A 71,750-nucleotide genomic window follows, 5' to 3' on the forward strand; every position below is an offset into this window, starting at 1 on the left:
ACTTTATTATTGCTTCTAGGGCATATTTCCTTCACGCATTCCAGTTAATCTTTGAAATACGTTTCACATCATCGACCAAAGCATAGTATTGTTTAGGCACAATCTTGCTCGACATGGGAGCAATAATTGTTCCTAATAGGACTAGGACTAATTTCCAAAGGAAATCGTCATCGGTGGATTTATTTTTAATTATGTCCCCTATGAGATCATCTATCACTATATTTCCTACTGTCTTATTGAGAAACTGTGGTGGCACCCGCTCCTTAATGTCCTCGCCTTCTTCAATCAGAATGTCCAAAGCGGACAGTCCCTGGTTCTCCAGGTTAAAGATGCACTCGACGTCGACCGCACCGAGAGTCACCTCCCCAACCTGCTCTTGTATAATGAATCTGGACGTGGTGACCTCAAAATTCTGAACCATATACCTAATCAGTAGGGTACGCATTTTAAAAGATGGTATCTGAAGCATGCTGCGCAAAGTTGTATCGGCGACTCTTGTGTGTTGACCGCTCGATAGAAGATTAACAAGATTGCACCATTTTTCAGCGGCACATACAATGTCTCCATTCAGCTCGTCCATCCTGTTGAAACAAAATATAAAACTTCGTGACATAAGAGAACACTAATGCAAAATTAACAATAGACATGCAAATATATAAAACTTTCTAACAGTAGCTAGCAGTAATGCAAAAATAACACTAAGGAAAATATTAAACTAGCACCATGTATACCGCAACATGCAGCCAAGTGTGTGCTGATATGAGGCTATAAAAAAATAACTACAATTGGTAATTGAATTTACTTGCATCTGATCAAGTTCTTTGAGTATCACATAAATTATATAATCAATTAATTTAATATGGTAAACTGTTAGAAATTCGTCCAGTTGTCTTATTAACACGGTGAAAAATTGATCAGCTGTAAATAACTACAGTCTATAGCAATGGTACCTATTTGAGGTTCATCAACATCTAATGCATAACTCTTTAATGTTCTATGTGCACAAGAATATAATTGGATTGTGTGACAAAATATAATTGGATCATGTGACAAAAAATCTATTGCATCATGCTTCAAGGGGAACAACATCTTATTCTACCATGCTATGAAAGAACCAAAGATTGAGTTCATCTACGCCATCTGGTAAGAACGCATCTAGTGGAGTTGATACTATTTGAAAAAATGTGCTAAACGTAAATCCATGAAAGCAATGACACGGAGGAACTAGCTTGCTATGAAGGCGGTAAGGAGGACAACTTACTTGATCGGTCGATGAAGATGAAAGAAGTCAACAATGCGGTGTCGACGTAGTTCGTCGTGGGTGGCCACCACGTGCGGATGACCTTGATCTTCTCGGGGTTTTTCTGGCATGCGGGATGCGGCGGAAGGAGCTGTCAACGACTCACCGGCAGGAGGCGATCAAGTCGACAAAATGTGCGAGCAGGTGGAGATTATACGAGGTCGACTCCTAGGTCGTCGTAACTTCCCTGAGGCGAATCGCGGGATCTATATTTTCCTTGGTTGAAGCGAGGCTGAAAATGCTCCTCAATCGTAGGGATAAGGAAAATATGGATTAGCACGATCCCGGAATTGTGTAACAGAACGACAACTACTCCCGCGATCGACGTGCATGGAAAGCGCACCGTTGTGGGCCCCCGCAAAATGGATCTGAGAGGTATTTGCGGTCTGGGCCGGCCCACCAACCTACATCCGTAACCATATAATGTTTGTTTCTGTTGCACAAAATAAATATCATTGTTTCTTCCCTCAAAAAACAATATATAATCTTTGTTTTCACCTATTAGATATTGTATACTTGTATATGTTTAACAATATTTATAGTATCTCTCTCATATCTGCAATATTATAAATTCAAATGTAATGTTCCTCTTTCCTTTTTTGGTTTTCCTGTTATTTTATGTTTTCTCCGCCTTATTCCTAATTGTTTTTTCATGTTTCATATTTCCATATAATTTCTTCTCATAGTTTTCAATTTCAAATATGTATGATTAAATGTTGTCCTATTTATGACTTCCTAATTGGTGGGACCGGCACCAAAAACCACTTTCTGACCTGCCCTCCAGCAGTCCCGAATGGTCGTGCTTGTACATGGTGCATGTGGAGGCATGCATGAGATGACCCCAACTTCTGGGACCATGTGGGCATGGCCAATTTGGTCCCGCAGGCAAGGTCTGCACGAATTCGGACACAAAACACACGTTGCGTCACGTCCGGGCAGTGTTCAAGGGTTTTTTTCGCCGGAAAAACCCTACAAAATGCATCGAGTCTCGGAAATGAACGATACTTGTCAAGCATGCTTGCCATGCTCATCCTAGGGTCTGCATAAAGTTTGGGATCTATTGGTGGGACCGGGAAGGAAAACCTGTTTCATACTTGCCCTTCGGCAGACCCGAATGGTCCTGTCTTTACATGGGGAATGTGGAGGCTTGCATGGGATGACTCCTACTTTTGGGACCATGTGGGCATGGCCAATGTGGTCCCCCAAGCAAGTTGTGCACGAATTCGGACACAAAATGCATGTTGCGTCACATCGGGGCAGTGTTCTAGGGTTTTGTCACCGAAAAAACCCTAGAAAATGCAACGAGTGTCAGAAATGAACGATACTTGTCATGCATGCATGGTCATGGTCATGGTAGGGTGTGCATAAAGTTTGGGATCATTTGGTGGGGCCAGCAAGGAAAACCTCTTTCAGACTTGCCCTCCGGCAGACCTGAATAGTCTGGCTTGTACATGGTTCATGTGGAGGCATGCATGAGATGACCCCAACTTTTGGGACCATGTGGGCATGGCCAATGTGGTCCCCCAGGAAAAGTGTGCACGAATTCGGACACAATACGCACGTTGCGTCACGTCGGGGCACTATTCTAGGGTTTTATCGCTGCAAAACCCATACAAAATGCATCGAGTGTCGGAAATGAACGATACTCGCCATGCATGCTTGCCATGGTCATCGTAGGGTGTGCATAAAGTTTGGTCTCAATTGGCGAGACCGAGAAGAAAAACCTGCTTCTAGTACAGGGTGCATGTGGAGGCATGCATGCGATTGTCCCAACTATATTTGATTTAATAATATTTCAAGTATCAAACAGAAAAGAAAGTTTATAATTAGGAAGGACAACATATTATCTTGCATTTAAAAAATAATTCAAATGTAAAAAAGATAAGATCTATTAGAATGAAGAAGTGAATTAAAAGATAACAAATTATCTTACATTTTGAAAATATTTCAAATATAAAGAAGAGAACAAATATTAGAATGAAGAAGTGAAATAAAACAGAACATTTTATCTTAGAAACTAAAAATATTTCAAATATAATAAAGATAAGAAATATTAGAATGAAGAATTGAAATAAAACACACCATTTTAGTTTATATTTCGTAAATATTATCAATATAAAAAAGAGACCGAACAAATGAAATAAAACACAATAGAATTTGTCATATTTTTTTATTTTAGTAAACACTATTAGAAATAATATAGAAAAAAAGAGACTTGATTTTAAATATTGCAAATATAAAAAATAAAATAAAATTTGGAGTTAAGAAGTGAAAAACAAAGAGAATATAAAACAGATCAGCGCGCGGGTAAGGCTGCCCTGGGCCAGCCCGCCCGAATTGGGCCCAAGGCAGAGCCGCGCAGGGCACAGCGCAGCGCGCAGCCGTGGGGTGGTGGCAGTTTAGTCCCACCTCACCAAGCGAGAGAGCGCCGCACCGGTTTATATACCCGGCTGCGACTCCCCTCCCAAGCTCCTATCATATGCAGGCAGTACATTGCCTAACTCTCATCTCCATTGCCCTGTGGGGCCTACTAGCAGCAGAGATATTCTGCACCACGGGTCTGCATCCTGGCCCGTGAACGGCTGGGTTCCTAGTCGTATGCAGGTTGTGGTGTATGAATTCTCCTTCTCTGGTAGGTGGGCATTTTTTTGGCATATTGCCATGTGTTTTGATCTTCAAATCACACACTAAATTATACACATGCTCACTTGCATGCAATACATATTTTTTGCATATATGACAAGTTAATGTTTTAACCTTCAAATCACCTAATAAATTTTACACATGCTCACTTACATGTAATACACATGGCTATTAATGGGATTTCAACAAAAATGAGGCCGTGGTGTATGAATTCTCCTCCCACATGCATGTCATGGTCATGGTAGGGTGTGCATAAAGTTTGAGATCATCTGGTGGGACCGGCAACGAAAACCTCTTTCAAACTTGCCCTCCGGCAGACCCGAATGGTCCGGTTTGTACATGGTTCATGTGGAGGCATGCATGAGAGGACTCCAACTTTTTGGGGCCAAGTGGGCATGGCCAATGTGGTCCCCCGGGCAAGGTGTGCATGAATTCGAACACAATACGCACGTTGCGTCATGTCGGGGCACTGTTCTAGGGTTTTATGACTGCAAAACGCCTAGAAAATGCATCGAGTGTCGGAAATGAACGATAGTTGCCATGCATGCTTGCCATGCTCATCGTAGGGTGTGCATAAAGTTTGCTATCAATTGGTGAGACCGAGAAGAAAAATCTGCTTCTAGTACATGGTGCAAGTGGAGGCATGCATGCGATTGTCCCAACTAGATTTGATTTCATAATATTTCAAGTATCAAACAGAAAAGAAAATTTATAATTAGGAAAGACAGCCATGAAAAGTGAAATAAAAGACAACATTATATCATACATTATTTAAATTTATAGCTGTCAGAACAAAGAAAAGAGGAGAATATAGAAAACAGAAGAAAAATTTGAATGAATAAGTGTGATAAAAGACAACATATTATCTTATATTTTTAAAATAATTCAAATATTAAAAAGATAAGATCTATTAGAATGAAGAAGTGAAATAAAAGATAACATATTATCTTACATTTTCAAAATATTTCAAATATAAAGAAGAGAACAAATATTAGAATGAAGAAGTGAAATAAAACAGAACATTTTATCTTACAAACTAAAAATATTTCAAATATAATAAAGATAAGAAATATTAGAATGAAGAATTGAAATAAAACACACCATTTTAGTTTATATTTTGTAAATATTATCAATATAAAAAAGAGAACGAACAAATGAAATAAACACAAAACAGAATTTGGCATATTTTTTTAATTTTAGTAAACATTGTTAGAAATAATATAGAAAAAAAGAGATTTGATTTTAAATATTAGAAATATAAAAAAGAAAATAAATTTTGAAGTTAAGAAGTGCAAAACAAAGAGAATATAAAACAGAAACAAATTTAAAAATTTATAAAATTTAATTATTTCAGCGCGCGGGTAAGGCTGCCCTAGGCCAGCCCGCCCAAATTGGGCCCAAGGCAGAGCCGCGCAGGGCACAGCGCAGCGCACAACCGTGGGGTGATGGGAGTTTAGTCCCACCTCGCCAAGCGAGAGAGCGTCGCACCGGTTTATATACCCGGCTGCGACTCCCCTCCCAAGCTCCTATCATATGCAGACAGTACATTGCCTAACTCTCACCCCCTCTGCCCCGTGGGGCCTACTAGCAGCAGAGATATTCTGCACCACGGGCCTGCATCTTGTCCCATGAACGGATGGGTTCCTAGTCGTATGCAGGCCGTTGTGTATGAATTCTCCTGCTCTGGTAGGTGGGCATTTTTTTGGCATATTGCCATGTGTTTTGATCTTTAAATCACACACTAAATTATACACATGCTCACTTGCATGCAATACACATTTTTTGCATATATGACAAGTTAATGTTTTGACCTTCAAATCACCTAATAAATTTTACACATACTCACTTACATGTAATACACATGGCTATCAATGGGATTTCAAACAAAATGAGGCCGTGGTCTATGAATTCTCCTCCCACATGCATGCCATGGTCATGGTAGGGTGTGCATAAAGTTTGGGATCATTTGGTGAGACCTACAACGAAAACCTCTTTCAGACTTGCCCTCCGGCAGACCCGAATGGTCCGGCTTGTACATGGTGCATGTGGGGGCATGCATGAGATGACCCCAACTTTTGGGAGCATGTGGGCATGGCCAATGTGGCCCCCCATGCAAGGTGTGCACGAATTCAGACACAAAACGCACGTTGCGTCACGCCGGGCAGTGTTCTAGGTTTTTTTTCGACCACCTTCATATCACCTCAACTTTTGCACACATGATCTCTTGGACAAACAAAGCTAGGTTTCCAAGGTTTTATATGTTTTTTGATTTTTTTTAATTTATAATGACCTCTAGACTGACTGGTCAAAACATCGGTCTATACCTCAGGGGGGCATTGTAAAATATTCTTTTTCCTAATTTTCTTTCATAGCCATGTTTGGCACATGTGGGTCACCATGTACAAGAAAATTTGGGTGATTTGGAGGTGGTGGGAAAAACCACCTTTGTTCAAAAACTGGCTTAAGTGGCTGTCGGTGTCAAAATCGGCAGATCTCGGGTAGGGGGTCCCGAACTGTGCGTCTAGGCCGGATGGTAACAAGAGACAGGGACACTTTGTTTTACCCAGGTTCGGGCCCTCTCGATGGAGGTAATACCCTACTCCTGCTTGATTAATATTGATGATATGGGTAGTACAAGAGTAGATCTACCACGAGATCAAGGAGGCTAAACCCTAGAAGCTAGCCTATGGTATGATTGTTGTGTATGGAGTTGATTGCCTACGGACTACAACCCTCCGGTTTATATAGACACCGGATAGGGTTAGGGTTACACAGAGTCGGTTACAATGGTAGGAGATCTTGAATATCCGCATCGCCAAGCTTGCCTTCCACGCCAAGGAAAGTCCCATCTGGACACGGGACGAAGTCTTCAACCTTGTATGTTCATAGACCAGGAGTCCGGCCGAAGGTATAGTCCGGCTACCCGAACACCCCCTAATCCAGGACTCCCTCAGTAGCCCCCGAACCAGGCTTCAATGACGATGAGTACGGCGCGCAGATTGTTCGGCATTGCAAGGCGGGTTCCTCTCCAAATCTTGTGTACCTGTAGGAATACTGTTAGATTTTTGTAATGTAGTCCTCCTCGGCTTCCATGCCCAATAATGGCTGTCTTCCACGTGTTTAAACAAATGCGAAAAGCCGGGGCGTTTTTACATCCACACCCCTAGCCGTATAAATGAGCCGCCTATTTAACGGGATGGGGATTTAGGTCCAAACCACATCTTCTCCTTTCCGCGAGTTATCATCAGAGCGCTTCCAGCAAAGGTCCATTCCAACATGACCAGCCGTCGCAGCTCCTCCCCTCGCCCCTCCGGTCCCAAACCCGGGGATTGGGAGAGTTGCACCATCTCGCATAGCAAGTTAGCGTCACTTTAGGCCCAGGGATTCCTCCCTCAGGCATGCATGGTCCCGATCCGAGCCGGTCTCGCCACCTATAATGGCGGAAAACAAGCGGAGAACACCCCCAATCCTTCTAAAGGGGAGCGGGTGTGCCTCGTCCCCTATCTAATAAGGGGACTGGGATTTCCAATTCACCCATTTCTCCGCGGGCTTCTGGAGTTCTACGGCCTCCAGCTGCACAATCTCACGCCCGCCTCCGTATTGCATATTGCGGGTTTCGTCGCCCTTTGCGAGCTATTTTTAGGCGTTGAGGCTCATTTCGCGTTGTGGGAGAGGTTATTTTGCCTGGTGCCCTGTTCTGAAAAGGGGTCTATATATCAAGTGGGCGGAGACGAAGTATGGCGCATCGCCGGGACCGGATACCTATCCGGAACCCCAAAGAAGGCGTCCGAGGACTGGCCTTCGGAATGGTTTTACATAGATGATGTCCCGCTACCGGACCATATCCGGGTCGGTCTCCCTGAGTTCAACAGTGCTCCATTGAAGAAACGCTTGAGCTGGCGCCCACGGAGCTCTCAGAGAGAAAGTGACAGAGACGTCCTTTACCTGATGGGCCGGATAAGACTGTTGGCTCATTCTGGACTAACCATGATTGGAGTCATGGCCACATGCATTATGCGGGGGGTGCAGCCGCTTCAATATAGAGGCCACCCCATGTGGGATTTCAACAGGGAGGATGATGCCACACGTTACGGTCGTAAGGGGCCGGACTCAGCCGCCGCCTTAGTAAAGATCTTATCCTCTTTGTATAAGGGAGAAAAGGAGGAATTCCTCCGCGTCAATCTGCAGGCCGGATTCAATATGTAAGATCCTCCAAGTTGGGTAAGTGAACAATTGCACTTGCCCGTTTGTTTTATACTCCCATGGTTAGATAGGTAGTCTAACGACTTCAATGCAGGAACTGCGACAGGAGGCAAAGGACATAAGCAGCCGCCCTCCACAGCCCGAGGACCCAGAACGGTCCCTCAATCCGGACTCCGAAGAGGATCCGGACATATCGGTGGATCTTATCGACGGGGTGTTCCATCAGCTAAGCAAGGACAATACCTTGGTAGCCATCATGGCTGATTACCCAGGGTTAATTCCGGCCTCCCAGGTGACAGAAACCAGAGTCTCATTCCCTTGAGATTGCACTCTCGCGTATTCCGGTGTTTCTGACGACAACCGTGTTTTGCAGGGGAGTTTTCCGAGGCAGGAGGCCGATCCTGCGGCGGCTAGCCAACGAGGGGCCGCAGGGCCCCGTGGGGCAAAAAGGAATGAAGTCCGGACTGAGATGCCGGCGCAAAGGTATAGCACACCCTCTGTTTCCCTGGTGTTATTCTGTCAGGGCATATTTAACGTTCGTGCTATCTTCAGAATGAAGAAACCTCGCCGGACTACATCCGGAGAGGTTGCCAATCGCGCCTCCACCAGCCAGGCTCCAACGGCTGGCCAGGAAGCGGAGGCGAGCACAAGGCGCGTACCGGACGCTCCTCCGACAGAGGATGAGGATAGGCTGTCTGCCACAAATTCTGAAGTGGAGAGTGCCATGAACCACAGGCGTTGCCGGACAGTTCTACGCGACGCTTGTTTCTCCCAAGAGGCTTTAGATGCATTTAATTCGGGAGATGCGTACCTCCGTGCCGCTCAAAATGGTTTAGCCAGAGATACGGAGCAGTATGTAAAAGACATACGGGTAAGAAAATTTTGGTCAAATATATATATACCAGTAGCCCCCGAGACTTGAAGCAGTTAGAGCAACTGATTTAAGGATCTTTTAATATGCAGGTTCTTACAGAGAAGAATATTGTACTGTCCCAGGAGCTGGAAAAGTGCAAGGCCCAACTAGAGGCTGCACTAGCCGCAGCAGGGGAGTCCAAAGAGACCCCCTCAGGTAAGATACACTTCGAAAGATTAGTATTGTGCGGTGTGGGTGTAAATCTGACAAATCATATTGTAGATGGCGCCGGACTCGATCTGGACAAACAACGACTCTTACGCCAGCTAAAGGCCGGTGAGAGTATGTTGACAAGGGTGAGGCGAGAGAAGAATTATCTTCAGGATGCCAACACCAAGCTGGACGTCGAACTTAAAGATGTTCATGGCCAGCTGTCGGACTCCACGAAGGAGAATCAGCGGCTTCGACGCGGCATTTTTAGTAAGTGCTTGAACGAACTTTGAAAAAAGAGTTTGGCGAAGAAGTCGACTAACAGAGTAATGTCTGTAGGTATGCTCACAGGTCGTCCTGCAGAGGAGATGTCCGGTTCTATGGGTGACCTTCTTCCCGAACTCATGCAACTGCACGAGCGAATTCGGCAGGCGATGCGAGGTGTTGCCCAAGCCTTATGGCCTGCCCACTCCATGCCCGAGGGCCTTGGAGAGCTTGCGGAGAAGCTGAAGGGAGCTCGGCAGCGCTTCTGGTTGTGGAAGATATCGGCCTGCCGACAAGGCGCTAGGGAAGCCTGGGCCATGGTGAAGACCCGTTTTACGAAGTCTGACCCAAACCACATGGCCGAGGTCAGACCAGTGGGGCCTGACGGGAAGGAGATCCCTGTGAGCTTAGTATACGGCCAAGTAGAGTTGGCCGCGAAGTATTCCCAGCAGGACTGTAAATTAGACAGCCTGTTAGATGGTATAGAAGAGGAATACAATCAATCAGAATGACTATGTAATTTTGAATTGACATGCGTAATGCCTTCTAGCCGGATTGTAGATCGTTTGTCGTTGCCGACCTTTTCGCTTCGACCTCGGGACCTGACGGTCCGGAGTGTGTCCGAATACCATAGCGGTTATATAAGAACCGTGGTATGCATGGAGACCAGGCGTAGGGGTCATTAGTGCTTTATCAGACAAGTGCCCGACTAGTTATGTTATATTACATGGTTAGTAAGAAACATCTTCCAGAGAGAATAGTTCCGTTAGGGGTTCCTTTCGCTGGGAGGCATGCCCTAAAGTGCATGTCCGGACTGCGTAAAAAGACGCAGAAAAAAGCATCTGGGGGCGCATATATAAAAAAAGAAAAAAGATCATCTTTTGTCTCACCGACCGAATATTCCCTTAAGAACGCTAGCTTTCGGCTTCACCCAGTCTGAGGTACACATCCGGCTGACCCAGCAGTAACAATCGCAGAGGTGCTCCCTTTACCACCTAGCCGAACAATCGGGAACGTAGGGGTAAGCACAGGAGCCAGGCAACCCAGCTTGGCCAAAACTTAAGTCATATCGATGCATATAATGGTGAAGAAAAAGGTACATGCGGAAGTTTGACGCATGTGTTGGGCGTGAAGCCCGTATAAATAAGATTCTGTTAAAGAAGCCCCCAGGTTTAATGAGCGCGAGTGGCGCATCACTAGATAAGCCTTTAAGCGCTATAAAAGAAAAGAGGGGAAGGAGAGAAATGTAAGACAGAAAAATGCAAAAAATGGACAGAGGAAGGAGACAAACACAGAGTCCGGCGCTAGGCATAGAATCTTCGGAGACGGGTGGCGTTCCACGGGTTCGGCTCGAGTCGGTTATCCGACGCATCTCGCAGGCGGTACGCCCCGCCAGTCAGGACTTGGTCGATTATGAATGGACCTTCCCACTTGGGCTTGAGTTTGTCCTTTTTCTTATCCGGCGGGCGTAGAACTAGTTCGCCAACATTGTAATTTTTGGCCCGTACTTCTCTGCTTTGATATCTTCGGGCCTGCTGTTGATAAAATGTGGAACGGGCTTTTGCCACGTCGCACGCCTCCTCCAGGGCGTCCAAGTTGTCCTGCCGATCGAGCTCGGCTTCTCTTTCTTCATACATGCGCACTCTAGGTGAGTCATGAATTATGTCGCAGGGCAGAACTGCCTCTGCGCCGTACACCATAAAAATGGTGTGTATCCGGTGGTGCGATTTGGCGTGGTCCGCAGCCCCCATAGCATGGAGTCGAGCTCCTCTACCCAGTGCGTGTTAGATTCCTTGAGGGACCGCACCAGTCTGGGTTTAATGTCGCTCATTATAAGACCATTTGCACGTTCGACCTGGCCGTTGGTTTGTGGGTGATAGACAGAAGCATAATCGAGCTTGATGCCCATGTTTTTGCACCAGAGTTTTACCTCGTCGGCGGTAAAGTTTGTACCGTTATCGGTTATGATGCTGTGGGGGACGCCATAGCGGTGTACCACCCCGGATATGAAGTCTATCACAGGTCCGGATTCGGCCGTTTTAACAGGCTTGGCTTCTATCCATTTGGTGAATTTGTCCACCATGACCAGTAAGTATTTTTTCCTATCGGTCCCACCTTTAACGGGTCCGACCATGTCAAGCCCCCAGACCGCAAAAGGCCAGGTGATGGGTATAGTTTGGAGTGCGGTGGGTGGCATATGGCTTTGGTTGGCAAAAAGTTGGCAACCAGCGCATCGTTGGACTAAGTCCTGAGCGTCTGCCCGGGCCGTCGGCCAATAAAAGCCTGTACGGAAAGCCTTGCTAACAAGGGACCGAGCAGCGGCGTGGTGACCATCGAGTCCGGCATGAATTTCAGCCAGAAGGTTCCGCCCTTCCTCTTCGGAGATGCACCTTTGAAGGACTCCGGTAGTGCTTTTCATATAAAGCTCTCCCTCATGGACTCTATAGGATTTAGATCGCCGCACTATGCAGCGGGCCTCGTTTTGGTCCTCCGGGAGTTCCTGCCTAGTAAGGTAGGCTAGGAATGGTTCTGTCCACGGGGCGATGACCACCATTATTACGTGGGCTGAAGGTGTAATTTCATTGGCAGAACCTCCAATTGTGTCAGATTGTTTGGCGTCGAGTGGTGCGGCTGGGTCCGGGCTGTTATTTACGGGTTCCCCCTCCCATGTTACGGATGGCTTGAACAATCTTTCCAAAAATATGTTGGGGGGACTGCATCGTGTTTTGCTCCGATGCGTGCCAGGACGTCCGCTGCTTGATTGTTTTCTCGGGCTATATGCTGAAACTCCAGCCCTTTGAACCGAGCTGACATTTTTAGGACGGCGTTGCGGTAAGCTGCCATTTTTGGGTCCTTGGCATCGAAGTCTCCATTTATTTGGGATATCGCGAGGTTTGAATCCCCGCGTACCTCTAGGCGCTGGATACCCATGGATACTGCTATCCGGAGACCATGTAGGAGGGCCTCATATTCGGCTGCATTGTTGGAATCCATGTACATGATCTGGAGAACATATTGGACTGTGTCTCCTGTGGGGGACGTCAGGATGACGCCAGCCCCCAGCCCGGCCAACATTTTGGAGCCGTCGAAATGCATAATCCAGTTTGAATATGTGCCGTACTCTTTAGGGAGCTCGGCCTCCGTCCATTCTGCGACGAAGTCGGCCAAAACTTGCGATTTAATAGCTTGCCGTGGCTTATAGGTTATATCGAATGGGAGAAGCTCGATGGCCCATTTTGCAATCCGGCCCGTTGCGTCGCGGTTGTTGATAATATCGTTGAGTGGTACTTCCGAGGCTACTGTTATGGAACACTCTTGAAAGTAGTGTCGTAGCTTCCGGGATGCCATGAATACCGCGTATGCAATCTTTTGATAATGCGGGTATCGTGATTTGCATGGAGTGAGGACAGTGGATACGTAGTAGACCGGCCTTTGAAGGGGGAATTTGTGTCCGTCCGTTTCCCGCTCGACAACGAGCACTGCGCTGACAACTTGATGTGTTGCTGCGATGTACAATAACATTGGTTCGCCGGTGTTCGGCGCGGCCAGGACTGGGTTTGTTGCCAATATGGCTTTTATTTCATCAAGTCCGGCCGTGGCGGCCTCCGTCCACTCGAAGTGTTCGGTGCGCCGAAGGAGGCGATAGAGGGGTAGTGCCTTTTCTCCCAAGCAGGAGATGAAGCAGCTTAAAGCCGCCACGCATCCGGTTAATTTTTGTGTTTGTTTGAGGTCCTTTGGGATATCCAATTGTGACAAAGCTTGGATCTTGACTGGATTAGCTTCAATTCCTCTACCAGATACAATGAAGCCCAAGAGCTTTCCGGCTGGAACGTCGAAGACGCATTTTTCCGGGTTGAACTTGATATCGTATTTTCGGAGGTTATCGAAAGTAAGCCTCAAGTCGTCTATTAGAGATTCGACATGTCTTGATTTGACGACCACATCATCCACATACGCCTCTACTGTTTTGCCGATCTGATTTGCTAGACATGTCTGGATCATGCGCTGATATGTTGCGCCGGCGTTTTTCAGCCCGAAGGGCATTGTGTTGAAGCAGAATGGGTCGTATGGTGTGATGAATGCTGTTGCAGCTTGGTCTGATTCTGCCATCTTGATTTGATGGTAACCGGAGTATGCGTCGAGGAAACACAACGAGTCGTGTCCTGCGGTGGCATCGATAATTTGATCGATACGGGGGAGGGGGAAGGGATCCTTTGGGCAAGCCTTGTTAAGGTCTTTAAAATCGACACACAGGCGCCAGGATTTGTCCTTCTTTGGTACCATCACCAAGTTTGCTAGCCAGTCCAGATGTTTTATGTCTCTAATGAATCTGGCCTCCAATAGCTTGGCTAGCTCCTCTCCCATAGCCTGTCTCTTGGGTTCAGAAAAACGCCGAAGGGCTTGTTTGACAGGTTTGAATCCTTTTAGGATATTTAGGCTGTGTTCGGCCAGCTTGCGTGGGATTCCTGGCATGTCTGAAGGGTGCCAGGCGAAAATGTCCCAGTTCTCTTGTAGGTACTCTCACAGTGCGGCGTCTACATCAGGGCTTAGTCGTGCCCCGATGGAAGCTGTTTTATTGGAGTCCGTTGGATGGACCTGGAATTTGACTATTTCGTCAGCTGGCTTGAAGGATGTGGATTTGGATCTCCTATCGAGTATCACATCATCCCTGTTAACCGTGGGGCACAGCATAGTCAGTTCCTCGGCCGCTAGGGCTTCGGATAGTGCCTCAAGGGCTAATGCGGCCGTCTTGTTTTCGGCGCGGAGTGCAACGTCCGGATCACTAGCTAGAGTGATAGTTCTGTTCGGCCCGGGCATATTAAGCTTCATGTACCCATAATGGGGTATTGCTTGGAAGATTGTGAATGCTTTCCGTCCCAGTAAAGCGTGATGTCCGCTCTTAAACGGGGCCACTTGAAACGTGACTTCTTCGGACCTGTAATTATCCGGCGTGCCGAACACCACATCTAGTGTGATTTTTCCTGTGCAGCGTGCTTCCCGACTGGGGATTATTCCTCTAAAGGTTGTGCTGCTTCGCTTGACGCGGCTCCAGTCTATTTCCATTTTTTGAAGGGTTTCCTCATAAATGAGGTTCAGTCCGCTGCCTCCATCCATGAGCACCTTGGTGAGGCGAAAGCCGTCCACTATGGGACTGAGGACCAATGCGGCTGGTGCTCGGGCTGTTCGGAATTTAGGTTCATCACTTGCGTTGAAGGTAATAGCAGTTTCGCTCCATGGATTTATTGTTGCGACTTGATAGACTTCGGGGGGGCTGCGGAGTGTTCTTTTTCGCACATTGTTTGATGCGAAAGTCTCGAAGACTGTGAGAACGGTACTGGTGTCCTCGGGCTGGCTTTCTGCGGCCTCCAGGATTAAGAGGTCCTCGCCGATTTTGGCCACCTGCCGGAGTATCCAACATGCTCTGAGGCTGTGAGTTGGTGTGGCATCCTCTGTACTGTGAATTCTACAGGGTCCATCAAGCCACCTTTCCAGTATGGTTCCATGCCCTGTAGAGGGTTTTGGCTTTTTGGTGTTTATCCCGGGTGTCCTATGATGATGCACCCTCTTAGTTCGGACAGGATTACTATTCAAGGCCGGATTATCCCAAAATTTTATTTCGGTTTTCCAGGCGCTTTTCATCGCACAATATTTTTGTACTATGGACGCCAAGTTAGCGAATCGTGTAATATCACGATGACTTACGGCGTTAAGGATTCCCTCGTCCGTGCAATTACTGCAGAAAATTGAGATTGCGTCTTCCTCGCGGCAATCCTTTATCCTGTTCATAACCAGGAGGAATCTGGCCCAGTAATGATGTACTGTTTCCTCGGGCCTCTGCCTGATTTGGGAGAGATCGCTTATGTTCGGGTGGGCGGGTGTCGTTGAATCTGAAACCTCACCCAATCCAAGATTCGGAGGCCGAAGAGTTTCCGAACTCTGAAGTTCGGATTCTTGGATGTTGTCCAACAAATCTAGCCCGTTGCCTGATCCTAAGCTCAGGTCTTGAGTTACATCCTCCCCTCCGCGGGTATCCGGTTTGGAGGAGTCAGGAATTCGGACGTAGCTAGTCCTTAAAATAGATGAAGGGTCGCCGCACTGCGCCTCTACCACGGCAACGTGGTGGGTGACTTGGGGAGAGTTAATTTCTCTTAGATCGGGTTTAAGCCCAACTTGGTCGTAATCCGTAGCGACCCCCAGGGCGGCGATGCGATCCAAGAGCTCATTTACGGAAGAGAGCTCCATTGGATCTAGCTGCTCGACGAGCTCCGAGCTGACGTGTAGGTTGCTTTTGATGACCCGAGAGGTCACCGTCGGCGCAACAGCCGAACAGGTGGTCATGAGGAAACCACCTAGCCGGAGGGTCTGGCCAACAGCCAAGGCTCCCTTAGCAACGGCACCGTCTTTAAAGACGGGAAGAGGCATCCTTCCTGATTGTGACGGCACAGAGGAACTCTCAATGAAAGCACCAATGTCAGTGTCAAAACCGGCGGATCTCGGGTAGGGGTCCCGAACTGTGCGTCTAGGCCGGATGGTAATAGGAGACAGGGGACACTTTGTTTTACCCAGGTTCGGGCCCTCTCGATGGAGGTAATACCCTACTCCTGCTTGATTAATATTGATGATATGGGTAGTACAAGAGTAGATCTACCACGAGATCAAGGAGGCTAAACCCTAGAAGCTAGCCTATGGTATGATTGTTGTGTATGGAGTTGATTGCCTACGGACTACAACCCTCCGGTTTATATAGACACCGGATAGGGTTAGGGTTACACAGAGTCGGTTACAATGGTAGGAGATCTTGAATATCCGCATCGCCAAGCTTGCCTTCCATGCCAAGGAAAGTCCCATCCGGACACGGGACGAAGTCTTCAACCTTGTATCTTCATAGACCAGGAGTCCGGCCGAAGGTATAGTCCGGCTACCCGAACACCCCCTAATCCAGGACTCCCTCAGTGGCCCTCCGGAATGCAGTGATTTTTTCGACCACCTCCAAATCATCTCATTTTGGCACACATGATCTCTTGCACAAACAAAGCTAGGTTTCCAAGGTTTTATAATTTTTTGTATTTTTTATTAATTTATAATGCCCTCTAGACTGACTAGTCAAAACATCGGTCTATACCTCAGGGGGGCATTGTAAAATATTCTTTTTCCAAATTTTATTTCATAGCCATGTTTGGCACATGTGGGTCACCATGTACAAGAAAATTTGGGTGATTTGGTGGTGGGAAAAATCACCTTTGCTTAAAAACTGGCTTAATTGTCCCTCCGGAATGCGGGCATTTTTTCGACCACCTCCAAATCACCTCAATTTTTTTCCTTTTCCTTCTGTTTAAATAAAATTACCCGATCACTCAAAAAATAACATAAAAATTACATGACCAAAAATTACATAAAAATAACATAAAAATAATAACATACCAAAAATTCAAAAGGTACTTTTATCAAAAACATCTTTTTGAATGTTTATATTTTCTTTTCTTATAAATAAGTGACATTTTCAAAATTCTAATAAGTAGGGTAATATAACTTTATTTAAAAATAAAGTACATCTTATTTCAAATTCCTTTTTTGCACACATTATTTTTAACTAGTATTACATTACTCTTCTAAATTCACATTTTAATTCCTTCACACTTTGATGATGGAATATTTGCTTTGTATTGCAACATAGGTTCAAATGATGGAACATTTGATCTTTTTGCGTATTCAAATTATGCATTGATGGAATGTGTGAGGATGAACAATTATCAGTAACTTTACTAAACCCCATGTACTACAATTCATGACAGCCAATTTGGATTGCCAGATTCAATATTTGGTATGATTGGCACATGGGCACAGCATGTTGCACTTGCCCACAGCATAGACAAGTGTTGCAGCATGTGTGAAGCAACACTGAAGCGCCATTTGTGATCATTGCACCATCGAAACAACAACTAAACATGAAGGAAGCATTCACAACCAATAAAGTTAAAGCCACACAAATATAGATAGCATTCTAGGTTACCACCATAGGTACTAGCCAGTTCACAACAGATCCAGTTCAGACACACAATACATTACATTACATTAATAGAGCTAGTTTCCCACCAGTTCAGACCCAGATGCAACTTTCCAAAAGTAAAACATCATCAAATATACTGATGATGAGTACGGCTTCCAGCTTCTGATGATCGGCATGATGTAGGACTAGATGTTAGGGTTTCTCATGACCTTCAGGAGGGCAGAATGCTGAGCCCTGATCTTGTAATCATCACTGGAGATCGATGTAGCCCGACAATGTTCCATCAGATGCTCCAATAACGCAGACCTAGGCTTGGGCCTGCTGCAGTAGGGGCAGCGGAACTTTTCCGTCCTCTAGTTGTGGTACATACCAGATCCTTGGGCCCTGATCTTCAACACCACCTTCTCTTCAAATGACTCGACATTCCCCTCGACCACATCATCTCCAGATTCATACTGCACACATTAATGACTGACATTAATACATTATGCATTCAAATACTATAAACATGTAAGACTAATTCAATGCACAAATAACATTTTAACTAGGCCTTACCACGTACGGCTCATCTTCATCACTGTCATATGGGTAGAACCCAGTCTTGTCCCACTTCCTCTTGTTGCCCACAAGATCCTCCTCCTCCTGCTATATTGTCAAACAAGCACATCAATTACAGTGAATTGAAATGCAGTTCAAAGAATGTCATTACAAACATAATTGTGAATGTGAACCACATTGGTATGTTGCAAGTGACCAATATTGTCAATATATTTTTCAATGCAAAATAATTTAATATGAAACCTACAGATAAACAAATAAAGCTACCTAAACAATTTGTTTTTGCATAATGATGGAAATCTCCAATCTATATTGAAAAAGTGCACTGGTTACACATGGTATGTACATTTCAACAACTAATTGATAGACTATATATTAAGATATCTACATATTAAACCGTAGGGTTATCAACATACAAGTTCATTGATATGTACATACGGATAAATGCTTTCCTTATAAATACAGAATCTAAGCAATCAATCAACAGACAAATGCTTTCCTTCATAAATGCTAATGAAAATCCAACCTGGATTCTTGACATTCCCTGGATTAACCCAACACTTTTGTTTTGAGGGAATTCCCCCCCCCCCCCCACACACACACACTACTTAATGGAAACATATAGTATATTTTGTTGCTAGGATCCTGCCTTGGAAATGTTTACTTCATAGTTATACAATGGTGACATCCCAGCTGCATATTTTTGTAATTCATCATAAGTATTTGCACAAGAGGAAAATCTCTGGCCAGGTTAATTTTATGAGGCTGGACAATAGGCCTGCCTACAACATTTGGTTTATAAAATTTCAAGGACAATATTTCAAGGCCATGTTACTGTTTTTGAGGCCACCCTTCTGCAATTGTACAATGAGTTATCTCTTAGCCCCCTAAATATAAAATTACATCCATTGCTACTAATTATAGAAGCCAACTACAAATTTTAATATGCACAAATTACTGTTTTTGGGATAATGCAGCAAAGCTTCTACACATATTAACATAATGAAGTAGTTAATTAGGGACACCTTCAACTACAAATGCATATATCTCCAACAAACATCTAAAATTTCATTACTTACCTAAACAACAACAAATTATACTATAGATGAGTCTTGTCTCATCTAAATCAATTCATTGGCACATCAAAATTAATGCATCCCAAATCAAATATGTTTCCATCCAGTATCATTGAACCACAGATCAAATCAAATAATCATATATGTCTGCATCATTAAATTACAGATCTAATAATCATATATGGTCTATTAGACCTTAAATTACCCCTTAAATAAGGTGTTCAGCCTCATACTAATTAAAATCTAACAAGCAAAAATTCCACTACTAATCTAATAAGCATCTGGAAAAAAAAACCATCCCTCAATCCGGTTACTTCTAACCTAATCTAATAATCATATGTGGTCCATCATTCTTGCACGAATCAAATACAGAAAAATCCTAATGCAGAGAAAACCCTACATCCAACAAATCTAACCAAAGAAACTTCTGGCCACAAACCCTACAATCCAAAAACTACCAACTAAAAGTGATAAGCAGATACTTCTGCTCCGCCTGCTCCTCGCCGGAGTCGGCCTCCACCTTCTCCACCTCGTGCGCCTCTCCAGAGCCTGCCTCCAGCTTCTGCGCCTCGTCGGAGATCGCCAGAGCGGGCGCATCTGGCTGGACTGCCCCGCTGCGGCCCGCCCCCGCCTTCTCCAGATCTGCAGCGGGGGGAGCACCGCGCTGGACGCCGGCACGTCCCCTCACAAAGGTGCCCGCAGCGACCTGTCGCGCCTGCTCCACCAGATCTGTGCCCCAATCGCGACGCTCGCCTCCTGCGTCCGCCATGGCGATGGAGAGGATGCGGTGAGGGAGATGAGGAGATTGGAGAGGATAGGGAGACGATGCGGCGGGGGGAATGGTGGGCAATGCGGCCGGAGGTGGTTGTCGTCCACATTTATATGATGGGACAGTTTTGGCAACTACCCGTGACACGTGCTGCCCCACGCGCGGGCGGCTGCACGCATGAACGAAAGGCCGCCGTATATAAATACGTATACGGCCGGGCATACGATCTAACCGGGCCCGTACGGGCCTCCCAGGGCTCCTCGACGGCTATACGCGGAGGCAACAAAGACGATCGTGCTCCTCGTTATGAACCGTTTTTGATTCATCCTGGCCGTCGATGTGTTTTTACACCTCGCGTTCAGCCCAGGGGGGAGCACCGGAGCAGAAACGAATCGGAAGAGGCGCAACAACTTGATCCAAGCCCCTAGTGTTCTATGGTTGCTCCGATCCTGCACGTGAAGTAGATGCATTGCTTGGGCTGGGATGCACCACGTTCTCCCCTTTGCCTGCGTCTAGGATAGCCAGTACGTTATGATGTGCACCCGAAGAGGTCGTCGATGCGGTAAAAGGTCGCAATCAGGGAGCTCGCGGGGTTTAGGGTGCTCTCCCCATTGAACCCTAGCTCTCCTGAAGTATGCCGAATATGGGGTTGCCCTTTCCTTGGAGGAGGGCTTAGGGTTCGTGTTCTTTCCGGCCCCCGGTCGGCGCACTGCCGCAAGACTCCCTGCCAGACTCTTTCGAATCCGATCCGACTGTGGTTTTCTGTAGCTCAGGCTACATGGTACCCATTATCTTTGCCATCCATTTATGCATCAAGATTCGTGCAGACACATTTGTCTTTTTTGTTTCTCTCAAACAACACAACATATAATCTTCAAATTTTGCAGAACAACAATACATTCTAACTACAATCTAGGAAAAATACTTTCAGATTTTTTCATGCATTTTAAATACTTGAAATGATATTTTTATTCAAAGAAAATCTTATTCTATATATTTATGTCAGAACAAAAAATCTGAAAGTTTTTTCACACATTGATGTTCTAATGTTTGTTCGATCTGCAAAGTTTGAAGTTCATATATTGTTTCATTTTTGAGAAACAAAAAAAGAGAAATCTTCTCGTTGTTAGTTAGTTGGAAAGTACGGATCTCAAAGCAAGGCTGAAGGGTTGAGAATAAGAGGTTTCATGTAACCTGGGCTACAAAGGAACTTTGTGATCCGATCTACAACACGTGTGCCCGAAACACGAAGTCCCAGCGAAGCAAGGGTGGATGCAGCTGCAACAAGGCCCATCGCATGAAGGGGCGACGACGGGCGTGCATGGCATGGCAACATCTCCGGTGGGCACGAGGCCGGGACAAAGCGCCCCTTGGTCGCCAAACCCTAACATCCACCTTGCTATATATCTTCGTATATCAAAGCCATGTCCCTAATAATCACAACCTTGCTTGGAGTAGTAATTCTCGGTATCTTACGCTACCTGGACTTCCTTCTCTAGTCTATCTCTAGAACTAATAATCCTACCTGGACCTTCCGCCCGTGCATATCTAGCGGCGGCTACATATACTTGGCTCCTATCGATGTAGTACACGCCCACGATCAAGAACACAACGAGATCATCGGACGCCCATCGATCGATTGAGAAGAAAAAAATATGACCGAGATGGACGCCGAGGTAGTACGCTGCAATCTCTATCAGCTAGACCTTGTGCAATTCAGCACGAAGCGTGGCATGATCGACCGCGGCCTGGTGATTTCGTATGCCCCGGAGGACGACACATGCAGGTTGTTCCGCCTCGACGGCACAATGGTGACCAAGAAGGCTGATGAAATCCCCGTCCTCGAAAGAAGCTCCATCCACGTCGGCCAGTTCGTGGTGTCGGCGACGGACGCCGGTGGCCAAATCGGCGTCGTCACCGGCGTCGCCACCGATCTCCACGTCGCCCAGATCGACGACCGTGGGAAGGTGGGCAAGCAGATCCTGGGAGTGTCGACGGCCGGCGTGCGGCGCGTCAGAGAGCTCAGCCTTGGCGACTACGTCTTGTCCGGGCCATGGCTGGGCCGGGTGGTCGAGGTGTCTGTGGACGTCGACGTCTTGTTCGACGACGGCGCTGTCTGCAGGGTCGCCGACGCGGGGCCCAAGGTGCTAAAGTCGGCGAGTAATAAAAAGGTCTATCACTTCCCCCAGACGAACGTCCCCTTCTACCCTGGGGGGCGTGTCACGAGCGACTCCTTCGAAGGCTCGCGGTGGCTGAACGGCCACTGGAAGCCGGACCGCAAAATAGGCACGGTGGTCAACGTGGAGATGGCCGGCGTCTCCGTTTACTGGATCGCGTCGGCGCAACGCGGCACCAAGCAACAACTCGTCCAGGAGTCAGCTCCTCCTACTCACCAGCACCCTAGCAGCCTGACCTATTTCTGCTCCGCGTCCGATTGCCGCTGGGCGTTAGGCGACCGCTGCTTTCTTAACGACGATGTCGAGCAGCACCACGCAAGTTCACTGCAGGCGCACTCGGCGCCGCTGCCCACCATGACCGTCGCCAACCACAACACCACCGTCGACGTGCTGTGGCAGGACGGCACGCGGCAGTATGGGGCTAGATCAACGTACCTCGACCCCTATGGTTACCCCTATGAGTTGATGATGGAGCACGACTTCTTTCCTGGGCAGCACGTTGTTGACAACGCTCCTAGCGACGCCGTCGATGATGCTGCCGGAGATGACGCCAATGGATCAACAAGGCGCGTCGGCGTCGTCAGAAGCGTGGATCACAAAGACCACATGGTGCACCTGTCGTGGTTCAAGGCGGCGTCGACGCGGCCCGGCAACGAGGCCAGCAGCTTGGAGGTCGAGTGTGACGATACCGTGAGTGCGTATGATCTGGTCAGGGACCCTGACCACTATGTTGTCTATGGAGACGTCGTCGTTCGTCTATCAACCGTCACCGGAAGCACACCGGCGGCGCAGCAACCACAGGCGGCCACGAGCACCCCCGCCGATGTTCCATGGGTCGGGCGTGTTGTTGACCTACTTGACGGCCACGTCCAAGTCAAGTGGAGTGACGGCAGCACGTCGATGGTACGTATATACACGCAGCACGCAGGGCATTAATACTCGACTTAGATATAATTGCGTAATTTCCATATAATATTTCAGGTGTTACCCCATGAAATCAGTGTCGCCAACAAGGAGAGCTACATGCAACTGCGGGATGAAATGGCTGACTGGGTGGAGGAGGACGATGTCGGTGCTCCTCAAGAATTGGATGCTGCAAACGCGGTCTCTGTCTACCTAGAAACGTTATCGCATGCATGCACGAAGCACCTTAACTCAATACTCCCTCTGTAAACTAATACAAAATCTTTTCGATCACTAATACGGAGTACTATCAAGCATTAGCATATAAATGATTTTAACATATGTATTTAATTACAGGTCAATGATCCACATGATTCAGTAGATGCTACAAACGTCAAAGATGGTGACGGTTCTGTGAATGAACTAGATGGCCCTGCTGAAACCAGGCAGAATGCGGAAGTGTCCATGCACGAAGATTCTGATGTTGGTGGCGCCGCCACGGAGGCCGACCTCGTTGATCTAGTGACAAGAGGCGATGTAAGTGTCGATGATAGCGAGGAAGACTATGCCAATGATGTGGAGATCAAGGCCACTGGAGATGGCGGCCCGTTTAAGTTCCCAAATTTTGATGTGGTGAAGAGCCCTCCGGATCATTATTACCTTGACACCGCACATCAGGTTGGTGCATGCACCCAAAAAAGTTACTCTCTTTATATTCTTTTCTTTTTCCTATCTTATACTTATCTAAATAGCTAGCATTCCCTCAAAAAAAACATATCGTTTCAACATAAGCATGACACCTCAACAACATGCATGGAAGAAGGTTCGCCACAATATGCAAACGATCCATGGAATTTTTCATTCACAATACTATTTATATTTAATACAACTATACACTAATCAATGACAATATAAGGATATGTTATTTTTAGTTTTAGTTCTTATATTATTACTCTGAATATTTATGTGACATATGATCAAATATCATTAAAATATATTGCAAAATATTCTTGCAACAGGGTGCGAGGTATCATCTAGTATACATAAATAGTTGATCCCCACTACTTACATTCCTCTCAACATGCACATATGCCACTTCATCATACATGCCGCCTCATTAACTATTTTATTTTTCCTATTTTTTTAGTTGCATGATCTATCTCACTGTCTGTTTTTTTTATCCATGCAACCCATCCACATCAATAAGTAATGCATGTTTGCCACATCACCAGCATATGCCATCTCATCATATTCAGTTCTCACAATTTATACCTATCTTCCCTATGCATGCAACTCATTCACATCAATGAGTCGTGCATGTTTGCCATGTCATCAACATGACATCTCATTATAGTTAATCCTCATAATTTATACATATTTTTCGTATCCATGTAATGCATCTGCATTCATAGTTCATGTGTGTTTGCCACATCATCTGCATGATCTTATCATATGAAATCCACATGATTTATCTATTACTTTTAGTTAGCACTCGCGCTGCAACGCGCGGTTATCTTGTAAATTGTCGAGTTGAATTTTTCTCCTTTTCTAATGGCTTTAATTCTCCCCATATATGTAACTTAGAAGCCAAAAAGGCGTGCATCTCACTTTCTACAAAAGAAGATGAACTTTAACTTTCCCCCCTAAATTTTTGGTCCTGAATGCAAAGGCAATTCCCAATTAATAGTTTGGAGAAGTAAATACTCCCTCTGTTCCAGATAACAAGTTGGATTAGTTTTTCAAAAAGTTAATCTTCTCTAACTTCGACCGAGTTTATGGGAGAAAAATATTGATGTCCACAATATGAAATCATTATCATTAGATTTATCGTGAAATATATTTCTACATTTTATTTATTTATCAAAGATGTGGATATATTTTTCTATAGAATTGGCTAAACATAGAAATCTTTGACTTTTTGAAAAACTAATACACCTTATATTTTAGCATGGAGGCGGTAGCAATTAATATTTATCTTAAGATACTACTATTGATTACAAAACATTTAATATATGGTGTAGGACTTGCACCTTGATGGGCCAGTTCACAATGATATCCCGCAAAAGAATGTATTTGATAGTTCTATCTAGTCAGGTCCGTTAGGTTGCACACTTGAGATCACTACAGCCACGACATCGTTGGTTGGTGTCAATACACTATAGTATATCTAGCAAAAAAACTATAGTATATATATAGTAGGGTTTCCTATAACGAAATATATTCTAAATCATGTCATGGTACGACAAACCGGAATTAAACATGCGTTAACCAGTGTCCTTTCTTTTACCAAATGAACTGCAGGGCATCAGCAGCGGAAATGGGTCGGTACACGTAAAAAAGGTGCAAAAGGAGTGGAAAATACTACGCGACAGCTTACCAGGTACGGTGCATTGTGACACCACCCCGAGATTGGCATTTGCATGTAACGTATATGTCTCGATATTTCAATAATTGGTATGTATATCGATCTATGTACGCAGGCACGATCTACGTACGGGCGTTCGAGGACCGTATGGACCTGGTCCGGGTGGCAATGGTAGGCGCCAGTGGGACGCCGTATCAGGATGGGCTCTTCTTCTTTGACATGCAGATGCCGCAGTCCTACCCGGCCGTGCCACCGGAAGTGTACTACCACTCTTTCGGCTTCCGTCTGAACCCAAATTTGTATACCGACGGTACGGTGTGCCTAAGCCTGCTCAATACCTTCAGCGGCGAGGGCAACGAGGTCTGGGTGCCAGGGACATCAAGCCTCCTTCAGGTCGTCGTCTCCATCCAGGCCCTCGTCCTCAATAGCCAGCCATTCTACAACGAGGCCGGCTATGAGCGACTGATCGACAGACCAGAGGGCCACCGCCACGAGCTGCCCTATAATGAGAACGCCCTCTTGCTCACTCTCCGGACCATGATCCACCTGTTGCGCCGGCCGCCGCAGGGCTTCGAGGGGGTTGTCAGGGACCATTTTCGCCGACGTGGGAGGTACGTGCTCGAAACGTGCGAGGCGTACCTGCAGGGATGCGTGGACGCCGGTCATGGGAGCATGGAGCTGCCGTGCTCGGCCGGCTTTAGGACCGCGCTTGCTAATGTCATGCCCAAGCTCACGACAGCATTCGCGCAGATTGGTGCCCAAGGGTGCGACCATTGTGCTGCCACCAACCATTGACACTCAGATATTCTTGTATGACACGCTACTTGGGTTGGACCTGTGGAGGCGGGCAGGAAGTAGTAATGTTGACATAAGATCACTACGAGCAATGAAACTTTGAACTTTGTAACCGGTAGACAGTATGTGTCAACTATTGCTTCTGCCAAAATCTTTACTATTGTCTAATGATTATTAAACCATGGCCCTATGGCTAGAGTTTTGATGTTGAGCTCTTGGCAGCAGGTGTCCTGCTACTGTTTCAACTCGTGGTCCCCTTTCTCTCCATCTCTTATTGCTTGTTAGCTTATCTTTAGTTTGTGTAATGAACCGAAACTTTGGACATAAATGTATTTTTGTTAAGCAATTAATGGTGGGTTGAAAAAATTTATCAGCATGTGTGAATTATTGCTCGAGCGAAAATTTGTAGGTGGTAGAAAGTTTGGACTCCAGTTTTCTACTCCAAGCCCACCTCACAAATTTTAATTTCAAATAGGCTTAATAGTGTATTTTAATTTCAAAAAAACATTTTTTTCATTATTTATATGTTTTGGGCCAGGACAGGTCGTACTCGGGCTTGATATTTACAAACTGGGCTGTTTAAAGTCTGGCCCAAAATTGCCGGCCCATGGTCAAAGTTTCACGCTATGGTATATCATTTGATCTTACTCCTTTGTCTCAAAAAAAAAAAACTGATCTTACTCCTTTCACTACAAAATGAAATTGATCTCACTCCTTTGTGGCGGCATCTGGTGGATAAATGTATAGTACTCCCTCTGTAAACTAATATAAAAGCATTTAGATCACTACTTTAGGAAGTGCTAATCATTCTATCATCCTTCAGTTTTTTTACTAATCATACTATTAGCATCTGGCGGTATCCTGACAAGGTCTTCGCCCCAACATCTTGAGGGCCTAGCAAGAGAGTGTGGAGAGATAAAATAAAACTTTTTTTTTGAAATGATCATCAACAGGGCCCTCAAGTTGCACCATCGAGCACTGACACCGGCGTTGACTCCTTTTTTCTGAAGGTGGTGTTGACTTGGAGTGTATGGTCCCCTATCAATCGCAATCACCTTTCTTACACTTCTTTGCATGTGAATCATGGCAGACATAAGCTGACTGGTACTCCATCTCATTCAATCTTGATAAATGATGGGTACACTGACACACTGTTCCCATTGATTCCACGAAAAGCTAGGGTTGCATACTGTATTTTGGCTTCAACGTCGGTCAGTCAATCAATCATCCAATCTCAACTTCAACTCTGATGCGCTTGCTTCCCACCATCTTCTTAATTGAGTACTATGTACGAGTAATAATCCGCACTATCTCGGCTCTTGCGACCGACGGCGACCTTATAATCTGATCCTCTCCGCGGCGGCGATATTTTTGCTCCAGTCTCGCCCCACCTCAATGGCACGCACTGCATGCATATAGCTTTCTGGATCGACGCCATGTCTCATGACAACTTTACACTATGATATTGCTGGGCCATCTATCATCCCGGAAGAAACTGGATTAAGATCAGTGGCCGGCCGCCGGCCGAGTCCAGCCTAGAGCTCGAGGCGGGTGAGGACTGTGAGGAGCGCATCACGTACGTTGCGCACCTTTGTCGTCGTCCCATCCACATAAAATACCCAATCCAAACCCTCGGCCATTGTTACCGCGGATAAGCATCAAGGTTGGCGAACGTGCCTTCCAGGAGTATTCTAGTCGCCTCGATCAGAAAGTTTACTTATATTAATCGGGCGGTGGTGTTTGAAAGTGCAGAGAACCCGCGCTGCTTTCTGCTTTACTCCCAAGTGCCGTGGCCTTGCGTGCACCGTGGCTTCCTTCATTCACAGCCTTGGGCAGCAGCCAGCCGCGCGTGGTTAATTAGCGTACGTCGCGACGCGCGATTACGACCGGCCGCTCCATTTCATTATCCTGTGATGAGCGCTAGAGGTGTGTTTATCCTGATCTCATGGGCTCTCTTTTTTCTCGTGACGGTAGATCTCGTGAATGAAGTGAGTTGACTTCTTGTGTGAGCTCCCGTCTTTGTTAAGCTGACAATGAGGGTTGCAAGTGGGTTGATGGGGAAGCTAGCAATTAATTCTACTGGTTGTTTTCCGGATCCTCTGGTTTGAAACTTTCAATACGGTGCCGTGCAAGTGCACCAGAGAAACCTGTGACACTTGTGGTTAAACTAGGAGCGAGACGAGCATCCTGCTAGCCTCGGTCTAGGCATGTACAATGGTGCTATCTTAGGAGTGCCATGTAGGATAAATAATGAGGTGGAGGAGAAAGAACTCATAAGAGAAAGCTTGCCTTCTCTTATTTAAGATAAGACAAAAAATGATCTCTTAGCACAATATGTCTCATCATATTTTTAGGAATTGCTAGTTATTGAAGATAAGGCTAAAAGATGATTCATTGTAGACATTTTTCTTTGTCATCTCTAAATTGCATGCAAAATTTAAGATAAGACTATCTTATCAACCATTGTACATGCCCTAAACGTCAGTAGTGGATCTTACAGTGAGTTCCTATTCGTCCGCTTACGGTTCACTTTCATTCCTATCCGACCGCGTGCACCAAACATCCACGCTAGTTCAAAACGAAAAACATCAAATAGATGGAAGCAATTCATATAAACCGGACGATATTTTTTAATTTTACAACCAAAATGACAAGATTTAATAAAGTTCATCTAAACCAAACGAAATTAAAATTAAAATTAAACTAAACTAAGCTATGTACCGGACGATCTGAGGCCGCCGGCTCATCCGTCCTTGTCTCTTCTGCCTTTTGCCGCCACCGCTATCATCCTCCTCCTTCCAGTGATAGAAGGGCCTCCCAGGGGCCGCGATAGCCCTGATTGGCCATCTGGCAGCAATGTTTGGTGCAGGCGCTCGACATCATCCACCTGGCGCCGACGGTCGGCCGTGGACGAGTTCTTGCCCTTGCCGACGAGGGGACAGGCGACGTACTTGGACTCTGGAAACCCCACTTTGAGGAGTTGGTCACTGATCCGGCATTGACGGCGGGCAGACGTCTATGCAGTGGTCCTGGATCGATCCTCGGGCCAGCCAATGTAAGGTCCAGATCCGCGCGGACCCAATTCGATGCCACGTTCGACATAGCAAATGCTGCCAGGCGACCATGTCGTGCTGACCTCGGCGCGCTTGCTCGGTTGCCGCCTTGTCCTCCTCCTTCACTACCAATGGCTCCCGGACTGTCGGCGGGGGTGGCGATGGCTCCACCTCCTTGCCGCGCTGGAAACTTCCAGCACGAGGGGGACACCGTCTGGATGAAGCAGTCAGGACTGGTTGTGCAGCGGCGACCCCGGCTCCTCCTTGACTCAATGTTCAAGTTAGACACCGCGGTTGCACAACGACGAGGGCATTGCTGAACCGTGGGTGCGAAGTGACCGCTCGAGCAGCGACTCTATGTGCATCGCGAACTCGTTGTTCGTGTGCGCGACTTCGGCGAGGAGGGTGGCTGCTGCTCCTTGTTGTTCTTGGACATCACCACCTCTTCTTTGACTGCTGGAGTTGTAGATCCCGACGGGGCCAGAGATTGTGGCGGCGGTACCACGATGCGAGCTCCTCACGGATCCTCATGCCAGCGTCGAGAACCAATTGTCGGACTTGCCCATCGTTGTAGCGTGCAGATCAGACGAGAGGATAGGAGAGAAGGCAGTGTACAGATGAGAGGGGATAGGGTTTGTCGGCGAGCCTTGCCTGCTTAAATAGCCAGGATAGGTGGACCAGTGCCGCTTCAATGCGGGCACAAACGACTGGAGTAGGCTTCTCCGGCGTTGCTCCGCATTGAAACGGCACCGGTAAGCTGATCGGTCACATCGGCCTCGCCAGCATGTTTGCGGTAGACGGCCACCCCGTCGCGTCTGGACGTACGTATAACATGCGGCGGGGATTCTAAAGCAGAACATGCGACGAGGGATTTGCATGGGACCGTGCAGTCGGACGCCAACATCCCAAGAATGCAAACATCCACAAACCATCCGCGGTTTGCGAGAATTTGGACATCCCGCTGGTCACGGCCGTGTGATACACGATGTTGGATGACAAAAAGTGTTCGGACCGTGTTGTTGAAATGTTTAGAGGCGTTTGGTGCGTGGTACGCCCAACGAGACAAACAATTTTTAGAAAGAAAAACCCTAAAAAAAAGGCGAGAGAGAAGAAAGCAGCTCGGGGGCGGTGAGTCACCTCGGAGGCCTGCCACAAGTGGCGCCTGCGCGACGTGCCGCCATGGCCGTGACGCTCTCCACTCCAGCTAGCCCCCCGCTGCTAAAAAAAAAAACTGAAAGCGACGCATTCAGGGCGCGGATGGCGACAAGAAGGGCTGCCGCTTCTTCAGCGCGGGCCCTACTACGACGTGGTGATGACACTGATAGCGTAGCAGCGATCTTGAAAAAAAGAAACATGACGGCGATAGCGTGGCAACCATACTCTACTCCCCGCCAGCAATGGCAAGCCAGAAAACATCAAACATCTCGGGCCGGGAGGAGACCGATACAACTAAAATACGTCGACGTGCCCACTCGCACTCGGGCCGGGCCATTTCCAACTGCATTTTTATTTTATTATTACATGCCCTCCCAGACTAGTCTCCGGATCCAAGCAAGCAAGCCGTTGCTGTCATGTCACCTCAGAGCTGACCTTTCGCCGGGCCGGTGAAGCCGTGATCGACCCGGGACACGTAGGCCGCAGCCCGGGTTGCTAAGCTGACACGGTAAGTGATGCGCGTGGCGTGCCACGCCAAGTGAGTTCTAGCGAGTGTCTTGCTGCCCCGGTGAACCGGAAGGTCTGGTGGATCCTGGGGTCAACGAGTCACTGATGCAATCCGCTTCAGTAATTTCGAAACCCTACCGTGCTACGGTGGTGAAATGCTACGAGATTTTTCTGCATCTCGTTTTCTCTCCCACTGTTCTATCTTCTGGGCTGTGGGTTATTTTATTTGGCGGTCTGGTAGGTGAGTGGACAGTTGGAGGGGGAGATAAAGCCAACAGAGAAATACTCCAGCCAAGCCAAAGCAGAGAGAGAGAGAGAGAGACAGAGAGAGAAACGGAAACAGAGACAGAGGGAGAGGAGACTTGCAGAGGAGAGGAGAGAAGAGGCGGAACAAGGGAGGAGGGAGGGGTCGCCGGAAGGGGGACATGCTCCCTCCGCATCTCACATCTCGCAGGTCTCCTCCCTCCTCCCTCCTCCTCTGCCGCTCACTCGCTTCCCTGCTTCTTCTCCGGGGCGCGGGCGGGCGGGCGGGCCGGCTGGCCATTGCTGACCGGTTCCCCGTGCCGTCTGGCCGGTTTCTCGCTGGATCCGACTGGGTTCTTGCCGTTTCGTTCGGGTTTCGGCCGATTTGCCGCTCAGATTCGTGGGCGCATTCTGCTGCGGTTCTACTCTGGTCTCGTGTGTGTGTGTCCATAGCTTTTCGTTCTAGTTTAAGTTATAAGAAAGATTAGTGGTGCTAGTAATACTATTACTTGGGGGTAAACTGAAATCTTGTTGCTTGGAGGGTTCAGATGGAGTGCCCACTGTGAATTTGTTGTGATTTGCAGCTATTTCTTCAAAGCAACTGTTGTTGCCTGAATTTTTTTCACAGCTGTAAGCCTGTAAGTGGGGAGAAGAGAACCCCTGAGCTTATGAATGAGCGATTCGGATTTGTCTAGCGGGGGACTAGCAAATCATCTACTTGGAGTTTGTCTACTCAGTTATTAGCGCACCTTAATCAGAATTTCTGATTCAGGGACCAGGTTGATGCATAGTGCTGGTGTGAATTTTTTAGATGTCCGGGCATACAAATCAGTGAGTACAGCATTTGACATGTGCATCATGCCAAATTCGAGCGAATCTAAGTTTTTCAAGTGCACACGGACGACTTTAGTGATCTTTTTTTTTTGAGTTGGGAGGAGCAATTCTACCAGTATCTATTCATGTTTCAGCGTTTAATGTATACTTGGACAGTATCACTTTATTCTGTTGTTGTGACTGACCTGCTGCTTACTTACATGGACAGCTTGAACTGAGAGCAAGAGCAGAAGCCCATGAGATGAGACGCAAGCAAAATATGCAAGGTATTCTTCAGTTCCACTATCCTACTTGACTGGCTATGTGCTGTGTATACTGATTTCCTGCTGCTATTAGAGTTATAACATCCTTTTGTGTTCCTCTGGCAGAAAATGGCACAATCATGATTCAGTTTGGTCAGCAAGTGCCTAACTGCGAGTCCTCAGCTAGCGATTCTCCTCAAGAAGTGTCCGGGATGAGTGAAGGAAGCTTTAATGAGCAGAATGATCAATCTGGTTCGCCCTACACTCGCCAACTACTATTTCTTTTCTGCATTACTAGTCCATCATCTTGTAATCTTTCATCTCTCCTGGAAATACAGAATGGAGTAGCCTCCAAAAATAATGATGGAAAGAACGATATTGACGATTGCGGACCTTGGTGTGCACTTACATATCAAAGTTAGATGACATTTGTTTCCTCCTTGTACTTAATACTAGGTAATCGTGATGGCTATGCGAAGAGTAGTGATGAAGGCAAGATGATGTCGGCTTTGTCTCTGGGCAATTCAGAAACGGCATACACACCGCCAAAACCTGACCGCACTCATCCCTTTGTAAGTCTCTAGTATGATGCTCAAGCGTTGACTAATTTCGGAATTCGAAGTGTTTGTTGAACGGCGAGCATGTGAATTGTGCAAGATGTTCGCTTTTTCAGGCCATATCATACCCATATGCTGATCCTTACTATGGTGGTGCAGTGGCAGCCTATGGCGCACATGCTATTGTGAGTGATATTTCTGTCATCCCTGTTCCCTCACTAATTTCTGGCCTAATTTTTTTCTGTGCTTGATGATGTTGCTTATTTATTTATTTTTTGCAACTGTTTGGATTTTTGTGTGCGAGCATGTGCTCTAGGTATAACTGGAATGACTGTTGAGACAAGACAACTAATCATGATTGTGTTTAATCACACCAATTTCACTTAAAGTCAAATTTTCAATGTTGAGCAGCATACTGGCGTTGCCAACTTATTTTGATTTCAGAATCGTCATCCCTGCCGCAGATTGGTTCTCTTCTTTTTGTTAGGTGGCGCCTTTCGATGTTACTAACTCATCTTTATGTGGTGCAAAACAATTTGAATAGATGCACCCCCAGATGGTGGGCATGGTACCATCCTCTCGAGTGCCACTACCGATTGAACCAGCTGCCGCCGAAGAGCCCATTTATGTGAATGCGAAGCAATACCATGCCATTCTCCGAAGGAGACAGCTCCGCGCAAAATTAGAGGCTGAAAATAAGCTGGTCAAAAGCCGTAAGGTATTCTTATGCATGTTTTTACTTGAAAAAAAAACAAGTACTATAGTTGGCCCCTTGAGCATCTTTTGGTTTCTTTTCCCTGTAGTAGAAATGAATTTGGTTCACACACTCTCAATGTAACACAACATTCATGCCTCTGTTCAGCCGTACCTGCATGAGTCCCGGCACCAGCACGCGATGAAGCGGGCTCGGGGAACAGGCGGGCGGTTCCTCAACGCAAAGGAGAAGTCTGAAGCTTCAGGCGGCGGCAATGCATCAGCGAGGTCTGGCCACGCCGGCGTTCCCCCGGATGGCGGCATGTTCTCGAAGCATGACCACACCTTACCGTCCGGTGACTTCCATTACCGCGCGAGAGGGGGCGCCTAGGGTGGGCACGCCGTTGCCCCCTGGCAAATCATCCTTGGCTTATGTGTGTGGCGAATGACCGTCAACTCGGTCCAGTGATATTGTAAAACTGAATTTAGAGTCTGTGCAATTGTGTTACTTGGGGGTTTGGTAGACAGCCCTTGTGTTTGGGGAGGGGACGATGCAGCTGCAGCTGCAGCCGGTTCTCTTGTTGTGGTAGGTTTGTGTGGCATGGCAGGTGCTGCTAAGCTGGAGCCTGCTTGAACTGTTTTCCTGTCACTTTGTTGTTTGGGGTAATAATGACCATCTTGTATGATATTAGTACTGACTTGGAGTAAGTAATAACCATTCCCGGCGTGATGCATTTGCGCCCGTGGTGGTGTTTCTGTTGAGCCGTGTTGTTCAACGACTTGACTGTCGGCAGTTGTTGCTCCTTTGGTGGTGTCCCGTTGCTCTTGATGGAAGTGGCAGGTTCAGAGATGACCAGATGAGACACCCACCTTCAGATCTTTGTGTCTTGTAAGAAAACTCTGCGTAAAACGGACGCGGTGTTTTTGAGCTCGAGCACATATGTGCTCGATATCTGGGCGGTACAGTAGTGTCTCGGGATTCGGCACATTAAATGGCTGGGCCAACTTCGCAAGCAACCGCAAATATGAAAAAGAAGAAATACACATGAGTTGTGGGCCAGGATAGAGACGGAGGAACGGCGAACGTGGACGGTAGGAAGTTGAGCCGTGGCTCAACTCGTCGGTCTCCATTCCGGTCCGTGGATCAGGATACATTCTTTTCGTTAAATCTGTCGACGGAGGAGTAAATGTGAGGATTTGGGGGACAGATGGGGGCAGACCGGTGGTACCATCGTCTCCTACCTCTCAAGCTGGATTTTTTCAATAGCGAGAGGGTTGATTTTGCGGGGCTGCGATTCCCCAAAAAGGCCACGTCCACAGGTTGGTATGGAGTTCCTGATCTAGCCAATTAGACTTTGCCCGGTCTAATGTTTTTGCTCGATTTTGGATCCCGTGGTGTCGATCTGCAATTTCGTCCTCATGCTGCGCAGATCCATGGTGCTTGAGGAGGTTAAATGATAGTGACGTCACGATGGAACCCCTCCAAATCTCCAATACCCAGTGAGTGCGCTGATTGTGGGAACGGAGCAGCATCGGACACCCCGGTGAGAGCTTTGATGGGAAGATTTGTGTGCTGGAGGTGGAGGTGGGTCATAGGAAGGGTTTACCGTAGGCTTCACAAACAATAGGGAAGATGGACCCCTGAGCTCCACGATGGAGCTGCAGGTATTTTCGTGCTCAACACAGTAGTTATGAAATTAATGTGCAAATCGGAATAATCTTATTTTGTATGTGTGTGGTTGATTGCATATAATTTGTGGTGCAAATCTGAACAATTTCTGGTTGTAATTACTCCCTCCGTTCCAAAATAGATGACCCAACTTTATACTAACGTAGTACAAAGTTGGGGTCATCTATTTTGGAACAGAGGGAGTACAAGAGTACTGTACAGGGACACATCATTTGATTGTGAGCTGAATGATTCGGTATGCACCTATTGTTGTGCCCCTAGATAAATTATTACACCATAAATTGTTAACTGAAATGATAGACTGTCTATGTTGCAAAATTCATGTGATTGCTTGTAATTATGAGACCACATACTGGGTAATTTATTACATGTTGTACAGAATGTCAGGAATTGGATGATATGGCCAGTAGACCACATATCGATAGGTCATGGAAAAAATGGTTGGAGCAGAAAATGTGACTTGTAAGATAGAATGCAACTGTGAATATTGAGGTTGCAGTGCATTCTGTTCATGAAGTAGAGTTAGCAAGCCCTATGGAAACTGTGGGCATTAACGAACTTGTATAAAGTGTCGAACAATAACGGAATGGGAGAAATTAATGAATATAAGTCAATGAAATGAGTTCAAGAAAGTATAGTAACTTATTTTTACATACTTTTGTGCGCATCTGTGCTTTGCTTGCAGAGTGCGGATCGGTGGAACAGGAATACTTTTCTGGTCTGTGGCAAACTGTCGCAGTTAACGCTCGGAGGAGGTTGGGTGTGCAGGCGTTGTTTCGTTCATGATGCCCCAAGATTCTCTTCTTCCACTGCACGTAACAGGGGAGCTTGCAGCGTGTCGAGTAGCGGGGAAGAGCAGACGCCGTCTGGGAGATGGAGTTCTTGATGCAACCAATTAATAGGTAAGCCGTGGAATCTATCTTTTTGCATCGAGTTTCTAAGATCGATCTGCCTTGTGCTCAACTGTTGTGCGAAATTCACTCTGCTGGAGGAAGTCAGTGACAGTGATGTCCTGATGGAGCCGCTCCATCAACCTGTGCTGCAGCCGTAGGTAAGATGGAGCAAGCATCGGTGCGTCATTAACTCATTACCCTGTGATCGCGTCCATGAGAGAGTTGGAGCAAGCGACAGCGGCGGCCCTGAGTGTGGACATGCAGATCTGTGAGGCGGAAGCGGTGGTGGCTGCACAAAGGGATAGCACACCGCAAGCACCCGAACAATTAATCCGGCAAGCACCTGGATAGAGGCGCAGGTGTGTTTCTGCTTGCATATTATTTGTGTTTGTCAGATGTTTGTTTTTTTAGCATGGGCTTGGTTGATAAAAGACTGTCAAGGGCTCAAGGCTAGTAAACTTGTGCAGCTAATTCTAATTTTATGCATGGTTGAGCTCATGCATGACAGCAAGTGTTAAAAGAGATTGGCTCCCAAAAGCTGGTTCAAATTTATGACTACAAACAGTGTATATGACCCTATTTTATCATGATGTATGTTGTTTGGTGACTTAATTTTAGGCAACACATAGTCTTGATATGGATCCAATTTTTTTTTACATCATAGCAGGAGAGTTGTAGTTAGTTAGTACTCCCTCCATTTCAATGAATAAGTGTGCACACATTTCAAAATTTAGTCGCTGACAGCATGTGAAGCACGATTCAAGTATATGGACAATATCAATTTTATTTATGGTGCTTATGAATATGTACATGCATATATCATGGACCTGGTACATTTGAATATGTTCATGCATATTGTGGAGCTAGTTGGACTAGGTGACACTAGTGTTGAGGCTTACTACCGTCTCATTGCTTTGTTCAAGTACTGCATGGTGTAAAATGCAACCATTCACAGAAGCTGGAGATGGGCTATGTTTGGAGGATAGGATTGCTCAAAATGGAGTTGTTATCAAACATATATATGGAGGTGAAAGGAGGTGTTGCGCAAATCATGCGACTGATGTACTGCATGATGCAATCAGTGGCAACAATAATTTAACTAATGTGCCAGGCAATGGTAGGTTTATTGGCTCCTGCTCAGAGCAAGGAGATGGGTCGACCAACGACGAGCAGGGGTTGAAGAGAAACAGATTTTGCACCATTTGTCGGTGGCAAGGTCACAAGAGGACACGAGAGAAACAGATTTCGGCAATGTTCCAAAGCAGCCTCAGAAACCTGCAAGAACAATGGAGTTGAGGGACTCCGTCCAAAGAATTGTACCAGGTCTGCCGAATTAAGGTTGACGGGAGAAAACATAATTTTGATGCCAAGAGGAGCTTAGTTTATCTGTTACAGATTTTGCGAGGGTGTCCGTAGTGCTGTTTTAGTTTGCTACAGAGAGTGCTTAGTTTATGTGCTTAATGGCCAGTCACTAATTGTTGTTTGTGAAATGACAAGATCAGGACTAAAATTCAATGTTTCTGTGTTATACCTTTACTTTGTGATTTCTGTACTGATCTAATCAAGCCAAATGTTTGGTGTTCTGACATGGGCTGTAGCATTTAAGAGTACAGATATGGAGTGTATGTCAGTTAAAATGGTTTCTACAAAATGTCTGTCTGGGAATTTGTCAAATAATGAAGTTTTGGAATGGTTGTAGCACTCCTGGGAACAGACTCAAGTGTTGAGTGCTGATGGCTGATTAGTGTTCGCATTTAAAGCAAACTTGTACTGCTCATAGATTCAAACGAGGTCGAGCGTTTTGAAATGTGAAGTTGACTGTTGTCCCATGGCTCACCACCCACTGGTCTGGGTTCCAAATTTCCCAACCAATCTTCTCTTGCTGCTTGCTGTTGCATTCTTGATGATTTTTTAATTTACTCTAGTCTCCAGTTTGCTAATCAGTTTGCTCATTCTGCTTGGTTGGGCGGGGTGGCTTTTGCATTAATGGAACGGCCATAGCAGTACGGGAGACAGCCCAGAATGTCAATGGGATTCTAGACCGATTTTTTGACGTGAATGGGATTCTAGACCTGAGGTAAACCTAACGGCGAAGGTTGCAATGATTATCTGACCGCTGTGGGTCATATGGACTATGCAAATCAATATACTGCGCAAGATACGTCCAGAAATACGAGGACCAGGACCGAATCTTGGAACGAACGGACATCTGAGATATCATGTGCATTTGTGCACGGGCTCAGATGGGCACTTTCCGCGTAAAACCACCTTTATGGGTATCCTAAATTTAGGGAAAGTTGATGGGTGATGTCTTTTCTCAATTCCTGTAAACATTTTCCTGTAAATAAGTACCAATGAGGCCTTGTACAATGTTAGGTGCTTAGAAAAAATAAATCAGTTTTTCTGAAGCACCGGCGCCTATTTTTACAGGAGAGATGCCTAATTAAGCGTCCATCCTCTACAAACAAGCACCGGTGCTTTAAAAAAGATTGAATTATTTCTAAGTACCTTCACGAAGTGTCTTGCATTGTAGAAGGCCTAAGACTAGCCACAGTGGGAGTAACTTTAGCAATAATATCGAATCCAACTCGGCAAATTTGCTTATGTGGCAATGAGTTAATGAGGAGAGAGATAGTTTGAGTAACTTATCTGTTACTGTAACATCACATGTCCCAATGCAATATGAGTCTATAACCTAATAAGTGAAGTTTTGCATGACACTACACTTATATTATTACCGAGTACCCACTATGAAGGTGGTAATATAGTCCATGGATATGTGTATGTTACTCTTCATTACGGCTAGTCTAAGGTGCCATCGTAAAAACCGAGAGAGAGGGTTGATGGTCTGGGCCCACTTGTGAAGGTCAGACTGGTCTTGGTGATCGTTCTTCTCGCACCCGACCGGAGATGCAGCGTCGGATCGGCTGGACGGCGGAATTGTTGAAGATGCCCCGAGGCCAGTATGGAGCCTGGACCGGACCGTGCATACGCTCAGGTGCGTGATCGACCCGTCACCGATGCGGCAAACCCCTCGCGCCGTCGTGCGCAGTGGGCGCGCCACGCTTCCCGTTTCCGGCACACGCACCGACGCACGTGACCCCGCTCCGTCGGCACGTACGGCCACTCCGCGTCAGCGAGGCCGGCGCACGCACTCGAACGGGGCGGCGCGGGAGGAGCCGCAGCTTCCTTTGGCCCTGCACGGCCGGCCGGCCAGGAGCGGCACCACCTGCCACTGATTCTGTCGAGCCCCGTTACCGTGGGCGCAGCGGAGCGGCGGGATTCGGGGCGGCTTTCCCTGTGCCGTTGCGGCGCCGGCCAGGCGCAAGCTTCCTCGCCGGGCGCGCGGGGAGGGAGGCGCCTCCGTGGAATAAAGCGTTTCCCCGCGCCGCGCGTGACTGTCACACCAAAGTTCATGAGGCGTCTTCTGGAACAAACAAACAAAAAAAGTTTTCAAAAAAAAAGTAGTAAAGAAGTTGGGAGCACTGCCCGATCGGTGATCGATCTGCGTGCGCCAACCAACTTGTCTGTCGACCGCTCCAGCGACCACCCGCTGCACTGTTCCTTTTCCATGCGCCCGATAGCGCCGTCGTGCGTGATCCAACTGGTCCGCCATCAGCCATTATAGTCATTTAAACAAGCGGCGGGCGTGGCGTATCTATTCCCGGCCCCTCCTCGCCCCGGCCTGCGCCTGCTGCGTCCACGATCAGCTTCTTCGCGCCAGGTCGGATCGTGACAATCTCTCCGAGTATCAACCGCTCATTCCCCCGGACACAGAGAAAAAACTAGAGGCCGAGCGCGCCCCCTCACGACGATTGCCGTGGACGAGGGCCTCCCATGGCTCGCTCTCATGATTTGGTGTCCATCAGGCGCCGTACGTACCACAGGCAAGGCCCCTCCACAGAACCCAATTCTTTTTCTCGGTCTGCTTTGGATTAGTCAGTCTTGCTCGGACACGGATCAGGTGACATGCATCTTTGCATGTCACCGTGTGACTTGCGGCTCAAATTCATATTTAAACATTACAAAAAAAATCATGCATGTTCATAGCACATATTAAGATAATCCTAAAAAATTCAGATCAAAATTCCAAACATACATTAAGAAGTAAAAAAGAGATCGTTTCGGGTAACGGGCAGCCATTGGGTGCGCATGTCAGTATGTCACGTATGTCAGGTAACGGGCGGGAATACATCAAGTGGTTAGTGTCTTGTTCCCCTAAGCTAACCTTGAAGAGATCGTTTCAAACTTCCTTTTTTAAGGGCCGTTGCAATCTTCGGGTAACGGGCGGCCATTGGGTGCGCATGTCAGTATGTCACGGGACACAGACATGCGGATCACGGGATGTCACGTCGTACCGACCGCTCGCAAACTAAAAGAGCATCCCCCCTCAGCTCGCGCTACTAATCAAACTAGTGGCACGTACTTGGCTTGCTTGCACACGCTACAAGCGACCCGGTCCCGTAAATTTACTGTAACCATGGCTATCATCCACATATTTAACTGTTGTCGCCTCTGAAAAACCGGAGCGGCACACGCAGCACAGCGCGCCGTGGCAAACGGCGGTACGTGCCGGCGCCGCGCACCGTGTGCGTCCGTGCCGAGCCGGAGCCTCCCACGTCAAGTGAACTGGCACGTACCCGCGCCGATCTTATCGGGTTATCCCCTCCGCCGCCGGGCTATAAATCGGAGCTCGAGAAGGACAAGGCCCGCTCACAAACCCAGCCAAAGCCGGCCGCTTTCCCCTCCCCCGCTCCGCACCGCATCGAATCTCTCCCCGTGGCCGCGAAGGCGAAGGCGAAGGCGAAGGCGCGCGCTCCACCAACCACCAATCCCCCCACGCGCGCACCGCGAGGCCGAGGCCGAGGCAGAGCGCGCGATCACCACCACAAGAGGAGCTCCCCGCGCCCGTCCATATAGCCCTCGTCTTCTTGGCAGCCGCTGCTCGATCGATCGACCGGGCAAGAAGAAGCAAGAAGCGGCAGGAGAGAGAGAGAGAGGGAGGGAGAGGTAGCTGGATCTGCTCGTGGCGGGGGTCGAACAAGGGGAGCGCTGGCGATGCTGCAGCTGATGATGGCGCTGGCCTTCTCGGCGGCGCCGCTGACGCTCTACGTGCCGCCCGTGCGCAGCCTCAGCCTCTTCGTGGAGGCCATGGAGACGGTGTGCCGCGAGTGCGCGCCCTACTCCCAGGGCGCCGTCTCCCGCTTCCGCCTCGGCCTCTCCCGCATCTTCGCCGGCCTCGCGCGCGCCCTGCGCTAAGGCGGACGAAGCGGCGCGGTGACACGCAGATCCTTCTTCTTCCTCTTCCTCTTGCCATAGGTACACGCCCCATGCCGCCGGTGGCATGCGTGCGGGCAGCGGCTGTGCTCGTCTTGGATCTTGTCTGCTCTTATTCTTCTTCTGCCCTCTCATAGATTCTTCATATAGTACTGCTACTAGTTGCTAGCTTTGTTCTCGTTTTGAGTAGCATTTAGAGAAGAAAGTGGGTAATAATCTCTGCCCAAAGAGGTTTTTGTGAGAGGTCGTGACAAGATGCATACGGTGTTCTTATGTGGTGGATGTGATGCAAGGTAGTCCATGAGAAAGTTCGTTGTGATCTGTACATAAATCATACTGCTACTGGTTGGGAAAGTTTGTGTGTTCTTGAGATGTTGATCGGTTGATCAAACTTTCTTGAGATGTAATGGAAGACCTTGACTTGTTGATTCGGTCAGTGCCCCGTATCTGTATCTGTATGTGCAGAGGAGAGGAAATGCAAAAAAAACTCCCATCAATTTCCTGTTGGTGCGAACGCGAATGCCAACAACTCCCACAATCCATTTTCTGTTCGTGCGCACCGCGGAGGAAATGCTAATGTAACAACCCGTCCAATTTCTTTCTCGAGCGCACTAAGAAATAAGAATTTAGCAGCAATAGACAAAACGAGGAAGAGAAGATGGGGGGGAACATGCCAGCAGTTCCCGGCCTTGGGTTCGGCGACTTGGCACAACCGCGTTCTCTAAAATGCAGAATGATCACGACCTCTCCCTCCCCGACGCGGTGGTTCAATCAATCAAATCAAAATCAATGTTAATGTCAATGTCAATACTAGTTGTAGTTTGTGCGGCCATTGTGCCTCGCACGCTCCGTTCACACACACGCACGCACAGGTGTCACAAGAACTGTTCGTGTCACATCCGGCCAGCTCCTGGCTGTGGGTGCCAGTGTGCCGACACTTGTAACAAGCCCAGACGATGTCACGGGATCACATCCACACCGTGCTAAATATTTTGGAGGAATGGATCAGATCTGTCGGAAGGATAGACATTAGTTAGGCCGCACTAAAATATTGCACCCGCGGGGAGCAAGGGGCATCGATCGTAACGTAGTGACATTTTATTAAATATAATTAATAAACATGTAAAACAACCGAGCTTGTCGACGTCAACGATGCTCTTGGCCCGTAAAAAACGCAGGGGATGGCGATGAGGCGACCTCAAGGTTCTACTAGAAGGGAGACGCCACCTAATCATTTTGTTACTCCATCGCAGCGGTAGCAGCCAGAGGCCGGCGTGTGGCACTTCGGCGTCGTTGCACGATTTTCGACCGCATTTTCCGGTTGACCTGCACGGATCACGCGCCACTCCTGGCCCTGTATCTCTTGCCGCGGATCTGAGAGTCCATGTGGCGACAAGACGAACGGTATCACGTCTCTCTCCGTGCTTGATTAGTTAAATAATCTCTCTCCCTCCCTTCAGCACGGGCCTTCTTCTCTCGGTGAGGATCTCACGTTCGTCGCCGTGTGCGTCGTGCAGGGACCGGCGAGGCGCCCTGCTGCGACCGCCCGCGTCTGGAGGGGTGCCCACAAGGCCCATACCTCGTGCCGGAACGACGGCGATGGGCGACGCGAGATGAGTAAGGTCTGAAAAAAACCTTGAACTCCTACGTCTCGTCGGAATCGGACCCTTACCTTCTAATCCCTGAAATCAGCACTCCATACTTCTCGATCCCGGTCAATCCTGACCTTGTCCGAGTCCAGACTAGTTTGGTGCACTAGAAACACACAATCCCCACCAGGATCATCCTCTCCTCTCACTGACTAGGTGGACCTGCATGTCATATCCATCTTCTATCTCAATTTCTTTCTCTCCTCTCTCTAAAATCTGCATCTGCTACACACACACAATGAAACGACGCGTCAGCTCGACAATGCTGGTGTCGTGTGCAGCTCCGTGAGCGGTTGTGCCCTGGGAAACATCTTTACGTCGCTGATTGGGCGCACGAAAGCTTGGCTGAATGCAGCTTCATGAAGAGGAACTGAGGAAGACGGCAACAATGGTGGAGGTGCACTGGTGCTTGATCGAGCGAGTGGTTGGTGTTGCCGCAGTAGCTAGCCCGACATGCTAACTGATGGCTTTTGATCACTAGACCAAAATGCCCAGGAGCTACACAAGATACGTGCAAAGCTAGCTAGCTATCAAGCAAGCAGCTTGATCGATCTGGCCGTGTGTGCGTACACGAGGCTGGCTTATACGCGCGTCTAGCCGTAGCCTCTCGTACGTGAGTCTGCGTGGAGCAGCTCTAGCTGGATCGGATCGATCTACTCTCTTCGGAACACTTGCGGCGACTTCCGTAACTTGTGAACGATAAAACTGATCGATGGCCAAAGGCTCTTGTCGAGCCTTTCAATAATCTTTATTGCTTTTATCTTTTCTGTTACAAAGGTTACAGGGGTACGCACATATATATACTAGAGCCAGCCACCCTATAGCTAAACCTACTCGGTTCTGGACTCCAGTAGTACACCGACACGGACACATATACATATACGATACGTATACTATGTCGTGCTTATTCCTAACATTCACCCTCTAAGCATGACTTCCTCGTTTCGACCTGGGTCCCAAACGTGATTGCTGCTACTCGTAGGTGTTATCATTGGTATTGCCTTCGCCATTCCTTGCAGCATTTCAGGGACCGACTTTATTTTCGTCGGCTTTTCCGTAAATTGCCGGCAACACTTCCCTTTGGTCGCATCTTCGAACTTCATCCGTTCTTCGGTGCTTGATAGACTGTCTTTTGGATCATTGAGGGGACATCTTTTGAACCCGTGCGAGACCAAACTTCGGTCTAACTTTGCGTTCCAAGCTCTTGGCGCTTGCTTGAGCCCGTAAAGTGCCTTCTTGAGTTTGTAAACTTTCCCTTTGAAAGATCGTGGATGTCGCCTAGAGGGGGGGTGAATAGGCGTTTTAAAATGATTACGATTTAGGCTTGAACAAATGCGGAATAAACCTAGCGGTTAATTTGTCAAGCACAAAACCTAAAGCAACTAGGCTCACCTATGTGCACCAACAACTTATGCTAAGCAAGATAAGCAACTATGTGATAGCAAGATATATGACAAGAAACAATATGGCTATCACAAAGTAAAGTGCATAAGTAAAGAGCTCGGGTAAGAGATAACCGAGGCACGCGGAGACGACGATGTATCCCGAAGTTCACACCCTTGCGGATGCTAATCTCCGTTTGGAGCGGTGTGGAGGCACAATGCTCCCCAAGAAGCCACTAGGGCCACCGTAATCTCCTCACGCCCTCGCACAATGCAAGATGCCGTGATTCCACTAAGGGACCCTTGAAGGCGGTCACCGAACCCGTACAAATGGCAACCCTTGGGGGCGGTCACCGAACCCGTACACTTTGGCAACCCTTGGGGGTGGTCACCGGTACCTGCCAAATTGCTCGGGGCGATCTCCACAACCTAACTGGAGACCCCGACGCTTGCCCGGAGCTTTACACCACAATGATTGAGCTCCGAACAACACCAACCGTCTAGGGCGCCGAGGCACCCAAGAGGAACAAGCTCTAGGGTGCCCAAACACCCAAGAGTAATAAGCTTCTCAAACTTCACTTCCACGTATCACCGTGGAGAACTCAAACCGATGCACCAAATGCAATGGCAAGGGCACACGGAGTGCCCAAGTCCTTCTCTCTCAAATCCCACCGGAGCAACTAATGCTAGGGAGGAAAATGAGAGGAAGAACAAGAAGGAGAACATCAAGAACTCCAAGATCTAGATCCAAGGGGTTCCCCTCACATAAAGGAGAAAGTGATTGGTGGAAATGTGGATCTAGATCTCCTCTCTCTTTTCCCTCAAAAACTAGCAAGAATCCATGGAGGGAATGAGAGTTAGCAAGCTCAAAGAAGGTCAACAAAGGGGGAAGAACACGAGCTTAAAGGGTTAGGTTCAATGGGGAAGAAGACCCCCTTTTATAGGAGGGGGAAAATCCAACCGTTATGTGCTCAGCCCACACACGAGCGGTACTACCGCTCCTGGTCCCGGTACAACCGGGACTCACAGTATACGTGTAGAACCCTACCAGGCGGTACAACCGGGCGACCAAGCGGTAGCACCGGTTGAGAAGAACAACCGGACCAACCGCCCAGCCACCGCTCAACCACCGCATAGGAACAGAAGGGAGTCACCCCTGAGTGCGGTAGTCGAGTGGTACCGGGCCGGTGCAACCGCATGGCCTTGAGCGGTCGAACCGCTCCGGACACCGGTGGTACCGGTACGACCGGACCAACCGGGCCACCACCGCCCGAGTACCGCATCAAAACAGAGGCCTGACTGGTACTTGGGCGGTGCCTGGCCGGAACAACCGCCCAAGTCTTTGCTGAGCAAGTTGGCGGTACCACCGCCCGGAAGCAGCGGTACAACGGCTGAGAGCTCCAAGCGGTACTACCGCTGGGGCACGCGGTACTACCGCTGGGACCAGACAAAAACCACTCTCAAGAAAACCAGAACTGCCATAACTTCTGCATATGAGTTCCGAATTGAGCAAACTCAAGCTTGTTGGAAACAAGACGACGAGTAGCATCAAAACAACGAATGATTATAGTAAGAAGAGGCAGGGGAGGTATGCCTAACAAAAAGAGGAGTGAAACCTCCAACCGAGAAGAATCGGCAAAACCTCCAACATCGAAAATATCATAGAAGATGCAAGTGAACTCCGTTTTCGATGAACTCAAGCTTGTCAACAAGATGACCGTAAGCTCTAAGACTCACAAAGAGAACCAAACAAGAACCAAGAAAGATGATGCAATGATGCAATGGTTTGAGCTCTCAACGAACGATACGATCAAGCTACTCATCGAGAGCCCCCCTTGATAGTATGGCAATCGATCCTATAACCCGGTCTTCCAACTACCAACATGAGACCGGTAAAATAGAAAACCTATCAAGGGCAAACCTTTGCCTTGCACATGGTCCACTTGAGCTAGATGATGACGATCTTGACTCCCTCAAGTTGGACCACCTTTCTTAATTGTGTTGGCTCGATGAAGACTAGTTGACTGCTCCCCCATACTCCACTATGGGTGAGCCTTTCTTCCGCACATCTTCAGAAGTCCATTGTCACCACAAAGGACGGCAAGCTTCAAGCATTTGATCTCTTCGTGATGCTCCACTTGAACTTGCACACCGCAACCTAACCCCACAAGAACTCTCACGAAGACCATGGGTTAGTACACAAAGCGTAATTGACAATTCTTACCATACCATGGGATCACTTGATCCCTCTCGGTACATCTTCTGCGCTTTGTGAGTTGATCAACTTGATTCACTCTTGACTCAGTCTTGATCATCCTTGAACCTTTCCAATTCTCTTCATTTGAATGGTGTCTTGAAGGTAGACATGAATGATCACACAATCTTCTTCTTCAATACATGCTTGCAATAAGCTCAACTCTCACATGACCAATCTTTGGATAATTCCTTGAATAACACCTTGGTCGACACAAACTCTTCTTGAAACCAGCACATGTACTCCAAGAAAAGCCTATGGACAAAACCTTCAAATATAACTCAAGGCAACCATTAGTCCATAGAGATTGTCATCAATTACCAAAACCAAACATGGGGGCACCGCATGTTCTTTCACCCTTCTTTGCCTTTCTTCTCGTAGCCGAGGGGTTGTTCCACGTACACTTCTTCTCTGAGGTCACCGTTGAGGAAAGCGGATTTAACATCCATATGATGAACCTTCCAATCCTCTTGTGCTGCCAAAACTAGGAGCACTCTCACCGTCTCGATTTGAGAAACCGGTGCAAACACCTCCTCATAGTCAACTCCTTGACGTTGTACATAGCCCTTTGCAACGAGTCTTGCCTTGTACTTCACAATGGCATCCTTCGTGTCCTTCTTCAACCTATAAACCCACTTCAAACCTACGGCATGTTGGTTCGGAGGTCGGGTTACCAAAGTCCACGTGCCATTGCTCTCAATCGCCTTCACCTCCTCATCCATGGTGTGCATCCAACTTGAGCTTTTGCTCGCCTCTACGAAGTTCGCTGGCTCCTCAACTCCGAGTAAACACAAATCGGAGTACTCGAGCGTAACTGGCTTTGCGTACTTGTAGACTTTCTTGAGGGTCTTGTAGCGACGAGGCCCGGAAGAATCCGTTGTGGCTTGCGAAGGAGGCGACACAAGTTGTGTCGGCGTCGATGCACTTGAGGAAGACGGTTGAGTCTCAGGCGTGGTAGATGCCGGGTCATTGGCATCCTCGTCGTCGGCGTAGTCGTCGTGATCGTGACCATCATCTTGATTGTCATCATCACTATGCGCCTCGTTGTCAATGTCGTTGCCGAGATCTCTACTCTTGTCTTGCGCGTCGTTGTCGCTATCACCTTGCGACCCATGCGCATCGTCATCGGTGTCGGCACCATGATGATCACTTTCATTGTGGTCACCTTGGTTGGGCGTCTTGCCAACCACCTGGACATCCTCCCCTGCATCATCATCAGTTGGAAATTCAACTGTGAATATGTTACTGTTTGGAGCATCATCGGCTGCTGCGCTCCAATTCCATGCTTGATTTTCTTCAAACACGACGTCGCGTGAAATACCTAGACGCTTGGTTCGTGGATCGTAGAAGCGGTATGCCTTGGTGCCGGAACTCCTCTCGTATCCGATGAACACCATCTTGGTGCTGCGATCGGCAAGCTTTGAGAGATGCGGCTCCGCCGTCTTGACATGTGCCACGCACCCAAATGTCCGTAGATGAGACACATTCGGCTTCCGTCCGTAAATTGCTTCATACGGAGTCTTGCCGATCACTGCCTTCGTTGGAGCCCGGTTGAGAAGATAGACCACCGTCGAGACAGCTTCTCCCCAAAAAGTCCCCGACAGATTCTTGCTCTTGAGTAAGCTCCTTGCCATGTCAACGACGGTTCGATTGCGTCTTTCAACAACCCCATTCTGTTGCGGCGTATAAGGTGCCGTGAGGAACCTCTTTATGACAATCTTCTCGCAGTAGTCGTTGAACTCGTTCGACGTAAACTCTCCGCCGTGATCTGTCCGTAGAGCGCGAACCTTCAGCTTGTGTTCCATTTCCGTTGCAGCCTTCAGCTTCGTGAACGCTTCAAACGCCTCATCTTTAGATCGTAGGAGAACGACCCACATGTATCTCGAGTAGTCATCTACCACAAGGAAGAAGTACCTCTTTCCTCCATGAGTTGCTGGAGTGATAGGGCCACATAGATCACCATGGAGCAGCTCGAGTGCATCACTTGCATGATAGGTAGACTGAGTAGGGAACGGCCTGCGGTGCTGTTTTCCAACCAAGCACCCATCACATACTCGATCAACATGGTCGATAAACGGCATCCCAGATACCATCTCCATCTTCGACATTTTCTTCAAGGCGTAGAAGTTAACGTGTCCAAATCTAGCATGCCATAACCACGAATCGTCATCACTCTTGGCGAGCCAACACTCCGGTTGAGATTGATCAAGGTTGAGGATATAGAGCCTGTTCCGCGTGCGATTCACACGTGCTAGCACGTTCCGGAGGTTGTCGAAGATCGTCATCACTCCGTTCTCAATATCCACCTTGCATCCATTCTCGTCAAGTTTCCCGACAGAGATGATGTTGTTGTGAAGCCTTGGTATGTAGTACACTCCGGTGAGTATGCGATGTTCTCCTGTGAGACCCTCGAAGAGGACAGAACCTTGCCCGCAAATCTCCACATTTGAACCATCACCGAACTTGACCGAGCCTTGAACATCATATTCCAGCTCGAGGAACTTCTCCTTGCACCCTGTCATGTGGTTACTGTCACCTGTGTCTAGATACCACGACACGTTATGACTCCCGGATAACTTTGGTGTTACCTTTTTCTCATGAAGTAGCACCTTCCGGTTTGGTTTCACAACCGCTGTTTGGACGAGATCACAAACTTCGGCCATCAGAAGACATGGACGTTCGTCTTCCTGTTTCGCCAAATTTGCCTTGATCTCCCGCTTATTAGGCTCCGGACAATCCTTCACAAAGTGACCCATCTCGTTGCAGTTATAGCACTTGACCTCGGACATATCCAAGTTCCGTGGCTTCTGCTCTTTAGATCGGCCCGTCTTACCACGGCCTTGTGGCTTGCCTTTTCCTTTGCCTTTTCCGGTTTGTCCGCCGCGCTTCGCGTTGCTTGAGCCTTCACCACCGTCACGCCTTCCTTTGCTACTTGGGGACTCCCAATCTGCGCGCGAGTACATGAGTTGGTCACCACCTCCTCCTTTGCCTTTCCGACAGCCACGAGCATTCTCTTCCCATGTCCGCAAGCGTCCGATCGCCTCCGTTATGGTCATGTCGTCAATGTCGTAAAGCTGCTCGAGCGTGCCGATGATGTACGTGAATTTATCAGTCACCGAACTGAAAAACTTCTCCACAATCTCGGTCTCGTCGAGCTTTGCACCAAGAGTGCGGATCTCTCCCACCAAAGTAGTCAGACGCATGGCATAGTCGTTCAGCGATTCAGTTTCCTCCATCTGCAACTTGTGAAATTGGCGCTTCAGCACTTGTGCCCGAGCCTTCGTGACGCGATCTTCTCCGATCCTCATCTCTTTGAGTGAGTTTCACGCCTCTCTTGCTGTCTCGAACTCCGCCAATGTCATCAGCACGGAATCCGGCACAGACTGGGCTATGGCGGCCATGGCACCTTCGTCGCACTCCTGGTCGACGTCGTCGTCCGTGATGGCCTCCCACACTCGAAGGGTTCGGAGAATAATCTTCATCTTGACCGCCCACACGCCGTAGTTGGCGTCGGTGAGCATCGGGTACTGGATGGGGATGTTGCGATGCGCCTGCACGTTGGCGCCGCCCGTTCCACCACCACTGGTCGTTGACTTGCCGCCCTTCATCACCTTGTTGCCGTTCTTGTTCGCCTTTGAACCGTCGTTGCCGGACTTGTTCCCCTTGGAACCGCCGTTGCCGGATTTGACTGACTCAGCGTCACTGTCCGTCATCGTAGATCGTCGAGACTCTGATACCAAGTGTTGGCTTTTGATCACTAGACCAAAATGCCCAGGAGCTACACAAGGTACGTGCAAAGCTAGCTAGCTATCAAGCAAGCAGCTTGATCGATCTGGCCGTGTGTGCGTACACGAGGCTGGCTTGTACGTGCGTCTAGCCGTAGCCTCTCGTACGCGAGTCTGCGTAGAACAGCTCTAGCTGGATCGGATCAATCTACTCTCTTCGGAACACTTGCTGCGACTTCCATAACTTGCGAACGATAAAACTGATCGATAGCCAAAGGCTCTTGTCGAGCCTTTCAATAATCTTTATTGGTTTTATCTTTTACAGGGGTACGCACATATATATACTAGAGCCAGCTACCCTATAGCTAAACCTACTCGGTTCTGGATTCCAGTAGTACACCGACACGGACACATATACATATACGATAGGTATACTATGTCGTGCTTATTCCTAACACTAACATCGATCGGTCAGGTGGACTGGAGCCTGTGTTGATGGATCGCGAGACCAGATGGACATCACCGTCCGGAGCGTATGTGCCAATATTAAATACACGCGTCACGCCGGCGAAGGTTGCCGGTGGCTACTGGCTAGGCAGTGCCCCGTGCGAAGCTAGCTAGCCATCAGGTACTTTCGCTACACTTGCGTGCGTCCTCAAGATCGATCAAGCGTGCTTCAGTTCAGTACTTGGGCAGCCCACGAAAAAGCCTACGAAGTTGAGCGCGGGGCCGGCGGCCTGGGCGCACCGGAGAGCCAATGCGGCGACTCTGTACACGGCGGCAACCAGCTCGGGCGTCCAGTACTTCCGCCGCTCTCGGACCTCTGACCGTCGTGTTCGTAGACGCACATGAGTGTGCTTTTCCTGCCCCTTCAATTCTGACTGGACATCTCGCGTCTTTTTTTTTTGTCTCATACGTTTCAACACCGATTGAGAGAGAATGACAGGGAGGAACAGGGGAGGAGAGGGATGAATATGACATGCGGACCTGTATTGTCAGTGAGAGTAGCAGGTGAATCTGGTTGGGATCCGGTGTGCCAAACAGGTAGAAGGTCGATTTTGACCGGGATCAAAAAGTACAAGGTACCGATTTTAGAGATTTGAAGATGAGGGTCCAATTTTGACGAAACATACGAGTTTAAGGTTTTTTTCAGACTTTACTCATGCGAAATGCTAGAACCGGCGTGGTCACAAGCTGCAACCGGGCACGCGGGACGCTGGGACGACGCAGCAAACTGTTTGCTGCAAGGGGGGGGGGGGGGGGGGGGAGGTGCTTCGACCTCACCGGCGGCGAGGGGTGGGGCTACTGCGAAGCGCGGTGCTGTGCACTAAAAATTTCATACTGTTTCTTTTAGCATGTGGTATAATAAAGCAATTGAACTTTGTCGACGTCAACAATGCTCTTCGCGCATAAAATGCAAGGGATGGCGATGACAACATCAGAAGTTTCTAAAAGGAAAACGCCACCTGACATTCCGTAGCAGCAGCAGCCAGACGTCGGCCGGTGCCAATTGTTATTAACCTTCGGTATCAACAGGGTATATTTACCGAGTCAAAAAAAATAGTTATATTTATCGTTGCTCGTTTTTCAACCGCATTTTCAAGTTGACCCGCAGTATTAATGGCACACGGAGGAGGTAGTGGAGCTTTTTTATTAGGAGTTAGCAGGTTCTTTGCTCTCTGCTAATTTTGTGTTGGGAATCCAGAAGTTCTTATATACTTCCTCCCTTCCGGTTGCCTCCCGCCGGCGTCGTCGTCGGTCCGCCTCCTCCTGCGGCATTAGGGCCATGGCGGCGTGGTGGATTCCAGCCCTTACCGGCGGGAGGGCTCTGCTTTTAGATGTTCCTTCGAGATTTTGTTAGGGTTTGTGTCCCGCTCAACAAAACAAGACGACATCGGCTCCCTGAAGATGGAATAAGGTTCTTCCCGCTTAGCCCTCGTCCCGGTGGTGTGTCTAGCATCGTCGGTGGGTGTGTGAAGGTGTGTCTCCGGCGGATCGCTCCTTGATGGATTTGCTCAGATCTAGTCGTAGTTCATCTACGACCGTGTGTCTTCAGGTTGGATCTTCTGATCTATACTACTCTTCATCGGTGGTGGTTGTTGTTCTCCTGCGTTGGTCCTATGGGGCCTTAGCACACCGACTCCCCGACTGTCTACTACAACAAGTTTTACCCGGCACCGGCCAGGGAGGGGCGATGACGGCGGCGCGTCTTCGGCTCACTTCAGTTCTTCTAGTCATCCCTAGGCGGTCTACGGATCTGGATGCAAATTTTATTATTTCTGATGTTCGTTGTACTGCCATGATTGAAGATGAATAGATCGGAAATTTTCTCACAAAAAAAATCTTGTACAAAGCTGTGATTTATGTTGGACATGTGGTGAACAACAAGACACTATGGAAACTAAAACTGTTGTTAAAAAATAAGATCTTTACGTGGTATTTAATCAAGGGATTTTGTGTTGACTAAAGATAATCTAACTGAACGAAACTTGAAATGGAATTTAAAATGTAGTTTATGTAGTAACTTAGAAACTATTCATCACTTCTTCTTTGACTGTTGATATGCTAGATCCATTTGGGGACTTATTTAATTCAAGTTTGGCATAAAATCTCCTAGAAATGTCAATCATATGTTTGGACCTTGGCTTAATAGCTTTGACATGAGACTAAAAAAAATCACATCTTAGTAGGTGCATCAGCCATGTCTTGGGTCTAAGGCAAAATACTTTTTATCTCCACTATCTGAAATCGAGAATTGAAGCCAATCTTGGTTTTTTGCTTGGGTTTTTCGAGCATCAAGCTCTAGTGGCGGCTGGGTGGAAGGGTTGAGGATGAAGACTAGAGGTGGTGGCGATCCTGAGTCGCCCATGCGGCGGTTGAGTCGCATTTAAAGAGAATCTTGTATTTACTAATTGGAGACTCCTAATTTTGAAGCCCCCCACATTAATCAGACTAAAATCTTAAAAATTCTCAAAAAAAAAAGCAAAACATCCGACCCATTGGTTTTGATGTCCGGAAATCATAATCATTGATCAAGAACTAGACAAATTCGTCAAGAGATTCAATCAACATGGAAACATTTTACCGTGAAACAACAGTAGTCCTAATTTTGAGCAGCGGATACGCTCTCCATAAAGACACTGTAGTTGGTAATGGCCTCATCTTAGCTCATTGATTGCTTGGTTATTAACTTATGATACATACTAACATAAATAAATATTTATAATTCCGAAGTGATATATATGTCGGTATTGCTTGAAGTAAATATTACAGCGACAACTTAAATATAATTTGTATTTAGAGTTGGATGTCGATAACAGAGCACCAATACCAATACTACAGGAAAATAAAGAGAAGCAAGGACGTTGGTGTCTCCGCGTGGATCGGTGACCCTATCGCAACGGTCCTGCACACACACATCCTGCAACAAACATAGACTCGACCAACAACTCGGCCTGACTTAAAACGATGCGACACGAACTGACTCTGACACACACGGACTCGCTCATGCCTGGGACTCAGCCATGGCGTGATTATTCCAGCGTAGGGCACACGATGGTTTCAACTGAGCATCATCAACATCCTTTGGCCGCTGGCTGGCTAGCAGCATGCGGGCCAGCAGGGGCACAAGGGTTCGCCATCGGCATTCGTCAGGACGGCGGTGGTTCCGGGCTGCTCTCGTGGTCCGACGACGAGCCTTGCATCCACCGGGAGTCCCGGTTTCGCGGAGAGATTGTTGTGCTCTGCGAGCAGCCGTCGGGCATCCTGGTGGTGCGGAGACGCATCGGCAGCGGCCATCAGGTGCCCTAGGGCCAGGACCAGCAGGAACACGGCGGCCGTCGTCTTGAGAACGGATGCAGAAGCCATGGCAGCTGCTAGCTAGCCTGAGATCGATCGGCAGGAGGTCAGGCACTCAGGCTATAGGTATAGGTGGCTAGATATGGCGATCGGAGGTGAGAGGTATGACTAAATGGCATCACTGTTTATATAGAGGGAGAGAATGCACCATTGACGTATGACGTATGCAATATCGGTGTGTGCAACGGCCAAGGTCAGCCTGCTTCTCCAAGGTTGAGACCAGGAACATTATCAAGGATATGCCCTCAGAAAAATCGCCAGGCCCAGGTGGCTTTACTGGCCCCAGAAAGAATCCAGGCGGCGACATGACGAATGGTACCACGTCTCTCTCCATGTGCTGAATGCTTACAATTTGCTGATCTCTCTCCCTCCAGGAGGATCTCACGGCTGCCGACACATGCCCCGGGAAAAAAGAGACTTCATTCTAGTACAATACAATCAAGCACGCAACCGGTTTAGATTCCAGAATACTGCCATGGAAGATAAAAAGAGAGCTCATTCTAGTATACAATCAAACACGCAACCAGTTTAGATTCCAGAATTCTGCAAAAAGGAGAATGATTTCGTGATGAACCATCCTACTCAAACATTGGTGTTGCCGTATCATAACTTCACAGGGTACAGTTATCACTTACTATCAGTTAGAAGCAGTACCGCTGACTAACTCTTAATAATAATCTAGTACGTCGACATTTTGGCTCAAGATGGAACAACATGCCTATCCGTTCGCCTGCTTGCCTTGCCTGCTTACATCCGGCAACTATGTCAGGCCAGGTCAGCTCTTGCATGGGCAATCATGCGCTGATTGATGCTCCACCACCACTTTTATCCGGCGGCAAAGCATGTCTTCGCCCAAACGCAAAGTCGCCAATGGATGCCACCTTTTCGAGAACCACCTGGATGGAGCCCCTGACTGGGGCAGCATAACGATGATGGTTTCTGGAACTTTCCCGATTCTTGCATTTGCAGGGCGTGCCAACTTTCACACTGTCACATGATCACAGGTATACGACAAGAGAAGGATACAAGAGCCCGGTGATGTCTGTCAAGCGACCTTGGCCGGCTTCGGATCTGGCTTCACTAGATGCTCCAGGTTCATGATCCTTACGGGCTTCCCCAGCTTGGACTTGTCCTTCATACTAGTGGTTTCTAGCGCCTTTGCGCACACAGGGAAGCTCATTTCGTCCCAGGAATCCAAGATTTTGCCTGACCCCAGGCACGCACTGTCACTGTAGAACGCCGCAAACTGGCCAGCTGCTAAACCCTGGTCGTCTTGTAACTATGGCAGAATCTTGTAACTAGCATTGTTCATGTGCAATTAAATAATTATGTAGACACCTTTAGGCCTCCTTTGGTTCATAGGATAGGGAAGTCATAAGAATAAGAAAGTCATAGAAAATGAGATGACATGTATCTGAAATTCTATGAACAGGAATAAAAAAGAAGATGCCCTTTGATTCACGTCATAGGATTTTTTTTCATTGAGTCTAGCTAATATTTATTTTCCTATGAAATATAGATAATAGGAAGAATTCCTCCATAGAAATAGGATTTTATTCCTACAAACCAAAGAGCTCGAAAGATACTTTTCCTACACAAATCCTATCCTACGGGGTTCCTACAAAATTCCTACAAACCAAAGGAGGCCTTCGATGGAACTTAACACAATCAGGTGTCTTCTCAGTTAACTCCATGTCCAAGGCTTAGAGTTTCTATGCCACCCACCGGCGCCGCCATCGGTCCGCCTTGTCTCCGGTGGCCTTAGGACCATGGTGGTATGATGGATCCCAGCCCTTGCCGACGGGAGGGCTCTATTTTAGATGTTCCTTCAAGTTTTGTTAGGGTTTGTGTCCTACTCAGCAAGACAAGATGGCGGCGGCTCCTTGAAGATAAGATGAAATAAGGTTCTCCCCACCTAGCCCTCATCCCGGTGGTGTGTTTAGCATCGTCAGTGGGCGTGTGGAGGTGTGTCTACAGCGAATTTGTCCTTGACGGATTTGCTCGGATCTGGCCATAGTTCATCTACGTTCACGTGTCCTCAGGTTGGATACTTTCGATCTACGCTACTCTTCATCGACGGCGATAGCTGTTCTACTGCGCTGGTCCTATGGGGCCTTAGCACGACGACTTTCCGACTGTCTACTAAAACAAGTTTTGCCTGGCTCCGGCGAGGGAGGGGCGATGCCGCCGGCGCGCCTTCGGCTCGCTTCAGTTCTTGTAGTCGTCGCTAGGTGGTCTACGGATCTAGATGTTATTGTTATTATTTCTAGTGTTTGTTGTACTACCATGATTGAAAATGAATAGAACGAAGGTTTTCTCACAAAAAATAACTCCATGTACAAAGCTGTGATTGATGTTGGACATGTGGTGAACAACAAGATACTATGGAAACTAAAAATGATGTTAAAATCAAGATCTTTATGTGGTATTTAATCACGGAAGTTGTGTTAACTAAAGATAACCTAACTAATCAAAACTTATAATGGAATTTAAAATGTAGTTTATGTAGTAACTTAGAAACTATTCATCACTTCTTCTTTGATTGTTGGTAAGCTAGATTCATTTGGAGACTTATTACTTCAAGTTTGGCATAAAACCTCCTAGAAATGTCAACCATATGTTTGGATCTTGGCTTAATGGCTTTGACATGAGACTAAAAAATTCACATCTTAGTAGGTGCATCAACTATGTTTTGGGCTATATGTCTAACTCGTAATGACATTGTTTTTGACAAAACTCCTATGAAAACATGCATGCAGGTACTCTACAGGGGCACTCCCTGGTTACGCTTCTGGGTGCAACTATTGAGGCATGATGAGGTAGATACTTGATCCCCAAGGCATGTCGTGATCCGAATAAGCAGGTCGTAGCCTGCCAGGGTCAAGGCCGATCAAATACTTTTCATTTCCATTATCTAAAATCGAGCATTGAAGCCAATCATGGTTGTTGCTTGGGTTCTTCGAGCATCAAGCTCTAGCGGCGGCTGGGTGAAAGGGTTGAGGATGAATACTAGAGTTGGTGGCGATCCAATTGCCGCCCAAGTCGCCCATGCGGTGATTGAGTCACATTTAGGGAGAGTCTTATATTTACTAATTGGAGACTCCTAAATTTGAGCCCCCCACATTAATCGGACTAAAATCATAAAAATTCTCAAAAGAAAAAAGCAAAACATCCGACCATTTGTTTTGATGTCTGGAAATTATAACCATTGATCAAGAACTAGACAAATCCGTCAAGAGATTCGATCCACATGGAAACATTTTACTGTGAAACAACAGTAGTCCTAATTTTGAGCAACGGATGCGCTCTCCATAAAGTGACATCATAGTTTTTTTTTTCGGGAAAACTTTCAATCTATTCATGTTCAATCATGGTAGTACAACGAGCACTCGAAATAATGAAAATTACATCAAGATCCGTGAACCACTTAGCGACAACTACAATCACTGAAACGAGCCGAAGGCGAAAGAGACGCTGTAGTTGGTAATGACGTCTTGTTAGCTCATTGATTGCTTGGCTATTAACTTATGATGCATACTTATAATTCCGAAGCGATAGCTATACCTTGAAGCAGTGGGATCCTCCAAGGCGGAATGCGGTGCAAACATAAATATCTATAATTCTGAAGTGATAGCTCGATATTGCTTGAAATAAGAATTATAGCTACAACTTAAATATAATTTGTATTTAGAGTTGGATGTTGATAACAGACCACCAATACCAATACTGCAGGAAAATAAAGAGAAGCAAGGACGCTGGTGTCTCCGCGTGGATCGGTGGGACCCTATCCCAACAAATCCCGACTCAATCCGCAACAGTTTTGCACACATCCTGCAACAAACCTAGACTCGACCAACAACTTGAACCCGACTTACTCAAAACGATGCGCCACGAACAGACTCGGCGCGACACACACATACTCGCTCGCTCATGCCTGGGACTCAGCCATGGCGTGATTATTCTAGCACAGGGCACATGATGGTTTCAGTTGAGCATCAACATCCTTTGGCCGCCGGCTGGCTAGCAGCATGTGGGCCAGCAGGGGCACAAGGGTTCGCCATTGGCATCCGTCAGGACGGCGGTGGTTCCGGGCTGCTCTCGTGGTCCGACGACGACCCTTGCGTCCACCGGGAGGCCCGGTTTCGTGGAGAGATTGTTGTGCTCTGCGAGTAGCCGTCGAGCGTCCTGGTGCTGGTACAGAGACGCATCGGTAGCGGCCATCAGTTGCCCTAGGGCCAGCACCAGCAGGAACACGGCGGCCGTCGTCTTGAGAGCGGGTGAAGAAGCCATGGCAGCTAGTATTAGCCTGGGATCGGCAGGAGGTCAGGCACTCAGGCTATAGGTATAGGTGGCTAGATATGGCGATCGGAGGTGAGAGGTATGACTAAATGGCATCACTGTTTATATAGAGAGTAATGCCCTAGGTGGACAAAAAGGCCACCATTTTTAAATAAATCTGCACTCACGAATGACGCATAAAATATTGGTGTGTGCAGCAGCCAAGGTCGGTCGAGATCACCCTGTCTGCTTACCCAAGGTTGAGACCAAGAACATTATCAAGGATATGCCCTCAGAAAAATCGCCAGGCCCAGGTGTACTTGTGTTGCCACTAAAATGTTAGTAGTAAATAGTAATCTTGACAAACAAGGTTGTTAGCTGGATTAGATTAGCTAGCCGGCGTTGTGTGTGTGGCTAAGTTTATAGTTGAGTGAAAACCGGATCAAATAGCTGTGTTGCTTGGCCGGTGCTTTGCATGCATAGAGCCGTTGGTGCATGGGCGTGCACGTATCAACCCAGAAGACACAGGGGAAGTCTAAGTACGTACATGACTCCCAGGCCAGTGCGTGCCGTGTACTGGCCTGGGAGCCATGTACTTAGACTTTCCCTATATCTTCTGGGTTGATACTCTGTGATCGTGTGCTGGTCGTTTGGATCTATGTTAACTTTATCTAATGGCTTTATTTATAAAGTCGGGCTAGGGCCTTTTATCTAAAAAAGCTGGTTAGTGAGCAGTGTGCTGGGTGCGTGCGTGCGTGCGTGCGTGCCTGGGTTAGTGGGTGTGTGTGGCTGATGGCTGTATGCGTTGGTCAGCCTATTTAAGCAAAGCTGACTGCTGAGGGCCGTGAGGGCGGCCAAGGGGGGCTAGAGATGTAGTCCTGTGTGTGCACGTGTGTTCTCAGCCACGGTGTGTTGCCAAGCCTCAGTTTGTGCTGAAGAAAAGAAATCGCCGTTCGTGCGGCGAGGTGTTTGTGCCCCGGGAAAAAAATAGGATGCCCTTTCTTTCACCTTCGTCTGAGCGAGTGAAAGAGAGAGTTGTTTCGGGGTTTGTCCCAACAATTGGTATCTTGAGTTTGGTTGTCTTGGGTGTGGTTCGCCGTGCCGGAGGCGTGCGGGCGATGACGACGTTCGCCGGCGGCTTCACAATGGAGCTTCGGGCTGTGTGTCGGCCTATGAAGGTGTGCGGCGCTGCGGCTGTCACGGTGGTCGTGGAGGCGCTGCGTGGTGGTGCAGAGGCCGCGGACGCGCGACACGGCGTGGTGGCATGGAGGTGCTCCGCGTAGGCGGAGGTCGCAGCGGCACGGTGCGGTGCCATGAAGTGGCGTTCGAGAAGGATCGCGTTTGAGCGCGACGACGTTTGTCGCCAAGGAACGCCAGAGGTTTGTTGCCGGCGGAGAAGGTGCACGACGTATGTCGCTGGAGACGAAGAAGCAGGCGTGTGGCTGGCGTCGGTGCGTCAGGTCGAGTCCGTGGCAGTGGTGGCCGGCGTCAGCGCACCAGGTCGAGTCCGCGGCCGTGACGACGACGACGAGAGTTGCAACAACTCCGGACGGCAAGTCAAGATTAAAGAGAAAAATGTTAGTAGTAATCTTGACAAGCAAGATTGTTAGGTGGTGTCGGTGTCAAAACCGGCGGATCTCGGGTAGGGGGTCCCGAACTGTGCGTCTAGGCCGGATGGTAACAGGAGGCAAGGGACACGAAGTTTTACCCAGGTTCGGGCCCTCTTGATGGAGGTAAAACCCTACGTCTTGCTTGATTAATATTGAAGATATGAGTGTTACAAGAGTAGATCTACCACGAGATCAGAGAGGCTAAACCCTAGAAGCTAGCCTATGGTATGATTGTATAATGTGATTGTTGTCCTACGGACTAAAACCCTCCGGTTTATATAGACACCGGAGAGGGTTAGGGTTACACAAGGTCGGTTACAAAGGAGGAGATATCCATACACGTATTGCCTAGCTTGCCTTCCACGCCAAGTAGAGTCCCATCAGGACACGAGACGAAGTCTTCAATCTTGTATCTTCATAGTCTAACAGTCCGGCCAATGGAGATAGTTCGGCTGTCCGGAGACCCCCTAATCCAGGACTCCCTCAGTAGCCCTGAACCAGGCTTCAATGACGATGAGTCCGGCGCGCAGTTGTCTTCGGCATTGCAAGGCGGGTTCCTTCTCCGAATGCATCACAGAAGAATTTGAATATGAGGATAGTGTCCGACCCTGCAAAATAAGTTCCACATTCCACCGTAGAGAGAATAATGCTTTCGTAGATCTAATCCGCTAGCTTGTTTTGGCAACATGACGTTACGTCGTGGCCCGGTGATTATTCGAACCGTTTCTCTTAACCAGCTCCACACATAATGCGAGGCGGTTTCTTGACACGTCTTGCCAAAGCGGAGATCGTGTTCCCATGATTATGGGATTCTCATTAATGCGGTTCGTGGGTAACCCAACCGTGTCTAGGACTCCTAGATTATAGCTAAGTCCAAAACGGCTATGGAGAGGACGCTTGATATTCACCCTCTTTATAAGGGGACGAGGTTTTCGCTTTTTCCCTCTCGTGCTCAACCAAACCCTTCCCCCGCCTCGAGTTCTAACACCCAAAGCCCAGGTTAGGTGCTCCGGATCTTCAATCATGTCCGGATCCAGTCTTCAAGGCCGATGGATGCTCTCCTCCGTGATGGAAGAGGACATTAAGAAGTTGAGGGAGGCCAGATACATGACCACCGAGGTTTCGCATCGGCTGCCTGCCCGAGGGCAGGTCATCCCTACTCCCAAACCCAACGAGAACGTTGTGTTCGTCTCCCACTTCCCCCGAGGTCTAGGCCTCACTCTAGATCCTTTCGTCAGGGCCTTGATGTTCTATTACGGGTTAGATTTCCACGATCTAACCCCGGACTCCTTTCTCCACATCACGACATTTATTGTCGTGTGTGAGGCCTTCCTCCGCGTTACCCCTTACTTTGGCCTGTGGCTCAAGACCTTTGAAGTAAAGCCGAAGATGATCGAGGGGCAACAAGCCGCGTGTGGAGGTGCATCAATAGGCAGGATGGCAGGAGCTCCATGGCCGAGAGGTTCCTTTCCAGAGGTGCCCGAATTATGGCAACGGGAGTGATTTTATGTCACGGCTCCCAAAAGTGCCAAGTGGGCGGCTGCCCCCGCTTTCCGCTCGGGCCCCCCACCACAACTGATGTCATGGGTTAGCAGGGGCCTGAGCTGGGGTCCAGCCAAGGACGTGCCTATGCTGCAAAGCCGCATCCGAGTTCTCTTCGAGGGAGATTTCAATTTGGTTGCGGTAATACAAGTTATGCTGGTTCACCAAGTCCAGTCTTGCAAACGCCGGCCCCTGCGCTTGTGGGAGTTCAACCCAGAGGGACCACGTACCATTCAAAGTTTCCTCGGCCTGACGCACGAGGAGATGTGCAAGTAATTCTTCGGACCTCAAGTGGAGTGTCCGGATATCACCGAGGACGTGGGCTTGAGCAGTAACCGCGCCGCCGAACAAGTAAGAAATCCTCTAGCCGAACACACTGTCTTTTATTCAAGGTTATTTTTGAGAGTTCGCCTTTTGACCAGGACTGGCTAACGAAGGCGAAGATGATTCGGTGTTTGGCCTCCCTCCCTGAGGGTTTAGAAAATCCAGTTTTGGAGAAGATGCTCGAGGTCACACCTTGCCTGGAGCCCTTGAAGGAAGATACCGGGGGGGGGGGGGGATAATACGGGCGAACGCGGGCCCCCATCGCTACCTGCCCTGACCGAGGGAATGAGCGTTTCCACGAAGGAGGACGACTGGGGGAGGAAAAGGACTGCTTCCGAGGATCCGAAAGCCGAAGCCTCTAAACGGGATAAGAAGTCTCCCATAGAGGGTCCTGCCTCGGAGCGTGCTTTTGCCGCACAAAGTCCGCGAGGGGATCTGCCCTCCAACGAGTCGTAAGTGATCCAAAATATTTTAACAGTATGAGTTTGCTATCTTTTTCCTCTGAGAAAACGACCACCGCATATATCTTGCAGTTCGGGCCTCAGCCCCTCTCAAATGAGTTCGTCTTCGGGGGATCTTCTTTCGGAGATGATGGAGAGCAAAACTCCTCCCCCGGACTCCTCCGCTCTAGAAGAGGGCGACCCCGAAGTGTCGTCGCGGAGGGCCTCTCCGGATCCGGTGAGGCCAGAAGATAGTCCCGTAGGCCCCAGAAGTCCCCAGTGTCTGGCTCCCAAAGAGAGCATACGAAAGAGTCCGACACCGTCTAGTGTGCGGTCGGACGTTCTGGGGGAGTTGGTGGGGCGAGCGGCCATCTCAGAAGAGCACCGTACGCTGATGGGTATGGTGATGGAGAGAATCTCGCCCGTTGAAAGCGGATTACATGAAGCATTTATGAGTCTATTGACAGGCTTTGAGGTATGTGAGATAATATGTGATAGTACTGCACATGTTATAGTAGCCCCTGAGACTCTGGTTGTCGTCGAGAACGGCGGCGAACAGAGGATCAAATTCACAGGCAATAACCAATCTGCTTTTATATGCAGGTGGTGGGAGCTCCGGTGGCTAGCCGGACTAGGGAGTTTGCCCAATTAAAATGGCAACTGGATGCGGCAGACGCCGACATCGAGCTTGTTAACAAGAGGCTTGACGAGGCACATGGTAAGTGTTATTATCCGGTGAACGCCACATGGTAAGAGCAGCATAATGCCAGTATCTTTAATATGTTGTGACTACAGATGGGGTTGCCACCGTGGAAGCCTTGCGGGCGGAACTTGCCCGAGCCAAGGAACAAGCGAGGAGTAGTAATGCGGCTGCTTTGAAGGCAGCCGAAGAGTTAAAAGCCGAGAAGGCCGCACATTGCGAGAGCCAAGAGAAGATGGCCAAGATGGCAGTAGAATTGAAAGACACTGCTGACCGTTGCCGGGTTCTTGAGAAAGAGAACCAAGCGAAGGCAACGAACCTTGAGAAGGCCGTGGCGGCAGACAAAGACACCCGTTCTGCTATGAGAGCGAAGAAGGAGGAGCTGCGGGAAGCCGTGGATATTGCGGCTGGAAAACCCTTCATGTTACGGAGGAAGTTCGTAGATCCACGGTATGCCCCTCTGGATCGGCTGTGGAGCTCGGCAGATGCGTATATGGATTTGGCGGCGAGAACTGCCGATGCGGCCAAGTACTTCCAAGGTCAGACAGATCGTGAAGTGGACAAGCTGTTCTGGACGCAATTCCACGTTCCAGAGCGTCCTCTTTCATTGACTGACCAGCTAGCCGAATGGGCCGAACTGAATAGGTTGTCCGGACTCGCCATGAGGTCTGTTGTGGATCAATTATGGCCGGAAGGGCCTAAGCCGAACAACTATTTCAGCTTAGTGCAACAGCTCCTTGATGCGGTGCCGTGCATTAATGCGATGAAGAGGTCGGCGTGCATAGAAGGCTCGCGGATGGCCCTTGCCCGTGTTAAAGCATACTGGGCGGAGATGGACGCTACCACTGTTGCGACGCAGGGTTCGGCCATAGGCCGTGTGGCTGCCGAACACTATTTCGAGGAAGTTCTCGAGGGTGCTCGTTTGATAGAGGCCCAGTGCTTGAAAAATATTATGTTTGAGTGATATGTATTCTCATTGTGAACATAATGCTTTTGTGAAGTTTTTATAAGGCTGTGTTTATACTTTTGCCTGAAAGTAGTATGATGCCTCCTGTGCGGCCGTTTACGTATACATGTGTATAACCTGAAAGATTGCATCCGTCGGCTTCAACCCCCACGCATATAATGCGGAGGTGCTCGCAAAAAATGCGTGTTCACACTTAACCCAACGTCTTGGTCCTGATAAGGAGGTGATAGCGCAGCGAGCGAGGCAACCGGACTATAATGCTTGAACACTTTCACTTAGCCATAGGAGTTTGACAGTGGGGCTACTAGATAGCCCCTGGTGGCTCCGCACTCTCCCGATCGCGGGGTGCACATATGCCTGGCCGGAAAACGGCCCTTCGTTAAGGCGGAGGAATTCTAACATTCCGATAGGTCATCGAGTGGTTGACCAGTCTCACGCTATATCATGACAGTCACTTTTCGGCTTTCTCTACTGAGGCGCTCGTCCGGATGAACCAGGGCACAATCGCAGTAGTTCTCCTGGTGCTACCTTAGCCGGCAAAGCGGAACGTAAGGCACCAAAACACAGGAGCCGGGAAAACCCAACATTTGACCAAAGACAATGATTCGGAGCTGATGCATATAAGGCTGAACTCGCGACGCTGAACACTCCCTAAGGTATTCGGTCTTTATGGTATAAACCGGGCCGAAACAGTGCCGCTTGTAAGAAGCCCCTTGTGTCCAGGTACGTGCGTTATTCTGACGTGGCCACATGCCAAGACGTCAGCATCCTTCTCAATTGTATTGAGAATTCGGTGGATATGTATCAACAAGAGACAGTAAAAAAGGTTTACGCAGGGTCTTAATCTAAAAAGAATCCTTGAAGCGGGTCCCTGTTGCACGTCTGCGCCTGTGTCTCCGTTGTGCCGTATCCTGGACGGGTGTAGCACGATGATTATCTGTAAAAGAGAGGAGCTTAGGTAAAAAAGCTGTCGTGCAAAAAGATAGTTTTTTAAATAAATCATGTATAATCCAAGGTGAGTAAGAATTGCCACTTGTCTGCGCCCGTTGAGCCCCTTGTATTGTAATAGGGGACCTGTTAATTAGTTGGTGAGGCTGTTTTTAGTGTGCAGCTGTTGAGGCAGCCACACGCTCTTCGGCGTGCAGAAATCGCTTAATATTTCCGTTCACTGTAATGATGCCACGTGGACCGGGCATCTTGAGTGTGAGGGAAGCGTAGTGTGGTATTGCATTAAAGCGAGCGAAAGCTTCGCGTCCGAGTAGTGCTTGATAGCCACTTGAGCGATGTGGAAGGTTAGATGTTCGCTACGGAAGTTATCGGGGAAGCCGAACATAACGTTTAGTAGCAGGGAGCCCGTGCAACGAGCCCCTGGGCCTGGCGTTACTCCTTTAAAGGTAATATTGCTATGGCGAATTTTTGTTGGGTCTATCCCCATTTCGCGGATTGTATCCTGGTATATCAGGTTTAGACTACTGCCACCGTCCATCAGGACTCGTGCGAGGCGGTATCCGTCAATTATTGGGTCTAATACCAGGGCAGCCCATCCTGCACGCCGGATACTTGCTGAGTAATCACGATGGTCGAAAGTGATCGGTTGAGACGACTAGTGGCAGGACTCCGCGGTGATAGGCCTTCGGGCGTATTTTTCTGGGAGTGCCGTTTTGTTTTTTCCATTGATCACGTGTAGCACGTTTACTGTTTTGACTTCTGGTGGAAATTTCTTTTGTTTCCCAGCGTCTCCCTTGAGAGGCTCATTCTCATCTTCGCTTGGTGTATTCTCCCCCTTGTGTACGGCGTTGAGCTTGCCGGACTGCTTGAAGACTCAACATTCTCTGTTGGTATGATTGGCTGGTTTGCCAGGGGTGCTATGGACCTGACATATTTGGTCCAGAATTTTATTCAGGCTGGACAATTCGTCTCTGGCGTCTTTAGAGGGCGGCTTCTGACCTGGCCGAGAACTTTTGAATCCGGCGTTTACTTCCGTGCTCTTCGTGCTGTCTCCTTTATTCCGGCGTTTGTTATTGCTGTTGCGCCGTGATTTCCCGTTTTCATCTCTAACTTCGGATGTACTGGGGTCGCTGGTGCTGCATCTGGCTAGCCAGCTGTCCTCACCCGCGCAAAAGCGGGTCATGAGGCTTGTTAATGCTACCATCGTTCTCGCCTTTTCTTGGCCGAGGTGTCTGGCGAGCCATTCGTCAGGAACGCTATGTTTAAAAGCTGCCAATGCTTCGGCGTCCGGACAGTCGACAATTTGATTCTTTTTAGTAAGAAACCTGTTCCAAAGTTTTCGGGCTGACTCTCCGGACTGTTGAGTTATATGGCTCAAATCATCCGCGTCCGGAGGCCGGACATAAGTTCCTTGGAAATTTGCCCGAAAAGCGTCTTCAAGCTCTTCCCAACTTCCAATGGAGTTTTCGGGGAGGCCTTTAAGCTAGTGGCGGGCTGGACCTTTGAGCTTGAGGGGTAAGTATTTGATGGCGTGGAGATCATCTCCTCGAGCCATATGGATATGGAGGATATAGTCCTCAATCCAGACCCCAGGGTCTGTTGTTCCGTCGTATGCCTCTATGTTCACGGGTTTGAATCCCTCTAGAAATTCGTGATCCAGCACCTCGTCGGTGAAACATAGGGGGTGTGCGGCGCCCCTGTATCTGGGTGTACCACGTTATTCGGATGTTATATCGTATGCTGGGGCGTGCTTGCGTGGTCCATAGATGGATCTGGTTGCGCTGTTCTTTTGGTGCAAGCCCCCGCGTGAATCGCGTATTGTCTTGTGAGTGGCATTATTGGCCGCTCTATGTTGGTCGTGAGGTCATCTATCCGGCCAGGTGGCAGTTTTGATTTTTGGTTGTGAGGGGTCTGAGGCCTCCTCATCGAATTCAGGTAGCAATTTCCGCTTTGGGTAGCTCTTTGTGGGGCGATTGTCGCCGTACTTCGCTGCTGTGTTGGGTACTTTACTCCATCTGATTTGGAGTGTGTCCTACGCAGCCTTGAGCCTTTGCTTCTGCTTTTTTAGGCTCCTCGCGGTGGCAACAAGCCTTTGACGGGCATTCTGCTGCTCCGGGTGCCTGTCCGGCGTTGTGTCGTCCGGACTATTATCTTTGACAGAATTGGTTTGTTCGGTTTGATTTTCCGTATTGCCATGGTCTGGTAGTGATTCGCCCTGCTCCAACGCTGGGTCTGTGTGGTCGTTGTTTCTGGCGAGGCGGGACTTGGGGCGGCGCTTGCGCCGTCGCTTTGACTGCTTCTCGAGGGAACAATCCTTCGGTGCGTCCTTCCGTTCCTCGTCGTCGTTTTCTTTTGGTGTGTCCACCATGTATACGTCATATGATGAAGTGGACGTCCGGCGCCCTATGGGCGGTGGTTCATCTTCGCCTCCCGCATCGTTGTCCATACCGTCGATGTCTGCAGAGTCGAAGTCGAGCATGTCGGTTAAATCCTCGACAGTGGCTACAAAGTGGGTGGTGGGTGGGCGTCGAATTTCTTCGTCGTCCGCATCCCAATCCTGTTGGCCATAATCCGGCCAGGGTTCTCCTGACAAAGAGAGAGACCTTAGTGAATTCAGGATGTCGCCGAAGGGCGAGTGCTGAAAGATATCCACGGCGGTGAATTCCATGATCGGCGCCCAATCGGATTCGATTGGCGGGAGCGCGGATGATTCTGGGTCCGGAAGAGAGTCCGACACCTTGGAGTCACGGGCCGTGCGGAGGATTATTCTCGTGTTTGGCTCGATCGCCGTCAAGACTGCGGCCCTTGAGGCGGTGTCTAGCCACCCATCCTCGATTGGCGTAGTTGGCTCCGAGGTGAGGGTCGGAGCTGATGCGGGCGCGGCCTCTGGGGTACCGTCCGGTGGCAGAGCTAGGTCATACCCATCGCGACAGTGCGGCGCGCCCGGCTGTGGCTCGAATCCGTCGAAGATTAAGTCCCCACGGATGTTGGCCGTGTAATTCAAACTTCCAAATCTGACCTGATGGCCAGGGGTGTAGCTTTCAATCTGCTCCAGATGGCCAAGCGAATTAGCCCGCAGTGTAAAGCCGCCGAATACGAAGATCTGTCCGGGGAGAAAAGTCTCACCCTGGACCGCATCACTACCGATTGTAGTAGGAGCCATCAAGCCTAATGGCGATGACACAGAGGAACTCTCAATGAAAGCACCAATGTCGGTGTCAAAACCGGCGGATCTCGGGTATTGGGGAACGTTGCAGAAAAACAAAATTTTCCTACGGTTTCACCAAGATCCATCTATGAGTTCATCTAGCAACGAGTGATCGGATTGCATCTACATACCTTTGTAGATCACGCGCGGAAGCGTTCAAAGAACGGGGATGAGGAAGTCGTACTCGACGTGATCCAAATCAATGGAGATCCTAGCGCCGAACGGACGACACCTCCGTGTTCAACACACGTACGGTCAGCGTGACGTCTCCTCCTTCTTGATCCAGCAAGGGGGGAGGAGAGGTTGATGAAGATCCAGCAGCACGACGGCGTGGTGGTGGATGCAGCAGTCACCTGCAGCTAGCAGGGCTTCAGGGCTTCGCCGGCCATTTCTTCTGCGAGAGGGAGAGGTGTAGCAAGGGAGAGGGAGGCACCAAGAGTCAAGGGTGCGGCTTCCCCTCCCCCTTTATATAGGCTCCCCAAGGGGGGCGCCGGCCCTAGGAGATGGGATCTCCTAGGGGGGGCGGCGGCCAAGGGTGGAGTGGCCCCCAAGGCAAGTGGGGTGCCCCCCCACCCTAGGGTTTCCAACCCTAGGCGCAGGGGGTGGGCCAAGGGGGCGCACCAGCCCACTATGGGCTGGTTCCCCTCCCCACTTCAGCCCATGGGGCCCTCCGGGATGGGTGGTCCCACCCGGTGGACCCCCGGGACCCATCCGGTGGTCCCGGTACAATACCGGTGACCCCCGAAACTCTCCTGATGGCCGAAACTGCACTTCCTAAATATAATTCTTCACCTCCGGACCATTTCGGAACTCCTCGTGACGTCCGGGATCTCATCCGGGACTCCGAACAACTTTCTGGTTACTGCATATTCATATCTCTACAACCCTAGCGTCACCGAACCTTAAGTGTGTAGACCCTACGGGTTCGGGAGACTTGTAGACATGACCGAGATGGCTCTCTGGTCAATAACCAACAGCGGGATCTGGATACCCATGTTGGCTCCCACATGCTCCTCGATGATCTCATCGGATGAACCACGATGTCGAGGATTCAAGCAACCCCGTATATAATTCCCTTTGTCAATCGGTACGTTACTTGCCCGAGATTCGATCGTCGGTATCCCAATACCTCGTTCAATCTCGTTACCGGCAAGTCACTTTACTCGTACCGTAATGCATGATCCCGTGACCAGACACTTGGTCACTTTGAGCTCATTATGATGATGCATTACCGAGTGGGCCCAGAGATACCTCTCCGTCATACGGAGTGACAAATCCCAGTCTTGATCCGTGTCAACCCAACAGACACTTTCAGAGATACCCGTAGTATACCTTTATAGTCACCCAGTTACGTTGTGCCGTTTGGTACACCCAAAGCACTCCTATGGTATCCGGGAGTTACATGATCTCATGGTCTAAGGAAAAGATACTTGACATTGGAAAAACTCTAGCAAATGAACTATACGATCTTGTGCTATGTTTAGGATTGGGTCTTGTCCATCACATCATTCTCCTAATGATGTGATCTCGTTATCAATGACATCCAATGTCCATAGTCAGGAAACCATGACTATCTGTTGATCAACGAGCTAGTCAACTAGAGGCTTACTAGGGACATGTTGGTGTCTATGTATTCACACATGTATTACGATTTCCGGATAACACAATTATAGCATGAATAAAAGACAATTATCATGAACAAGGAAATATAATAATAATCCTTTTATTATTGCCTCTAGGGCATATTTCCAACAGTCTCCCACTTGCACTAGAGTCAATAATCTAGTTACATTGTGATGAACCGAACACCCATGGAATTCTGGTGTTGATCATGTTTTGCTCTAGGGAGAGGTTTAGTCAATGGATCTGCTACATTCAGGTCCGTATGTACTTTACAAATATCTATGTCTCCATCTTGAACATTTTCATGAATGGAGTTGAAGCGACGCTTGATGTGCCTGGTCTTCTTGTGAAACCTGGGCTCCTTGGCAAGTGCAATAGCCCCAGTGTTGTCACAGAAGAGTTTGATCGGCCCCGACGCATTGGGTATGACTCCTAGGTCGGTGATGAACTCTTTCACCCAAATTTCTTCATGCGTTGCCTCCGAGGCTGCCATGTACTCCGCTTCACATGTAGATCCCGCCACGACGCTCTGCTTGCAACTGCACCAGCTTACTGCCCCACCATTCAAAATATACACGTATCCGGTTTGTGACTTAGAGTCATCCAGATCTGTGTCGAAGCTAGCGTCGACGTAACCCTTTACGACGAGCTCTTCGTCACCTCCATAAGCGAGAAACATTTCCTTAGTCCTTTTCAGGTACTTCAGGATATTCTTGACCGCTGTCCAGTGTTCCTTGCCGGGATTACTTTGGTACCTACCTACCAAACTTACGGCAAGGTTTACATCAGGTCTGGTACACAGCATGGCATACATAATAGAACCTATGGCTGAGGCATAGGGGATGACACTCATCTCTTCTATATCTTCTGCCGTGGTCGGACATTGAGCTGAGCTCAATTTCACTCCTTGCAACACAGGCAAGAACCCCTTCTTAGACTGATCCATATTGAACTTCTTCAATATCTTATCAAGGTATGTGCTTTGTGAAAGACCTATGAGGCATCTTGATCTATCTATATAGATCTTGATGCCTAATATATAAGCAGCTTCTCCAAGGTCCTTCATTGAAAAACTCTTATTCAAGTAGGCCTTAATGCTGTCCAAAAGCTCTATATCATTTCCCATCAAAAGTATGTCATCTACATATAATATGAGAAATGCTACAGAGCTCCCACTCACTTTCTTGTAAACGCAGGCTTCTCCATAAGTCTGCATAAACCCAAACGCTTTGATCATCTCATCAAAGCGAATGTTCCAACTCCGAGATGCTTGCACCAGCCCATAAATCGAGCGTTGGAGCTTGCACACCTTGTCAGCATTCTTAGGATCGACAAAACCTTCCGGCTGCGTCATATACAATTCTTCCTTAAGGAAACCATTAAGGAATACCGTTTTGACATCCACTTCCCTTGCAATTTCTAACATGATTCGGACAGACTTCAGCTTCGCTACGGGTGAGAAAGTCTCATCGTAGTCAACCCCTTGAACTTGTCGATAACCCTTAGCGACAAGCCGAGCTTTATAGATGGTCACATTACCATCCGCGTCTGTCTTCTTCTTAAAGATATATTTATTTTCTATGGCTCACCGATCATCGGGCAAGTCAGTCAAGTCCATACTTTGTTTTCATACATGGATCCTATCTCGGATTTCATGGCTTCTACCCATTTGTCGGAATCCGGGCCCGCCATCGCTTCTTCATAGTTCGAAGGTTCACCGTTGTCTAACAACATGATTTCCAAGACAGGGTTGCCGTACCACTCTGTGCGGAACGTGTCCTCGTGGACCTATGAAGTTCAGTAGCAACTTGATCTGAAGTTTCATGATCATCATCATTAACTTCCTCTCTAGTCGGTGCAGGCACCTCAGGAACATTTTCTTGAGTTGCGCCACTTTTCCGGTTCAAGAGGTAATACTTCATCAAGTTCTACTTTCCTCCCACTTACTTCTTTCGAGAGAAACTCTTCTCTAGA

At 48.3% G+C, this 71,750-nt stretch overlaps 3 protein-coding genes across 3 annotated transcripts; all 3 read left to right on the forward strand.

Annotated features, from left to right (window-relative positions):
- Nucleotides 1–21,548: 21,548 nt before the first annotated feature.
- Nucleotides 21,549–26,124, forward strand: LOC125554880 (probable ubiquitin-conjugating enzyme E2 23). The gene is made up of 5 exons (XM_048718264.1): nt 21,549–22,964; nt 23,043–23,165; nt 23,322–23,642; nt 25,266–25,344; nt 25,445–26,124. Exons 1-5 carry the CDS (start codon nt 21,549–21,551, stop codon nt 26,122–26,124), a joined length of 2,619 nt encoding a protein of 872 aa, XP_048574221.1.
- Nucleotides 26,125–31,079: 4,955 nt separating this feature from the next.
- On the forward strand, nt 31,080–34,170 carry LOC125552803 (nuclear transcription factor Y subunit A-7-like). Its single transcript, XM_048716487.1, has 7 exons — nt 31,080–31,293; nt 32,125–32,182; nt 32,285–32,410; nt 32,615–32,730; nt 32,832–32,900; nt 33,260–33,433; nt 33,578–34,170. The coding sequence occupies exons 2-7, from the start codon at nt 32,158–32,160 to the stop codon at nt 33,797–33,799; spliced, it is 732 nt and encodes a 243-aa protein (XP_048572444.1). The 5' UTR covers nt 31,080–31,293; nt 32,125–32,157; the 3' UTR covers nt 33,800–34,170.
- A 6,519-nt stretch (nt 34,171–40,689) lies between these two features.
- On the forward strand, nt 40,690–41,704 carry LOC125552804. The gene has a single exon (XM_048716488.1). It carries the CDS (start codon nt 41,050–41,052, stop codon nt 41,248–41,250), a length of 201 nt encoding a protein of 66 aa, XP_048572445.1. The 5' UTR covers nt 40,690–41,049; the 3' UTR covers nt 41,251–41,704.
- The last annotated feature ends 30,046 nt before the right edge of the window (nt 41,705–71,750 follow it).

This window comes from Triticum urartu, chromosome 4 (genome assembly GCF_003073215.2).
Source record: "Triticum urartu cultivar G1812 chromosome 4, Tu2.1, whole genome shotgun sequence".
Taxonomy (NCBI): Eukaryota; Viridiplantae; Streptophyta; class Magnoliopsida; order Poales; family Poaceae; genus Triticum; species Triticum urartu.

What these genes read in the sequence shown, in the direction of transcription:
- LOC125552804 (XM_048716488.1), top strand. Translation starts at nt 41,050, where the DNA reads ATGCTGCAGCTGATGATGGCGCTGGCCTTCTCGGCGGCGCCGCTGACG.
- LOC125554880 (XM_048718264.1), top strand. Translation starts at nt 21,549, where the DNA reads ATGGACGCCGAGGTAGTACGCTGCAATCTCTATCAGCTAGACCTTGTG. An exon ending in GTGACGGCAGCACGTCGATG is followed by an intron (nt 22,965 to 23,042) that starts GTACGTATATAC and finishes ATAATATTTCAG; the next exon opens with GTGTTACCCCATGAAATCAG. An exon ending in AATTGGATGCTGCAAACGCG is followed by an intron (nt 23,166 to 23,321) that starts GTCTCTGTCTAC and finishes ATTTAATTACAG; the next exon opens with GTCAATGATCCACATGATTC.
- LOC125552803 (XM_048716487.1), top strand. Translation starts at nt 32,158, where the DNA reads ATGAGACGCAAGCAAAATATGCAAG. An exon ending in CCTATGGCGCACATGCTATT is followed by an intron (nt 32,901 to 33,259) that starts GTGAGTGATATT and finishes CAATTTGAATAG; the next exon opens with ATGCACCCCCAGATGGTGGG. An exon ending in AGCTGGTCAAAAGCCGTAAG is followed by an intron (nt 33,434 to 33,577) that starts GTATTCTTATGC and finishes GCCTCTGTTCAG; the next exon opens with CCGTACCTGCATGAGTCCCG.